Below are 72,089 nucleotides of genomic sequence, written 5' to 3'. Positions count from 1 at the left end.
AAATTCTTTCAAACTCTGAAAGAGAAGCAAAAAAGCTTGCCCTGAGGCTAAGGCCATAACACCCTGAACAGGCCCGATCTTGTCTGATCTCAGGATACCTTCCCTGAGCCTGCTGGGTCTTCATTGCCTTCACCCAGAATAGTCTGCGTGCAGAGGGGTGTAGTTGGGGTGGTGCCTTCTCCCCGTCTGCGTGCCCCGGGTTCTTCTCTCAGCTTCCCATGTTGGGAAGTGTTTACAGTGAGAAAAGGTGGAAGAAGAAAAATCTGCCTGGGTTCTGGAGCAAGTTGTAGGAGGACTGAAGGCCAGAAACCTGGGTTACTTCTTCTTTTCCCAAGCCTTTCTCTTTCTCTTGAATCCTACTTCCTGGAAGATAGTGAGGAGTCATAGTTGTATAGAGGCCAGTTACTGCTGTTCCATAAAACACATCAGCAGCTCTCACTTTGCTGACTTCAGACATTAGTTTAAAAACTCATTCATCCGCACTACCTCCCCTCCACCTGCTTACTGCCTGCTTTCCCCTCGCCTTCACCCGCCCTCCCACCCGGAAGGTCCCTCCTACCACATCCTGAGATGGTCTCCCGCCGCCATCTCCAGAATGCGGTGCCAGAGCGCAGAGGGAGAGGCTGCTAGGAGCCTTCCAAAAAGGCGGGGGGTTGCATGGTGGCTCAGAACAGCAGAGTTGAGAAAGGGCCAGAAGCCTCATTCACCATGTTTGTGCAGCTTTTCTACATGATGGGAAATACCCATTGAGATACTCCTTTCCCATCAGTTTTTTTTTTTAACCCAAACCCTAACTTGGTCATAGGAGTCAGGGTGTTGACCAGTGACTAACCTTTATGTGTACCCTAAATTGTCAGATGTTAAGATGACAGAACTTAAAAAAAAAAAAAAGAAAGAAAGTTTGCAGGCTGCTATTCCTTACAGGAATCCTCCCTACAGGAGGATTTACTGCCAGTTATCTACAGGACCGGCAAGTCTAGCCTGGGCCCGTGAAGTCAGGGCTGGGCCAGGAGGCCTTGCGGGCCTGGCCTCGGTGCTGATGCCTTGGTGCTGGTCCCCTGCTGTGCCAGCTGTGCTCTTTCTGGGTCTTTCCACTCTGATTCAGATACAGCGAATCTGAAGTCTTACACTCTTTTTTTTTTTTTTTTAAAGATTTATTTTATTTGAGAGAGAGAGAGAGAAGCAGACTCCGTGCTTGGCAAGGACCCTGAGAGCATGACCTGAGCTGAAATCAGGAGTCGGACACTTACCCGACTGAGCCATCCAGTTGCCCCCTAAACTCATTTCTTAAACTCTGTTTTGAAAGCTTAGAAGAAGGATTCTCACTAAGATTTCCGTCTCTGCCAGTTTGAGGTTTTCTCTGTAGTAGTTTACAAATAATGAAATTATGGAAATACTAGAAAATAGGGTACTTTCTCAGAGCAGTGTTGCAGGGTGCGTCACACGGAAGGGAAAGATGAATTAGAAAGTGACCGTGGTTCGGATATACACATTATTTCTAGATGAGCATTAGTCTCAGTCCATCGGAAGCAGCTGCTGTAGCCCTTCCCAAGTTTTCTGAGGAGGAGCTTAGTAGAATGCAGTCATTTTCCATTCAAAACTCATGTATCAGGTGTGTTCATATATATTAAATCATTGTCCTAGGATAATAAATTTAATTCCATTGTTTGTAATGACCGAATCTCGAGTTATTGAAAAATTTTTGTTTTAGAAAGTGTCCACTTGGCTAGAAAACAATTATGATGGTAGATTTAGAAACGTCATTTTGACAAATGATGAAACAAGTTCTTGTTTTCTTTAAATTCAAGTGACTGTTAGATCCTTTAAACTTGGAATGCTGTGGGATTATGAAAAGCAGCTTCAGTTGAAATGAAGCAGCTGTAAGTCTAACTGTATGCACATTTTGGCCGGAAAAATGAGAGATTAGAAAAGGGCTCCCATTCTTGCTCATCATATGAACTTAAGAGTTATTTAGGAATCACACAGAGAACATTGGGAGATGGAGAGGTTAAGAGAGTTGGGGGAAATCAGGAGGAGACTGAGAAACAAATTGAGGGTATTGGATGGAAGGGGGTGGGAAGAAAGAGCCTGGTATTGGGTACTAAGGAGGGCACAGATTGCATGGAGCACTGGGTGTGGTGCATCAACAATGAATTTTGGAACACTGAAAAAAAAGTGTATAAATAAATAAATAAAAGGTTATTTAACTTAGGGCACCTGGGTGGCTTAGTTCGACTCCGGTCATGATATCGGGGTCCTGGGATTGAGCCCCGCATTGGGCTCCCTGATGTTCTGCCTACTTGTGCTCTATCTCTGTCAAATAAATAAAATCTTAAAAAAAAGTTACTTTTTTATTGTTATTTGTACATTGAGTACAAATTTTTGGTTTATATACAAAAATGTGAAGACTAAGAAAATGAAAACTTATGAATAAATGACTGACGTATTGACCTATTTTGTGCAGAAATGAGGTGGTTAGCACTGGAGGACCCGGTGGCAGTGCTCTCTTAGCCGCCTGCATGTCATTGCAATTTATAATGTACTTATGTAATAGCCCTTATCTTCTTAAAATAATATGAAAAACCTGCAGGGCAGGAGCTCTGTCTTCTTCTGGTACAGAGTGGGTACTTGGTAAATTCTGGACCTGATTTGTGACCCAGGATGTGGTCTATTCTGGAGAATGCTCCATGTGTATTAGAGAAGAATATGTATTGTTGCTTTGGGATGGAATGTTCTGGATATATCTGTGATGTCCTTCTGGTCCTGTGTCATTTCAGGCCTTTATTTCCTTGTTTCTTGCATGATCTGTCCATTTCAGTGAGGAGAGTGTTAAAGCTCCCTACTCTTCTTGTATTATTGTCAATGTGTTTCTTTGATTTTGTTATTAATTGGTTTATATAGTTGGCTGCTCCCATGTTAGGGGCATAGATATTTAAAATTGTTAGATCTTCTTGTTGGAAAGACCCTGGAGTATGCTATAGTGTCCTTCCTCATCTCTTTTATTATAGTCTTTGGCATAAAATCTAATTGATCTGATAGAAGGATTGCCACCCCACCTTTCTTCTGATGTTCATTAGCAAGGTAGATTGTTTTCCACACCCTCACTTTAAATCTGGAGGTGTCTTTGGGTCTAAAATGAGTTTCTTTTAGGCAGCATATTGTTGGGTTTTGTGTTTATATCCATTTTGATACCCTGTGTCTTTTAATTGGGGCATTTAACCCATTTACATTCAGGGGAACTATGGAGAGATATGAATTTAGTGCCCTTGTATTGCCTGTAAGATGACTGTTACTGTATGTTGTCTCTGTTCCTTTCTGATTTACAACTTTTAGGCTCTCTCTTTGCTTAGAGGACCGCTTTCAATATTTCTTGTAGAGGTGGTTTGGTGTTTGCAAATTCTTTCAGTTTTTGTTTGTCCTGGAAGCTTCTTAACTCTCTTTCTATTTTCAATGATATCCTAGCTGGATATAGTATTCTTGGCTGCATATTTTTCTCGTTTATTGCTCTGAATATATCTTGCCAGTCCTTGCTGGCCTTCCAGGTTTCTGTGGATAAGTCTGCTGCCAATCTAATATTTTTACCATTGTATGTTACAGACTTCTTGTCCCGGGGTGCTGTCAGGATTTTCTCTTTGTCGCTAAGACTTGTAAATTTTACTATTAGATGACGGGGTGTGGACCAATTCTTATTGATTTTGACGGGGGTTCTCTACACCTCCTGGATTTTGATGCTTGCTCCCTTTGCCATATTAGAGAAATTCTCTCCAATAATTCTCTCCAATACACCTTCTGCTCCGCTCTCTCTTTCTTCTCCTTCTGGATTCCCAATTATTCTAATGTTGTTTTGTCTTATGGTATCACTTATCTCTGGGATTCTCCCCAAGTGGTCCTGTAGTTGTTTGTCTCTCTTTTGCTCAGCTTCTTTATTCTCTGTCAGTTGGTCTTCTATATCACTAATTCTTTCTTCTGTCTCATTTATCCTAGCAGTAAGAGCCTCCATCTTTGATTGCATCTCTTTAATAGTTTTTTTGATTTCAGCTTGGTTAAACTGTAGTTTTTTTTATTTCTCCAGAAAGGGCTTTTATATCTCCAGATAGGGTTTCTTTAATATCTTCCATGCCTTTTTGGAGCGTGGCTAGAACCTTGAGAATCGTCATTCTGAACTCTAGATCTGACATATTACCAGTGTCCATATTGATTGGGTCCCTAGCCTTCGGTACTACCTCTTGTTCTTTTTTTTTGTGGTGAGTTTTTCGGCCTTGTCATTTTGTCCAGATAAGAATATATGAAGGAGCAAATAAAATACTAAAAGGGTGGCAAAGACCCCAGGAAAATGTGCTTGAGCCAAATCAGAAGAGACCCCAAATCATGGTGGGGGAGAAAGGGGGTAAAAGGAAGTTCAGGGAAAAAATTTAGAAAGAAAACAAATAATGAAATAATATTAAGAAGAAATATATATATACATATTAGACTGGTGACTAGAACAGGGTCACTCACTTAATGTTGGGTGTATTCTTGTCTCTTAGAAGAAATTACCTCCCAAAATTTTAAAGAATAGAAAACATATATAAGAGTAAACGCAATGAAGGGACGGAATATGACTATTAAGATGAAAAAAATTTTTTTTAATTTCTAAAAAAGGAGTTGATAGGTAAGTTGGTTGGGAGAATAAAGAAAAAGAAATTGGAGAAGATTTGCTCAGGTTGGAGAGTAGAACAAGCCCTGTGGTAGATTTAGGGTATAGTTTCATCTATTAGAAGAAGTTGTACCCCAAATTTTTTTAGAAGAAAAAACCCTATGTGTATACAAAAACTGAAGTTAGATACAATGAAGGATAACATATGACAATAATAATGAAGGTTCGAAAAATATTTTTTTAATGAAAAGTATTGTTAAGTTAAACTAGTTAAAAAACGTTAAAAGAAGAAAGGGTAAAAGTTAAAAAAATTAGCAGAAGGTAAAAAAAATAAAATAAAAAAATTAACTTTGCAAGACTAAAGTATCATGAGGAGAAAGCCATGAATTCCATGGTTTGCTCTCTTCTCTGGTATTCTGCTGTTCTCCTTGGTAAGTGAACTTGGTCTTGGCTGGATTTCTTGTTGATCTTCTCAGGGAGGGGCCTGTTGTAGTGATTCTCAGGTGTCTTTGCCCCAGGAGGAATTGCACCACCCTTTCCAGAGGCCAGGCTAAGTAATCCGCTGGGGTTCGCTTTCAGGAGCTTTTGTTCCTTGAACACTTTCCATAGAGTTTCAGAGGTCAGTAATGAAAGTGGCGGCCTCCCAGTCTCTGGCCTGGAGGAGCCAAGAGCTCAGGGCCCCCACTCTTCAGTGCGCCCTCAGAGAAAATTGCTCAACCATTTCCCTCTCCCTGGCCTCTGGCTGCGCTCAGACCTCACCAGGCTGTGACCAAGCGTCTCTGTCTCTGGCACACAGTTCTACCTGGAGTCTCCGAAACCCTTAGATCCCTGAGCTCTTCTGGGGGGATCTCCCCAGTTCTTGTAGGGACCCCACTCACAGAGCAGTGGCCTGTGCCATGGATTACAGTTCAGGGTAACCCTGAGTTGAGAGGTCATTCCTTGGCTCTCTGTTGCCGGCTTCCCCGCTCTAATACCTGTGAGTTCTGTGACACTCAGACACCCCTGGTCCTTCTGTGACCCTGCAGGACCTCGGACCACACCATCCCCGCATGGACTTTAACCCAGTTTAGCCTCTGGAGCGATGTCCCTCAGTGGACATCGCTTTTAAAAGTCCTGATTTTGTGCTCCGTTGCTTGTCAGGAGCCAGACCCTCCCCCCGGGGTCTATCTTCCCGTCGCTTTGGATTCACTTCTCCGTGGGTCCTACCTTTCAGAAAGTAGTCGATTTTCAGTTTCTAGAATTGATGCTCTTCTTCTCTTCAATCTCCTGTTAGATTTGTAGGTGTTCAGAATGGTTTGATAAGCTATCTAGCTCATCTCCTGCTACCTGATGTCATCTCAGCCTGCTACTTCTCCGCCATCTTGATTCCTCCCTCCCTTTGGATTGTTAATCTTTTTACATTTTGAGGACTCAAGTAATATACACCAAAATTCAGAGGATGTATCCAGAGCGAATTAACAGACACGGAAAGATAAGGCACAAAACAATTACGTTACTAAACATGTCAGGATCCCCAGTGTTGTGGAAACTGGCTCCATACCAGTGTCCTTGGGGTGGTGTCTTGAGGAAAACTGTTTGTCCTAGGATGAATCCTACCCATCAACCCAGTAGTGGCTCTAATGGCGCTGGTCTTTGCAAACCTGGGAACCATAGCAAGGATAGATGTTAAAGGAGAATAGAGCTTCATGACAAAAGACATTTGTCATGTGATAACTGAGGGAAAAATTGAAAACGGGTAAGGAAGCTATGTCAGTTTTGATCCTGCCGGCAAGGAAAAGTGATTAAGGAAAGGCTGTAAGAATAGCTTTGATCCTACAGTCCAATTATAGTCAGGTGAAAGTGTTTTCTGTGTCAGGATCAGTTGTATGAGGGGACAGATAAGAGGAGAATGGCCACATTGGCAGATGATTGAAAATCACACCCAGTGTTGGGTTTTGTCTGATGAAAACAATTGTCCCTCACAGACAAGAAGTGGAAGAAATGCGAAATCAGTTGCAGGAGTCTGACCTCACCTTCAACCACAAGGTAACCTGAGTTGTGTCCAACACACTGACCCCTTGGCGCCCCCTGCAGGTGATGGTAGTGGCCCTTAGAGCCCTGAACATGGGTTTCTGGTGTGTTGGCTTTTTCAGATCGCAGTTCAGGAAAGGAATGCTCTGACTAACTGGGTAAGTGTTTTCCTTTTCCTCATCTTTGGGGCACAGTCGGGCACAAATGAACGTGGGTGTGTTTTTCTGCCACAGATGCAGGCTTGGTATTGGGAAACAAGGATGATGCAGCAGAGCAGGGAGAACGCCTACCTGAAATACAAATGTGAGAGTTTGACGTGCGTTTTTACGGGTGTTTGGAGAGGTGACGGCTATGCTGTTTACTGCCTAGGAGAGGACGTGGTGTTGTAATTCTTAGAGATGTCCATTCTTTTTCTGTGTTCAGGACTGTGCGTGATGAAAGGGGAGATGCTGCCCGTGGGATCCATGAGGCGGGAACCGATGCCGGGAAGGCCCGAGTTGCAGAAGCCTGTGTGGCAAGGTAGGGAGCATGATGTGAAATGCAGCAGCCTGATTTCTGCTGTGAAACCACACGGTGTCCTTCCTGTTCCTGTGGGTGATTGCTGTGTGTCCTGGAGAGAATCACAAGCCTGCAGGTTCTTTGAAGGGGTGACAGGAGAGTGCTTTCCTTATATGCCCCCAGGCAGCAGGACACTTGCCCCCGTGACAGGTGGAGCTCATGCCGCACCACACCTTCCCCCCTGCTACCCCCTTTGAAAAAGCTGAGCCTGAGAAGGTGGGAGGTGAGCGCCCTTCCCACCTTGACTCAGTGGTCAAGTCTTGGGGAAAAAAAAAGGCCTTCTCAGGGCCTCAGTTTTTATTTTAATCTGTCATAGAGAGAACATATTAGATTCTGAGGTCACTAGAGCATTAGGAGTTGAAGTACATAAAGAACCTGCAGGGGCTTCTGGGCGACTCAGTCGGTTAAGCAGCAGAATCTTGATTCCTGCTCATGTCATGATCTCGAGCTTTTGAGATTGAGCCCCAAGTTGGGCTGGGTGCTGAGTGTGGAGCCTATCTGGGATTGTCTCTCTCCCTCACCTTCTCCCCCATCCCTCTTTGCTCACAAGTTTGTGTTTTCTCTGTCTCTTCTCAAAAAGAAAAAAATAATAATAATTGGCAAAGAATCTGGGCTTTGACCATTCACCATTCTCACTGTTTAAATGAAAATAGCTCCATGCCAATGAGCATCAAAAAATGTTTATTTAAGTCCACAAAATACACTAAGAGTGTGATACCTCAGCCCTGGTAGTGGCAATTCTCATTTCAAAGACAAGGCAAAGAGCTTCCTTTTTCCTATTAAATGTCAGGTCCTAGCCACAATGAAGTAAAATATAGTTAAGAGAACAGGTACAATCAGATATTTCTATGTGAGATGTGAAGACAATTATTGTCTATCACATATAGACTCACAGATGTGGCCACACACCCAAGTGTTCATCCAAGGCCTCAGATACACTATGGGAGGCAGAGAGCATTTAGGAAAACACAAGGTCCCATTGTACTAACCCAAATCCTCTTGCCTTACAGGGTAATCATTTTGTAATCTGAAGACTTCCTTGATCTCCAACAACCAGGCTCCAATGAGTTTATATCTAGTCAAGATATGAATGTTTCTGCCTGGTGGTCTGAATGCTTTCCCTGCCCATCCTGTCCCCTGTGCTTTGTCTCTCCTGTTATCTCCCCAATAAACTGTTCATGGTTCTGTCTCTGTAACATCTGAAAAGTTATTGATTTTTTTTTCTTAATGACAATTTGAGCTCCCAGAAGCCAGAACAAGCAATTAGAGGAATGGCTGCTAACAATGTAATTCTGGCCAGTGAGGAAGCTTGTAAGCGGCAGATCTCAAGGGTGACAAATGTGTCTTTCTATCACTGTCTCCCATTCTGCTGAACTCTTGACATGAAGACTGTGGGATAGGGTTGGGGCAGAGGTAGGGGAGATACCTTTGGAGCTTGGAGCATTTCACTAGCAGGGATAGGAGGGCTGAAGTGGTATTAAAGGGGGAGGAGAGAGAATAGCCAAGACACTTTTAACCTATTTAGGGTATAATAACAGTAATGCTGAGTAAAAGAGGAGCAAACCTCACTGTATTGCCTCTTCCCAAAAGATCCTGTTGTCTGGACCCAGAATTTAGGTTGTGCTGTTGGAAATGATGGCTTAGGTATTTCATGGCCTGGCTTGGGTCAGTTCAGGAAATTATCCACCATTTATTTTCCCAAGAAGATACATTCTGAGTTCCAATTAGTCAAACTTTCTGATACATTTTTGGAATGCAATAAAGTTTTAAATTGGGAAATGCCTGTAGCTCCTCATTAGCATTCCTCTGTGCCAATGCCTGTAATCCTCTTTAGGATGTAGTTTAAGAAATCATTCAGCAGAAATGAGAAATTCATGTATACTAAAGAAAGTAATGATCTTTATCAAATTTTAGGGGTACAGGGAGATGCACTGGTTTGGGCTGGTATTTCTGGATTAATAGAGGAGACTAATTCCATGCAAAATAATGCTAGAAGGCCAATTATGATTTCAGAACACTGAATAACATATCTATTTTAGTTAAGAGTTTCTTTATGTACCTATGGGACTGACTTAAGTTCTGTGCTTTTGGAAAGTTCTGATTTTTTTTCTTTGTAAGCTTACCATACATCAATCCCATGCTCCCTCCTTTCACTCACTGGCTCCAATTCCTGTGTTTTTTGGCTTCGACTTTCCCATAGTACATAGCTGTGGTTGTCAAAATCATGTGTTGTGGTTTTAAAAATTCACAAGGAGATGGATAATGTTAAATGCCATGTTTTGTCATATTTACATTCTGGTTTTCCAAGCATTATATTAAAGAAACAAAAGACTCATTGCTGATTTCTAAACCATAGTTTTTATCATATACTTTTTATTCCATGCACTTTTGCTCTATTTCATCTGACTTCTGTCGATAATCTGTTGTCAATTAAATTTAAGTCATATACTTTCTTTTAGTGCTCTCTTTGATGGATTTCGCTGTTTCCAAACAAGTAAGAATATTTTTCTCCTAAACCTTTTCATTTAGATAACATTGTACTTCATTCTATCAGAAGTATATCTTTTTTTTTTCCAAAATCTTCTGAGAAGACAGGGTTACATATACAGGAGGATGTTTTAAAATGATACCTTACAAACTACTTCCCAAATACAGTGTCAGTATAGTGGAGGGTCAAGGCTATGCTATGCAGTGGTAACTCTGAAAGACTTACAGGACCTAAAGCATATCATCCATGGGGGAGTACCTGAAGCCTTCCAGTTGCTTCACTGGGTCAGGTTATATTCAGAAAGTAATTTTCAGATTTTCCCTTACAGTCAGAAAGAAGGCCCTAATTTGTTAGGACAACACGGAGTTTTTCATCACTGGCCTTCAGCCATTATTTTTAGCTTCACTTCCAGATGTTCTTGTCCATTCTTGTTCTCAATTCTTTTTTCTGTCCAATTTCTCCATAAGAGTTTTTGCACATTTCTATCATTGTACTTAATGACACTGTGTTTTGTTTTTTTTGTGTGTAAATAGTGTTTAGGTAGGTACCCTTCCTCCTAGCTAGAATGATAGCTTCTTAAATGCAGAAAACACATATTATTCCTTTTTGTAGCATGGAGCTGTGTCACAGTAACTACTTAATGTGTAAGTTAAGTGAGAAAAATAAAAGATGCTATTTTCCAAGAAATGTAATATTAATGCATTTGTCCAATTAATTGTATTACTGTTTTTGTCAGAGAAACAAGAAGATATCAGGGTTCTAAGAGATACAAATGAAATATAATGTATACTATTTGATTGCATATGTGAGAAGAGATAAACTTTCTTATCCATATAGCTCGGAAGTTTATTCCTAGTACCTCTCCTTCAGGAAGGACAGTCCAGATGGGATCCCCCAGTGGCCACCTTCAGCTGTTGGCAATAACATGAGGGCAGAGTGGGTTGGCAGGGTGTCCGTGACCCGGATGGAAGGAGGAAATGCAGGAAATGCAGAATTTCCCACTGAAATGCAAAGTGGGAAAAGGCAACCAAGGAAGCCTTTATCAGCTTCACAGTTTTATCTTCTCTTGGTTTTGTTTTTGCCAAGTTTTGTTTTAGGGTATAATTGGTCAGAAAGGCATAGAAGATGATGATAGCTGGTGTCTGTGCTAGTATGTACTCAAATAAAGTGACTAAGGTGTCAGGCAAGATGGTAGGACAGATGGCTGGCCCTTGGATGGCTTTGAGGAGGTGGGCTGGGCTGCCCTCCTCCACCTCCTATTTCTCCTCGTGTGAAAAAGGTATGAAAAAAGTCATGAAGGGTACTTTAATATACATTGAAAGCAGAGATAAAATGATACTACATAAAACTGTCACCTCTGCGCGCCTGGGTGGCTCAGTGGGTTAAGGCCTCTGCCTTCTGCTCGGGCATGATCCCAGGGTCCTGGGATCGAGCCCCGCATCGGGCTCTCTGCTCAGCGGGGAGCCTGCTTCCTCCTCTGTCTGCCTGCCTCTCTGCCTGCTTGTGATCTCTGTCTGCCAAATAAATAAATAAAATATTTAAAACAAAAACTGTCACCTCTGAAGTCCACTTACTTCAAGTATAAGAAAATGCTAAACTTGGGTCATACACCTAATCATAATTATGAGCAACTTATAAAGCATATATTTTTGTGGAGAGTTGTTTAAGCCCAATATAGTAGTTCTTTTTTTTAAGATTTTATTTATTTATTTGACAGAGAGAGAGAGAGAGAGATCACAAGCAGGCAGAGAGGCAGGCAGAGAGAGAGGAGAAAGCAGGCTCCCCGCTGAGCAGAGAGCCCGATGTGGGGCCTGATCCCAGGACCCTGAGATCATGACCCAGGCCGAAGGCAGCGTCCCAACCCACTGAGCCACCCAGGCACCCCTATAACATAATTTTAATAGGTGCATAGTGTTGATTGCATATATAGATATAATAGTTTATTTAATGAATTCTATCTTGTAGGAACTTAACATTTTTTTTTTTCAAAATTTCACTGTTCTGGGCTATTTTCCATATTACTATTCATTAGAGAAATGAGACTGCAATTTTTATTTGTGATGGACCGAAGTGTCAGAATTATATAAGCAATGGTATTTTAGTATGCCACATTTAAGGCATCAATGTCAGCAACATATAAAATGCATAATATTTACTTACACATATTTTATATAAGAACTACCCTTCATTAGGTGTCCAATCTAAGGCAGGTTCTGTGCTAAGTGATCAGGATGGTATCTCATGTAATCCTTGTACCTGTCCTAGCACATAGAGTTGATAATTATTCCCCAGTGGCCAGATAAGGAAACCAAAGTTGGTCAACTTTGGCTAGAACAACTGCCCCAAATGCACAGGTAGTAAGAGGCAGTGTCAGGTGCTAACTCAAATCACCTAATATTTGAGCCACTATCATGCTGTCTTTCCTTGCCTTGATAACAAAGCAGAGTCCTTAGCAGGGAAGAAATGGAAAGTACCTGACAATGAGAACTGGATCAGGTGGAGAAAGATTATGAGGTAATTTTTTTCCTTTTTCATATTATTTTCAAGAAAATATGGACATTGTATTAAGAAATTGACAGTCTAGGTGTTTTGAATCCATTTAAATGAACATGAATGTTATTTATTAAAATGCTAATAATGCATTAAGTTATAAACATAAAAGATTTAAATATCAGCTATGTAAATTTTAGTATTACACTTCAAATTAAAGGCAAATAATTCCTAGCTGTGGAATTGCTGGGTCAAAGAATGTTGGTTTGTAAATGTGTGAATTTCCCAAATGAAATCTGAAACTGGCCCAGCACATGGAGGGCAAAGAGAGACTGAAGAAACCAGACTGGTAGCTGGCAGTTTCAATAAGCAAGGGAACTTACATATGGGGCTCATCTTGGGTGCCATAAGATAAGTAGATCTCTACACCCACCTGCCAGATCTTAAAACTTTATATAAAGACCTTACCTAGGTTCAGCCATTTATCTTAGTCCAGATGGTCTCAACACCACATTGCTCTCTTGAGTTTGCATCCTTGAATCTGGCTTGTACAATGGAAACGGTGGGCACAATGTACACTGCAAGGACATAGGAGATGGTGAGGGGCCTCCACCTGCTTGGGCCCAGCTCATAGTTCAGTCAGCAGTCACGTTCCTTCAATAAGAAGGTAGGTAAAATTTTACTTTTTAAAATATTGTCAAATTTTCCTTCAAAAATTTCTTAACAATTTGCTTTCCTTCTAATCTTTCTTCCTGACATTCTTATTGCATTGGAAGTTCTTTTTTTTTTTTCCCAATTTATTTATTTTCAGAAAAACAGTATTCATTATTTTTTCACCACACCCAGTGCTCCATGCAAGCTGTGCCCTCTATAATACCCACCACCTGGTACCCCAACCTCCCACCCCCCTGCCACTTCAAACCCCTCAGACTGTTTTTCAGAGTCCATAGTCTCTCATGGTTCACCTCCCCTTCCAATTTACCCAAATTCCCTACTCCTCTCTAACGCCCCTTGTCCTCCTTGCTATTGGTTATGCTCCACAAATGAGTGGAAGTACTTTTTTTTTTAGTTCCTCAAAGTCCGTCTTTTGAAGAAAATTCCTCAGACGTGCTTCTTTTTTTTTTTTAAAGATTTTTTTTTTTTATTTGACAGAGAGAGGTCACAAGTAGGCAGAGAGGCAGGCAGAGAGAGATAGGAGGAAGCAGGCTCCCTGCTGAGCAGAGAGCCTGATGCGGGACTCGATCCCAGGACCCTGAGATCATGACCTGAGCCGAAGGCAGCGGCTCAACCCACTGAGCCACCCAGGCGCCCCAGAAGTGCTTCTTTAAAAAAAAAACTATTTTAGGCTGCCTAGGTGGCTTGGTCGGTTAAGCGTTTGCCTTCAGCTCAGGTCATGATCCCTGGATCCTGGGATCCAGCCTCATGTCCTGTCAGTTTTCTTTCTAAGCTTCCTCTGTCTGTCCTTTTCAATGAGGCTCACATTTGTTAATTTTCTTAAAATTCCCCAACTCCCTATTGTCCTAGCAGCATCGTTTTGAGGAGCAATCAACAATTGTTACTCTGCTAAAATTTGCTGCCTCAAAGTCATTTTCAGATAAAAAAAAAAACAGAAGAAGAAAAGGAAGGAATTTAGTTATTTAGTTTAACAGGCTGGACCTCTTTTGGTGAAGGCTGGAGCAGACTCTACAGGGCTTTTTTCTGAAAGGTGATCTTGCCTGGGAGAAATGATAATGACTGAAATAAAAGGCCTCTTTCGCATCTCCTGTGTGCCCTCAGCACATTTTAATCCTAATTACAGAAGAAGTCTAAGAGAGCCTTTCACAGAAAGAGCCGATTATAACCACAGCCCCACATGGAACCTATTGAGGGCTACAGTTGCAGCTGTTGAGCATTATAGCATGAGACACACACTGGAAATGTCTCTTATGAAGCATATGTTGAAAAGTGTTTTATTAAACTCAGCTGTATGGGAGTCCTTTGGTGTTTTTAAAACCAGGGGACAGGTTTTTTATTTTTGTTTGTGTGTGTGTGTGTGTTTTAATACCAAGAGGCCCCTCATATTTCTTTTTTTTTTTTTTTTTTTTTTCCCAATTTATTTATTTTCAGAAAAACAGTATTCATTATTTTTTCACCACACCCAGTGCTCCATGCAAGCTGTGCCCTCTATAATACCCACCACCTGGTACCCCAACCTCCCACCCCCCCCCCGCCACTTCAAACCCCTCAGACTGTTTTTCAGAGTCCATAGTCTCTCATGGTTCACCTCCCCTTCCAATTTACCCAAATTCCCTACTACTCATATTTCTTTAAGCTTTGGTTATGCAATTTTTATGCACTGATACTGCATGGAACCATTTGGGTTGTTTAGAACGCCCTGAATCTATCCCTAGCAGAGGGCATAGGACTCAGTTTCAGATCGTTATCTTTGGGCAATGGCTTTGGCTTATTTTTGACTGCAGGGAAATTAGGAAATAGAAATTCAATGGCTTCTAGGTTACATATTTCTGGGGGCTGGTGAAGTGCATGATAAGGGCAAGAGGTGAAAGGGCATTGGGGATGAGCACAAGCGTCATCGAAGCTTTACCCCAGAACAAGATGATGTGCTAACAGCAGAGAATGGTGGCATTCACAGCAGAGAGACCATGACCAGGGAAGACAAGAGATCTGTTTGTTATTTCAAAACTGAAATAAGGTTTTGGTGTTGTCTTCGTGGCAATATTATGAGTATCTTAGTGGTTAAGTTTTTTTCTCTTCTTACCAGTTGTACACAATTTTGCATCAGTAGTAATCAAACAGAGTAAAAACCAAAACCAAAGCAAACAGGAGAGGAAAAGCACACATCACTGGAATTTAAAGATAATCTCACATTCCATTTTAGCTAATATTTCCTATTCTCACCTTCATTCAATTCAACTCTTGTAAGCTGTGCAGTAATAAGTGTTAGTCACAACTCCAAGGTAAAGACAGGTGTGCAGGAAGAGTGAAATAGCCAATATGCTGAACACCCTGCATTTCCCCTGGCTACTCAGTGTGCTAGTAGATTCAAAAGGGAGAGAGGACACCCATACATTAATGTCCAGGACCAGCAGAACGTCCTAGCACAGAGGATATGCGTAGGGAAACAATTTATTTTTCTTAGAGGCTTTGGACCTTAAAGCCATTGTAGTCTCTAGGTGAATTTGGCACCTGGGAATGTCACAACGAATTTGCTCAGATGAGGCAGGTCCCAGTGGTATGAATGATGCCACTTTCCTATGCTACCTATTCCCCACAAGTCACTCTTAGATAGGAAGGGTCATATGAAAGCTTCCCAAGTACAAGGTGATGTCCTAATTATAGGTTGGGACATTTCCAAGGAGTCTTGCAATGCATTGCTATCTTTAGTTTACATAGAGTCAAGGCTGGGAAACATCTGAGAATGGTGTGGGGTGGGCATCCAAGACCCCATAACAGTTGTGCCTATGGCCTGGAATATTTTGATACCACCAATTTTCAAAACATGAAAAGCTGAGCTTATAAGGCAATTCGGAGACCTTACTTTAATCGATGAGAAAATTATAGCATTTTATTTTGGTGATAATTATATATGGTAAGTCAGGGAGATAATTTTTTAAGCAGGTATCAAACAGTAAAGTTAATGATAGAGATTCTAATCCAAAAAGTCTTCCAGCTTTGAGGAGGAGGTCATAATGGGCTCGGATTGTCAGAACGGCTAAAATTAACAACTCACTAAACAACAGACATTGGTGAGGATGCGGAGAAAGGGGAACCCTCCTTACACTGTTGGTGGGAATGCAAGCCAGTGCAGGCACTCCAGTAAACAGGATGGAGGCTCCTCAGAGTTGAAAATAGATCCACACTACAACAGCAGTTGCACTACTAGGTATTTAGTCAAAGGATACAAACATAGTGATTTGAAGGAGCACATGCCCCACGAGGTTTATAGGGGATAGCAATGTCCACAATTGCTAAAATACAGAAAAGACACCAGATGTCTATCAACAGATGGATAGATAAGGAGGTTGTGGTACACGCACACACATGCACACACACACTGGAATATTACTCAGCCATCCAAAAGAATGGAATCTTGCCATTTGCAATGACTTGGATAGAACTAGAGAGTATGCTAAGTGAGATCAGTCAGTCAAAGAAAGACAAATACCATATGCTCTCCCACATATGTGGAATTTAAGAAACAAAACAGATGAACATAGGGGAAGGGGAGGAAAAATAAAGAAGAAAACAAAGAAGGAAGTAAATCATAAGAACCTTTTAACTATAGGGAACAAACTGAGAGCTGCTGGAGGGGAGATAGGTGTGAAGGTGCAGTAACTGGATGATGGGCAGTTAAGAAGGGCACTTGAAGTAATGAGCGCTGGCTGTTATACACAACTGATGAATCACTGAATTCAACCTCTGAAACTAATAATATAGTATATGTTAATTAAATTGGATTTAAATTAAAAAGAGACAAATATTTCTGCTTTTATGAAGTTAAATTTGTGAGACTAATACATGTAAAAGTAAGTGAATTCTGAAACATGGTAGAGGGCAATGAATGTAACAGAAAAAAAAAATAGAGCAAAACAATGGAGTTTAAAATGTTAGCAGGAGCAGATCAGGGTGCTAGGGTTGTTGGGTCTGGTGAGAGTCCTCTTCCTGACTTGCAAACAGCTTTGCCTTTGTATATCCTCACATGGAAGAGAAGAGTAAATTAGCCATATCCCTGCTTGTAAGCCATATCCCTTCTCCACCCTCATGACTTCATCCAAACCTAACTACCCCCCAAAAGCTGACTTCCAAAGGCCATCACGTTGGGAGTTAAGGTTTCAACATGGCATTTGGGGAAGACACAAATGCTTAGCCCATTGTAAGGGGATATGCCTAATTTGGAAGGAAAACATGATTCTTCATTTAAATTGGGAAATAGAATGGGAGTGATTCTAGAAGTAAAGAAGGTAGCCTCTTGAGCAAGTACAGTGATACACCATTTAGATGACTCATCCCACTGGTAGGCAGTCCTTCATTGTGCACTATTTGCATGTGAGTGGCTTGAACCACCTACTGGCATAATAAACCCCACACTGATCTTCTTCTCATTGTACCATCTGAGTATATATTGGGGAACTGTGATTCTAGACCCTATTCTTTGTGTCTCAGTATTACTTCTTTGAGATTAACAAAATAGAGGATACTTTCCTGAATCTACTAAGCCAGAACATATGAGGATAAAACCATTTATAAATACTTTAGATGATTCCAATGTACATTCAGATTTAGGAAACATGAGCTTTTACTTGGTGTGGCTGTGGAGTAAATATCACTGAAATAATATCTTGAACCATTTCAGAGACTTCTGGAAGCAATGTCAAAGAAATGTTTTCAGGACATCAAGGAGACCGATTAAATCCATAGCAAGGATTAGAGAAGTGATTGAGAAAGATAAACTTTACTAAGTCATTGATCCCTAGTATCACTTGTTACTACATAGAAATATTCAGAAAAAACTAATTTAAATGTTATCTTTATTCTGTAATTTATTTAATGTTAAAATTTGTTTCTAATTCACCTGTGTTCGGAAACTTAAAAACTGAACTACTGAGTAAAACTATGAGTCTTTTACAAAAAATGAATATTATGTTGGAATAAAAATTAAGAATTATATAGTACTTAGAAAAAATATATTCTCTATAATTTGGTAACTTAAAACTTTATAAAATGACTGTTTTAAGGGTATCTTTGATATGATTATTGACATTATTTTTCCCCCGTGAGATAAAAATTTGTATGGAATCAGAAGAGACCCCGAATCGCTAAGGAAATGTTGAAAAACAAAAATAAAGCTGGCGGCATCACCTTACCTGATTTCAAGCTTTATTACAAAGCTGTGATCACCAAGACAGCATGGTACTGGCATAAAAACAGACACATAGACCAGTGGAACAGAGTAGAGAGCCCTGATATGGCCCCTCAACTCTATGGTCAATTAATCTTTGACAAAACAGGAAAAAATATACAGTGGAAAAAAGACAGTCGCTTCAATAAATGGTGCTGGGAAAACTGGACAGCTATATGTAGAAGAATGAAAATCGACCATTCTCTTACACCGTACACAAAGATCAACTCATAATGGATAAAAGACCTCAACGTGAGACAGGAATCCATCAGAATCTTAGAGGAGAACATAGGCAGTAATCTCTTTGATATCAGCCACAGCAACTTCTTTCAAGATACGTCTCCAAAGGCAAAGGAAACAAAAGCGAAAATAAACTTCTGGGACTTCATCAAAATCAAAAGCTTCTGCACAGCAAAGGAAACAGTCAAAAAAAAAAAAAAAAGAGGCAACCCACGGAATGGGAGAAGATATTTGCAAATGACAGTACAGACAAAAGGTTGATATCCAGGATCTATAATGAACTCCTCAAACTCAACCCACACGAAACAGACAAACACATCAAAAAATGGGCAGAAGATATGAACAGACACTTCTCCAATCAAGACATACAAATGGCTATCAGACACATGGAGACATATCTTGAAAGAAGTTGCTGAGGCTGATATCGAAGAGAATACTGCCTATGTTCTCCTGTAGGATTCTGATGGATTTCTGTCTCACGTTGAGGTCTTTTATCCATTTTGAGTTGATCTTTGTGTACGGTGTAAAAGAATGGTCGAGTTTCATTCTTCTACATATAGCTGTCCAGTTTTCCCAGCACCATTTATTGAAGAGAGGGTCTTTTTTCCACTGTATATTTTTTCCTGTTTTGTCAAAGATTAATTGACCATAGAGTTGAGGGGCCATATCAGGGCTCTCTACTCTGTTCCACTGGTCTATGTGTCTGTTTTTATGCCAGTACCATGCTGTCTTGGTGATCACAGCTTTGTAATAAAGCTTGAAATCAGGTAAGGTGATGCCGCCAGCTTTATTTTTGTTTTTCAACATTTCCTTAGTGATTCGGGGTCTCTTCTGATTCCATACAAATTTTAGGATTATTTGCTCCAGCTCTTTGAAGAATGCCGGTGGAATTTTGATCGGAATGGCATTAAAAGTACAGATTGCTCTAGGCAGTATAGACATTTTAACAATGTTTATTCTTCCAATCCAAGAGCATGGAATGGTCTTCCATCTTTTTGTGTCTTCTTCAATTTCTTTCATGAGTGTTCTATAGTTCCTCAAGTACAGATCCTTTACCTCTTTAGTTAGGTTTATTCCAAGGTATCTTATGGTTCTTGGTGCTATAGTAAATGGAATCGATTCTCTAATTTCCCTTTCTGTATTTTCATTGTTAGTGTATAAGAAAGCCACTGATTTCTGCACATTGACTTTGTATCCTGCCACGCTGCTGAATTGCTGTATGAGTTCTAGTAGTTTGGGGGTGGAGTCTTTTGGGTTTTCCATATAAAGAATCATGTCATCTGCGAAGAGAGAGAGTTTGACTTCTTCATTACCAATTTGGATACCTTTTATTTCTCTCTGTTGTCTGATTGCTGTTGCTAGGACTTCTAATACTATGTTGAACAAGAGTGGTGAAAGTGGGCATCCTTGTCTTGTTCCTGATCTCAATGGGAAGGCTGCAAGCTTTTTCCCATTGAGGATGATATTTGCTGTGGGTCTTTCATAGATAGATTTGATGAGGTTCAGGAATGTTCCCTCTATCCCTATACTTTGAAGCGTTTTCATCAGGAACGGATGTTGGATTTTGTCAAATGTTTTTTCTGCATCAATTGAGAGGACCATGTGGTTCTTCTCTCTTCTCATATTAATTTGTTGTATCACATTGATTTATTTGCGAATGTTGAACCATCCTTGTAGCCCAGGGATGAATCCCACCTGATCAAGATATACAAATGGCTATCAGACACATGAAAAAATGCTCATCATCATTAGCCCTCAGGGAGATTCAAATTAAAACCACATTGAGATATCACCTTACACCAATTAGAATGGCCAAAATTAACAAAACAGGAAACAACATGTGTTGGAGAGGATGTGGAGAAAGGGGAACCCTCTTACACTGTTGGTGGGAATGCAAGTTGGTGCAGCCTCTTTGGAGAACAGTGTGGAGATTCCTCAAGAAATTAAAAATAGAGCTTCCCTACGACCCTGCAATTGCACTCCTGGGTATTTACCCCAAAGATACAGATGTCGTGAAAAGAAGGGCCATCTGTACCCCAATGTTTATAGCAGCGATGGCCACAGTCGCCAAACTATGGAAAGAACCAAGATGCCCTTCAACGGATGAATGGATAAGGAAGATGTGGTCCATATACACTATGGAGTATTATGCCTCCATCAGAAAGGATGAATACCCAACTTTTGTAGCAACATGGACGGGACTGGAAGAGATTATGCTGAGTGAAATAAGTCAAGCAGAGAGAGTCAATTATCATATGGTTTCACTTATTTGTGGAGCATAACAAATAGCATGGAGGACAAGGGGCGTTAGAGAGGAGTAGGGAATTTGGGTAAATTGGAAGGGGAGGTGAACCATGAGAGACTATGGACTCTGAAAAACAGTCTGAGGGGTTTGAAGTGGCGGGGGAGTGGGAGGTTGGGGTACCAGGTGGTGGGTATTATAGAGGGCACGGCTTGCATGGAGCACTGGGTGTGGTGAAAAAACAATGAATACTATTTTTCTCAAAATAAATAAATTAAAAAAAAAAGATATGTCTCCAAAGGCAAAGGAAACAAAAGCGAAAATAAACTTTTGGGACTTCACCAATATCAAAAACTTCTGCACAGCAAAGGAAACAGTCAAAAAAACAAAGAGGCAACCCACGGAATGGGAGAAGATATTTGCAAATGACAGTACAGACAAAAGTTTGATATCCAGGATCTATAATGAACTCCTCAAACTCAACCCACATGAAACAGACAAACACATCAAAAAATGGGCAGAAGATATGAACAGACACTTCTCCAATCAAAACATACAAATGGGTATCAGACACATGAAAAAATGTTCATCATCATTAGCCTTCAGGGAGATTCAAATTAAAACCACATTGAGATACCACCTTATCCCAGTTAGAATGGCCAAAATTAACAAAACAGGAAACAACATGTGTTGGAGAGGATGTGGAGAAAGGGGAACCCTCTTACACTGTTGGTGGGTATGCAAGTTGGTGCAGCCTCTTTGGAGAACAGTGTGGAGATTCCCCAAGAAATTAAAAATAGAGCTTCCCTATGACCCTGCAATTGCACTCCTGGGTATTTACCCCAAAGACACAGATGTCGTGAAAAAAGGGCCATCTGTACCCCAATGTTTATAGCAGCGATGGCCACAGTTGCCAAACTATGGAAAGAACCAAGATGCCCTTCAACGGATGAATGGATAAGGAAGATGTGGTCCATATACACTATGGAGTATTATGCCTCCATCAGAAAGGATGAATACCCAACTTTTGTAGCAACATGGACGGGACTGGAAGAGATTATGCTGAGTGAAATAAGTCAGGCAGAGAGAGTCAATTATCATATGGTTTCACTTATTTGTGGAGCATAACAAATAGCATGGAGGACAAGGGGCGTTAGAGAGGAGTAGGGAATTTGGGTAAATTGGAAGGGGAGGTGAACCATGAGAGACTATGGACTCTGAAAAACAGTCTGAGGGGTTTGAAGTGGTGGGGGGGTGGGAGGTTGGGGTACCAGGTGGTGGGTATTATAGAGGGCATGGCTTGCATGGAGCACTGGGTGTGGTGAAAAAATAATGAATAATGTTTTTCTGAAAAAAAAAAGAAACATTTGTAATAAAAAAAAAAACAAAACAAAAAAAAAAAAGAGGCAACCCACGGAATGGGAGAAGATATTTGCAAATGACAGTACCGACAAAAGTTTGATACATTCAGTTTTAAAAATATATTATTTAGTGAAATGTGTTTCTAAAACATCTGATGATATTTTGTTTTCAATTCATTTGAACAAATGTAAGAAAGAAAAATCATTCCATTAGGGTTCTTTGGAGAAGCAGATCAGAAGTGTGCATTTATTTGTTTGTTTGTTTATTGACTATGATTTACTGGTTTACACAGCTATGCAAGCTGAGAAGTCCCACAAGGTGGCTATCTGCAGGCTGGAGAACCAGGAAAGCTTGTGGTATAATTCAGCCAAAGCGCTAAGCACAAAGGCCTGAGGGACTGGAGAGGCAGTGATGCAACTCCCAGTCCAAGGGCAGGAGAGGACAAGATGAGATGCCTTGGCTCAAGCTGTGAGTCAGGAAAAAGGGGTGAATTGTTCCTTTCTCTGACTGTTGTTCTATCTCAGTTTCCAATAGGTTGGGTGATACACACCTACCTTGGGAAGTGCAATCTGCTTTCCTGCGATTGTGCTAATCATGTCTGGAACAATCCTCACGGATAGACCCAGAAAGGTTTAATCTGGATACCTCATGGCCAGTCATGCTGACATATAAAATTAACCATCACAGCCATACTTGTGAAAAACCTCTTTAAAACATTTTATTCTTTGGGCACCTGGGTGACTCAGTTGGTTAAGCCACTGTCTTCTGGTCAGGTCACGATCCCAGAGTCCCAGAATCGAGTCCTGCATCAGGCTCCCAGCTCCATGAGGAGTCTGCTTCTCCCTCTGACCTTCTCCCCTCTCATGCTCTCTCTCAAATAAATAAATAAAATCTTTATTTTATTTATATATAATCTTATATGTAAGATTATATATGTATAAATATATAATCTAAAATATAAAATCTTAAAAAAATTTGATTCTTTTAATTGTATGCTCAATATATTTCAAATGAGAAGACATAGGAAGAAAAGAGAACCCTTCACATCAGAGATACTAAAACATTCATTTGTGCATATCTAAGTAACTAGAGAATGGTGAGTTTTCACAAGGGTAAATCACTTCCATTTTAATAAAAACTTCTGTTGTAATTGATCAATATCATGAATAATAGGGATGTTCATTAAAAGTCATGAGTTTATTTATTTATTTATTTCTAAAGATTTGGTTATTTGTTTGAGAGAGAGCAAGTTGTGGGGAGGTACAGAGGGAGAGAAACTTCAGGCAGACTCCCCATTCACCAGGAAGCTTGAGACAGGACTTGATCTCACGACCCATGAGATCATGACCTGAACTGAAATGAAGAGTCAGATGCACAACCCTCTGAGCCACCCAGGCTCACTGAAAGTCATGACTTTATAACATAATCCAATAGTATGAACATTATTGCTATTATAGTTGACCAGTTGCTGTCTAAAAGGGGGGGGTGGTCTACAGTTTAGTTAACTATATTTGCTATATCAAAAAACAACACCAAAACCAAAGTCTAGTGGCTGAGAAAAATGAATGTTTTTGGTCCTGTAAAAGTGAGGGTTTGTGTTCATAGTCAGGAAGCATCTTTTTCCAGGTGATGATTCAGGCACTGAAGCTCTTCCAATTTTGAGGTCCCAACATCCCACATGGTCTTCAGTCTTCCTCTGGCTGCTGGAGAAGGAACGGGCAGTATAACCACCCCTGGTTGGTACTGGTGTACATTCATGGATAAGATCTTACCACAAAGTCACACCTACTTTGTGTATATCTACAGAGTCTTCTGCACACCTGCCTCTCCACCTCAACTCTTTATTAAAAAAGGGAGCCTAAATACCTATGAAATCTGGTCTCTCTGTTGCTGCTTGACCTAGCTGGTTTATCAATGTTAAATCAGAGCATTTGTCCTAGAGCATACCTTTCATGCTGTAGTTAGCATAATGCACTTTGTCAACATGAGTAATTGTTCTCCTGAGAAAGATTTACAAATATATTGCTTAGGAAGAAATAAGCTTAATTAAAAATAATAAAAACAAAATGAAAATCCTTCAATAAAAATTCTAATCTAAAATGTGACTAGGAATTAGGTTTCATTTTACTTTTGAGGAGGTGAAGTTGTTTCGTTTCATTCTTTTTTTTCTTGGTTCTACACCAAATGTTTATATATATATATATATATATATATATATATATATATAGTATATTGACCCATTATATATCCTATATATTATATATATTATAATATATATAGCCATCATAAATATTTCATTTATATTAAGGAATTATTTAGGAATAATAATGATGTATTTTATGTAAATAATTAACAAGTTTCACCATAAATAATGTTAATAATTAAAATTATGCATGCGTAATTAGTTTATTTCAGTTTTCCTGTGTGTTGGGCATATGACTGAAAAAATAATTCGTGTTGTTTCATAGCTATTTATAGGCATATTAGTAATAGTCTAGCATGTATTTTTCGAAACAGTAAATTTCAACGTCTTCTGGCAATGTGATATTTACATTCACAAGAAGTTTGGTAATGGGCTCCTACATGCCATGGGTTAGGTACCCCTCTTTTGAAATCAGCTCCGACAATAAGAATGCCAAGAGACTGACATGAAAGTAGGGAAATTATATTTTGCTTCCATTTTCCTCTTTTAGTTGCAAAATAGTTGAGGGAAAAGGCAATGAATTATGGGAATACCTATGCTTGTTCTATAATTGTGGCAAAGTGATCCCTAGGTCTTGAGAGCTCTTAAAAATTTTAAATACATCAGTGGGATTTCCATCACCTGTATGGAACAGGAAAGTTCATTTGCTATTTTGTCTAACCTAAATGGATTTGTTTTTTTCTCCACATACCTAAGTAAATCCAGCATAAGGATGGTCATTCTTATCCTTTCATTCAGGTAAGTTTTTCCTTTATCTGAGCACTGAAGGGATATGTGAAAGAATGTTAAGAATATTTTTGTTAGGGTGCCTGGGTGGCTCAATTGGTTAAACATCAGACTCTTGATTTTGGTTCAGGTCATGATCTCAGGGTCTGGAGGTGGAACCCTACGTCAGCCTTCCCTCTTTCTTACCCTCTGTGGGGGTCTGCTTCCCCTCTTTCTTTCCCTCTGCTCTGACCCCACTGGAGGGCAATCTCTCTCTCCCCCTCTTTCTTTTTTTAAAATATATTCTTAAATTTTTATTTATTTGACAGACAGAGATCACAAGTAGACAGAGAGGCAGGCAGAGAGAGAGAGAGAGAGAGAGGAGGAAGCAGGCTGCCCGCCAAGCAGAGAGCCTGATGCGGGCGGGGCTCAATCCCAGGACTCTGGGATCATGACCTGAGCCAAAGGCAGAGGCTTAACCCATTGAGCCACCCAGGCACCCCTCTCCCCCTCTTTCTTAAATAAAGAAATAAATCTTTTTAAAAAAGAATATTCTTGGTAATGTCTTCAACTGTGGATCTTTTTGTTTAATTTCTAATAGGAAAGCTTGAATGAAACAAATATTATCATTTTTTATGTCAAGAAAAACTATTCTGATCATGATTTTTTTATGCACAAAACCATACACACATATATAATACCTGAATTAACAACAGATATGATATCTGGATGATATCCAAGTCATGTATTCGTTCAGAAAATTAAGAATACAAATGGAGCAAGACCTCTAGAATTATTTAGGGATAATAGTGATGCATTGTGTATAAAGAATCAACAAACTGCACCATAAATAATGTTAATAATTAAAATTATGCATGACAGAAAAAATGTCTTAGTGCTCCATTTGTGTTTTAAATTTCCTATAGTAATATGTGATGGGGGTTTCACTCAGATATGGTACCTGTTGTTATTTCAGGTACCATATGTGTGTATATGGTTTTATGAGTTTGGTCAGTTTGTCTCTGCAGGAGAAGCAACTTCTAGAGATGAAGAATGAATGAATCTTTCAATGAATGACCTCACATATAAAAAGAGGATGTATAAATAAATCATGTGGATAACAGAAAGGGAGTAGAGTCAGATCGTGGAGAACTGGTGCATCTGAGAAAAGCTTTATAGCAGCACTTGGGTCTCCAGGTTTTGAAGAATGGAAAGAATCTGCATATCTGAAAGGGCCAAGCAGAGGTAACGGCCCAAACCTGAAGAAAAGGTACAGAACTAAAAATGTGCATGATAAATTCCCTATAGCATGGAAAATAATACTTTTTAAAAAACATGATCATATGTGCTCAACCATATATGGTCTTAGAAGTGACTCAGGTGCCAGTTTGCAATCTCTGAATCAGAAGTGGAATGCAGGCTGCAGTTTAGTTTGCTCTTGACACATATATGTTAACATTTATAAGGCTGAATTTGCACATACATGGGGGAAAACAATAGTCATAATTACTGTACAGAAAATTGTGAAGAGGAATTAGATATTCTTTAAAATTAAATATTTACCTTTCTTTGAAGAAGCAAGCATCCTAAAGAGAGTTAATCATTTAGCATTAACAACTCCAGATTGCATGGAGCACTGGGTGTGGTGAAAAAATAATGAATACTGTTATGCCAAAAATAAAAAAAATTAAAAAAACCCCTCAAGAATATATGAACATAAAGCACTATGGGTCACTTTAATATAATGCTGATTCATTAAGCCATAACAACGCCCTCCTCAAACATGATGTAATGAAATATAATTTCTTTAAAATGTCTGAACTCCCTTAATAGACTATAAGTTTCTGTAGAGAAGGGCCTGTCTGATTCATTTTTGTTTCCTCCAGAACATCAGCACATAGAAGCTATTCAATAAGTATATGTCTGGTGGTGATGAGATTAATAAAAACTTTAAAACTTGATAAATCAGTAAAAGATTTGAATTGAGGGGCTGGGAAGGAAATGCCTCGATTATAAATTATAATGATGGTGAATATTAGACATTGTTGGGAGACAGTATACACGACAACTTTGAGCACCAGTTAATTTTACTCAAGAAGGTGAGGGATAGATGAAATGACAGACTGGGATGAATTTTAGACAAAGAAATTTAGAAGGAAAAAAGTCAGCTGGGGTTAAGGAGTAGAAATCAGAGGGTGGGTCTGGAATGGCAGGAAAAAAGGTTACTGTTGTTGGAAGAAGTATGATTCCTTCATTAGGTAAAATATGAGTGATAAAATCAGGATAAACTGATTTTTATTATAATTATGTTTGAAATTTTAGAACTCATCAGTTTAGTTTACATGCACATGTACACATACATACACACCTATATAATTTACATTATAGATATACAACTCACATGATATAAATGATATAACTTTTGTTAATACTTAATCCCAAAAAGAATCTATTTGCTTTGGAGAAATCAGAACTCTGTCCCTTTTCCCCTTACATAAAGACTGGAAAGTTCTTATTGCTTTTTCTTCCTCAGGTTCATTCCGGTCTTATAGAATATACATTTTCAGTTTTATTTCAACAGAACATCTATGGATAGCTTAAATTTCTATTTCTTTATCTTTGTCAACATTTTTATTTCCCCAGTGGACATTTCTGCAAAATCCATTTTTACTTCTATGTGATCCCAGGAACTCTATTGGTCAAATTCAATAACATCCTTGGTGTAATTTCAGGAGGAAAATCCAGGGAGCACCTCAGGTTTACCACTTTCTTAGAAGGGAAATATTAACACCCTCACCTCCTGCTCCCCATAGAAGATTCTGGGTAGGAATGAGTTACTCATTTTCTGAAGAAGGATTAACTCTTTTAGACCTCTCCAGTCACTTGGTAAATTACCTCTTCTGTTGTCCAGAGCAGTGCTCAGAGATTTTAAGGACTGAATGCTTCAACAGTAGAAAAATGCTAAGAAACCCATTATATAAGTAGTTTCCTTCAAATTTTATTTTAAAAAGTGTTTCCTATATAAGGGCATGTACATATATATTTACATATGAGTGTATGTATGCATTTGTATTTATACAAAAGGATATTGGGGATTTTAGTTGTATATTTGTATTATTAGCTAAGCTACAGGTTTTCTGGCTATAATAGAAATCCAACAAAATAGTGGCTTACTCTAGATCAGAATTTCTCAACTTTGGCACTGTTGACATTTTAGACTATATAATTCTTGGAAATGGGAGCTTTCTTGTGTATTGTAGGATGTTTAGCCACATCACTGGGTTCTACCCACAGATGCCAGAAGTAACCACGCTGTCCCAGTTAATGATAACCAAAAATGTCTCCTAAACGTCCTCTGGGGGTCAGGGGGACCAAGTTGGCCCCTACTGAGAATCACTGAGCTGGATATAAATGTGTGACTCACCCGGAGAGCCTAAGTGGGCACAATGGCTTTGTTCTGCATTAGGACCCCTTGTTTTCTCATCTCTGGGACCTGCCCTCATGATACAGGCCCACAGATCTTACTCAAGTATCCTGATTCTAGGAAAACGGTGCTGGTACACTTATTCTGTATATAAAAAAAAAAGTCCCCAGCTGGGGGACATTGGCTCTGATTGGATTAATGGATTTCCATGTGGTAAACACTTTTCTCATGGCTGATATTAAACTACCAACAGTTTAATAACTGGCTTGCTAGATTCTTGAATGTTTAATAGTCAACTTTTGTAAGGTGGTTTTGGTGGGAAGAAGCATACCACAGACAGAAAAAAGGGGAAGAAGAAGGCAAAGGTACAGCCTTCTGTTTAATGGTAAAGTGAGGCTTCATTTCTGTTCATGACCATGTTCATCCTAGCTGCAAGGAGGCTGAAATGCCGTGTTTCTTCTGGTCAGCATACAGCTGCCAAAGAATCAGACAATCGATCTCTAAGAGACATAGAGAATATTTATTGGTGGGGGGGAACTGCCCCTACTATACTATTATAGCAAAAAATCAACCAGAAATTTCAGTGAATTTTATTTAAGAGGATCTTAGAAATATCAGCAGATGAGATACATCACAGACCTGCCTATTCCAACAGTCAAAATTTCCTCACACAGCTAATATCAGAGGTTGCTGGGTAACTGGTCTTGCAATTTCTTAAACTGAAGGTACACGTGTCTCTAAAATTCTATACTTTTAGCTCAGTTTGTTTGAATTTGAAGTTGGTTACCTATGTTCTCCAGGAATAAATATTGGAGGATTTTGGAATTAGAAGAAGCTTAAGAATGATAATGATAACAGTTTTAATAGATAACCTATATAATACCATGTATCAGTCACTATCTAAATATTTTACATATTTTTATGTTAATTTAATCTTCACAACAACTCAACTAAGTCTGAAATGGGGTAAATAGGACAATTCCAAGGCCATAAAAAGCCAGATCTAGCATAAAACTGTGTTAGCAGTTTTAATGATATAGTAGAAAGCTGGATTTGGGTCTTAAAGATTTTTAAAAAATTATTTATTTTGAGAGAGGTTGAGAGAGAGAGAGAGGTGGAGAGAGAGTGCATGTAGGGGAGGAATAGAGGGAGAGAATCTCAAACAGACTCCCATCTGAGTGCAGAGCCAGATGTGGGGCTTAATCCAAGGACACTGAGATCATGACCTGAGCCAAAACTAAGAATTGGATGCTTAACTGCCTGAGCCACCCAGGCACCCCCGGGTTTGAGTTTTAGACTTAGGTTTGCTACTTCCTGGTTCTGGAAACTTGGTAGGTTTTTGTTTTGTTTTGTTTTTACAATTTCCTCATTTGTAGGATGGAGATAATAACCCTTCCTTTTTAGGATTGTTGTGAAGATGGAGTGATTTATCAGGGAGTTGCTTTGGTGCTAATGACATCCAAAATAACAGTTGATTAAACAAGATGGACATTTGTTTCTCTATAATGCAAAAGTCCCAATACACAATTCAGGCTTGGGTTGCAGCTGTGTGATCCTCAGAATCCAGGCTCCTACCCTGTTGCTTAACATTTATCAATATTTATTACTCAGGAGTGCTCTAAGATGCCTAGTCCCACATCCCAGCAGTGGGAACTGGGTGAAAGGGAACCAATCAGTGTGTCCTCTCCTTTAAGGACAAGACCTGGAAGCTGTGCGCATCATTCCACTCGTGCCCCCTTGTCTGGCAATTAGACATATTTTTACACTTTTGATGCAAGTGTCATCTTTACATTGCAGCCTTCAGTTAGGCAGTTTTGGTCTCAACATTTTTAACTCAAAGCTTGGGAAGATGGCAGAGTAGGAGAACCCTGAGCTCCCCCCGTGCCATGTTTATAACTAGGTATCATCAGCATCCAAGTCAATAAACTGGAGCATGATCAAAAGACTGGCAGAACAAGCTCCACAATGATACAGAGAGAAGAAGCTGGATCTGAAAGATTAGGAAGGTCAGAAAGGGAGAGGGAGGCTGCTGGCAGGAACGAAGAAGCTATGTAGGCAGAGGACTGAGAAATGAGCCCTGGCACTGGGGAGCTCACACAGGGAAAACTAATCACCATAGCATTTGGCTTTAAAACCCAGAGGGGTTGATATACATGCGTGTGTAAAATCAGTGGGACTTTAAAAATTAGCTTACTCAGCACTTCACAAGCTGGGAAGGCAAGGGATAGCTGGGGCACCACACTCAAAGAGACAACAGTCTGCATGAACAGGCAATAAAAACAACAGTTTGCACACGCCCAGGGCAAATGGGAGGTAGATCTGTTCATACTGATTTCAGAGCACATTGGGGAACTTCTCTATAAATGAGGGATCTGGCAGGGGCCATTTTCCTCCACCATCCCAAAACATAAACACAGAGCTACCTGCAGGAGGCAAGACTTCACAGACACTTGCTACCTAACCTGCAAGCAGTGGACCATACTCACAAGGTGTCCTGAGGCCTTGCCCACTCCAAGCCTCCAAGCCTCCACCCAGAACTCAGAGTAAACTCTGTTAAAGCTGTGTGCATGCCTCACATGGCTATTGGGTGCAGCTGCTGCCACAACCGACACCTAGCCTTGTGCCCCCAACCACTCATTTGTTGCCCCCAGCCTCATGCCTCTGACTGCCCTCACATACAGCCCCCAGCTATCAAGGGCTTTGAGGGATCTGGCATAGGACTAGTGGCCCAACACAAAGTTGATAAGACAGGTGCTCCACTCCCGTGTTCCCCAGAGGGCACAATGGCTCAGAACTGGCCTGTCTGTGTCCCACTAACACCGCAGAGAACAAGCACAGTCCACAGCAGGCAGAGAGTCAGGGAAGACAACCCACTGAAAGGACAACTTACTCAGACACAACAGTAGAGTGTAAGCATCACACACAGAGTCCCCTCCTGAAGTGCCAGGCTCTGGGGAATAGGGCATTGCAGGGCACTCCAGGATCTCCTCTTCATAAAGTCACTACTTGAAAAAGCAGAAGCCATAGCTCACTTTCTTCACACATAGAAACAGACACAGAGAGGCAGATAAAATGAGGAGACAGAGAAAATTTATTCCAAATGAAAGAACAGGACAAGGCCATGGCTAGAGATTGAAGTGAAAGAGATATAAGTACATACCTGATAGAGAATTTAAAGCAAGGATCATGAGGATATTCACTGGACTTGAGTAGAACACATAAGTGGGACCCTTAACACAGAGATGAAGCATGATGTAGCAGAGATAAAGTTCTCAATAAAATGAGAAATAAAATGAGAAACACTTGATGGAATGAATATCAGGTTGGAAAAAGAAGAGGAATGAGTTAGTGACCTAGATCACAGGGTAATGGAAAGTAGTCAAAGTGAACAAAAGAGAGAAAGAAGAATTACACAGAGTGAGAATAGACTTATAGAACTCAGTGGCTTCAAACATAATAACATTTGTATTATATGATTTCCAGAAGAATAGAGAAAAATGGGCAGGAAATTTATCTGAAGAAAATACAGCTGAAAACTTCCCCAATCTGGGGAAGGAAATGGATATCCAGACCCAGGAGGTACAGAGAACCCCTATCAAAATCAACAAAAACAGGTCCATAGCAGAACATAGCATAACTGAGATGGCAAAATAGAGTGATAAAGAAAACATTTTAAAATCAAGACAAAAGAAGTCAGTAACTTACAAGGGACAATCCATAAGGTTAGCAGGAGATTTTTCATAGAAACCTTACGAGCCCAAATAGAGTGGTGTGATATATCCAAAATGCTGAATGGGAAGAATGTGCAGCTGAAAATACTCTATCCAGCAGGACTACCATTCAAAAAAAAGGAGAGATAAAGATATTCCCAGAAAAACAAAAACTAAGGAGTTTATGACCAGTAAACCAGGCCTGCAAGAGATACTAAAGGGAACTCGTTGAATGGGAAGGAGAGACCCAAAGTGACAGTATAGAGCTCAAGAACACAAACACAGAAAAAATAAATATTTCTCTTAAAAATACCAGTCAAGAAACTCACCAAAAGAGGGCATAAAATATAATAAAAGATGCCTAAAGTACAGGGAGGAGAAAAGAACTGGGCTCAAACTTCACTTTTATTGACTGATATATTCAAAGAGGTTATATACAAACCTAATGATAACCATGTATCCCAAACCACTAAAGAATATGAAAAGAATAAAGAGGAAGAAAGCCAAATACATCACTAAAGGAAACCAAATCAGCAAAACATGGAAGACAAGGAAGGATCAGAGAATATATTGAGAAACAACAACAAAACAAGTAATAAAATGGCACTACTGAATATATATCTATCAATCATTACTTTGAATGTCACTAGGGGATGGGGACTAAGGGGGGCACTTGTTATGATGGGCACTAGGTGATGTATGGAAGTGTTGGATCACTAGATTGTACACCTGAAATTAATACGACTGTATGTTAACTAACTGGAATGGAAATAAAAATTTGAAAAATGTTTATTTTTATTACTAATAGTATGTAAGAAAGCTATTGTGGCTGTACGCGATGACTAGAGTCTGCCCCAGATGGGATAACATAAGCTAAGCACTTGGTACATGTGCAGTAATAATACACAGTAATATTAACATCCTCTTTTTTATTGACTTAGGATCTTTTATCTCCCAGAGATAATGTTATTTCAGATTTCTGTTGTAAGGATAATAGTTTGGAATTGTGTTACCCTAACACTTTAGGAAGTACTATTTGTCTCTGAATCAAGCTTGTGAGATAGATCTTGAACCAAATGCTAAGAGGAAGTGTTACTGTCCTTATAAAACCATTTTTTTGCTCATATATTCCCTTGCAGAGAAATAATAATAATTAACGACATTTTGGAAACTTATTGGGGTGTTATACACACTTCAAGCTTTATGGCAGCTCCAGGTGACATATTTGTTTTTGCAGAATACTGAAATCCTCAGTGCGGCTGGTGGCTATAAGATTGTTTTAATTATTCCTTCCAAACAATGAATTCTGGAGTTAGCAGAAGACCTGATCAGTAGAACATTGTCAGTTTGGTTGAGGGGCCTGGGAACTTGTCCAAGAAGACCTTTTATATCCCACAATTCTAACTTTAATAAGTGAGAAGAGAAGAGGGCAATCATGGGCACTGGAATGGAGTGGGCCTTAGAAAAATTCTGTCACGAGCAAGCTTGCCTTCAACATTTGCCCACATTCCTTTTTTTAAAAGATTTTATTTATTTATTTGACAGACAGAGATTTCAAGTAGATGGAGAGGTAGGCGGAGAGAGAGGAGGAAGCAGGCTTCCTGCTGAGCAGAGAGTCCGATGTGGGGCTCCAACCCAGGACCCTGAGATCATGACCTGAGCTGAAGGCAGAGGTTTTAATTCACTGAGTCACCCAGGCACCCCTGGATTATAATTGTTAATACTGTTATTCTTGATGAGAGCAGAAAGAGGAGTAGCTACTCCTCTTTGAGAGTTTTCTATTTCTGCCTCTGATCATACCACATGGAGATGTTCAAAGTGGTCTGCCTAGAGAAATGACAGAAGTCACAAAAGGTATTTAAATACCCTCCTCTGCTTCCTATAGCACTCCTGCTCTCTGTAATTGAGGTCAGGGGTGATTTCTCTGTCCTCAACACCTGAAGCAAGGGCTGGAGAACTAATAGCTGATTGCAGATTCCATTTTTGGGGTAGTTTTGGAATCCCTCAGCTGCATCTTAGGCCACCCAACTCATGTTTAATTTTGTGCTTTAAATTCCATGTTTTTTATTTAAAAATGTGTTTTAGAAACTAAAAGTGCTGCTGAATATTAAAAAAAAAACATAAAATCCTCCATATTTATCTCATATGTAATTCACTCTCTCTACCTGTCTATTTTTCTAAGAGATCTTATTCACTTATTTTAGAGAAAGGGTGAGAGAGAAAGAGCAGTGGGTGGAGAAGAGGGAGAAAAAGATAATCTTCAGCAGACTCCATGGCACTGAGAGCAGAGCCCCATGTGGACCTCAGTACCAGAACCCTGAGATCATGACGTGAGCCAAAACCAAAAGTTGGATACTTAAACCAACTGAGCCATGCAGGTGCCCCTCTCTACATGTCTTTTTATCCCATCATTTAGCTCTGTAAGCCCAACTATTCATCCAGGGCAAGTAATGATAGAGATGATGTGTCAATATAAGATAAGCTCAAGATGTTCTGAAGCTGGCAAGTGTGACTATAACAAGAAAAAGAAATCCTCTAACAGTGAAGTCTAGACCTTTCTTACATTAAGTGGGCCATCAGATGTGGCTCTGTAAGTTATAAGATTTAAAAAGAAGATAGGGTGCCTGTGTGGCTCAGTCATTAGGCATCTGCCTTTGGCTCAGACACTGATCCCAGGGTTCTGGGATCAAGGCCCGCATTGGACTCCCGGCTTGGTAGGAAGTCTGTTTCTCCCTCTCCCCGCCACTGCTTTTGTTCTCCCTCTCACTGTCTCTGTCAAATAAATGAATAAATAAATATTTAAAAAAGAAGCTAAAATTAGCAGTCAAAATTTTAAAAGAAACAGAAAAGGGTTAAATTCACATGTGTAGCAAGAGGTCTTAATTAGAACCCAGTTCCTAAAATCAACCAATGAACTAAATGAACATAACATTCTGTTGATGGTAGAAGTTACAGCAAATTCTGACTTCAAATGTACCTGCAAATGATTTCTATCTAGCAAGAAAGAAAAACTTGAATTCAGACTGTGCTTGTGCTTTTATGAACAACAACAGATTATTTACCCAAATATTAATAATTCACTCCATGATTCTTAAGGAAAATTGTAAAGTGATTAAAATGCAGATGTGTAAGATTAAAAAAACTGCATGCTTACTTGGTAATGTGAACTATTTCCACTTTTAGCCAGGGTGCCATTGTTGTAGATTTTAATTCTTTGGGAAATATTGCTCTTCTCAAAGATTTAGCCTGGGTGTATGGGACCCACAATGTGGAGATGTGTGTGTAAGCAGTCACCTTAGGGAAATGAGGCTGTACACAGGCAGAAAATTCACCTCTCACTGGAGGAAATTCACTCATAATCTCCTGGGTAAACAGCTTGGGATTATGTTCAAGAGAGTCCCCTGCAACAAAAAATTATCTGGCCTAAAAATGTCAATAGTGCCATGACACCCTGTTATAGATGAAGAAACTCTGCCAAGACAGGCTAAGAAATGTGTCCAAGGACCCACAGCCAGCAGGTGTAGCACTTGGCACCTAGAGGGCTCTGAACCAAGAGCCTTCTGCATCCAGTCTGGAGTGAAGGCTCCAGGGTTCCTGACTCATGACGACACACATAAATTTGCTTTTTTTCCCCTTTAAACTAAACACTCTTAATTTTTCCCTATTAAAATTGAGTTCAGCTGTCATAAAGAGTATAAAGAGCTTTGCTTATTTTTCCCCCAGTATAATTTCATTTAAGCATTGAAATTGGGCTCATTTTTATTCTATTTTTGGACCAGGATTGAGGTGCCTTAGGTGATTCTTAGATTAGCTCCATCTAATTAAGGATTGGTGCATTGTGTTCTAGACTGTCTTCCATCATTGTGGCATGCCAGTGTTGTGTCCTAGGTGTCTAGCAGTGTCCCTTGTCATCTTTCTCCTATTAACTCCTCCCCCACCCACACACTGATTTTATTTCAGTGATTTCTAATGGTCCACGAATAATGCTTTCTAAATGACCAAAACAGCCTAGAAAGGGACAGGATGTATTTGAGAAGGCAAAATTCAGGTCTGATTACATATTGGACAAATAAGTAACAAAAAGGTATACGGAATGATACCCCATGAGAAAGAATAAATAAGCAAATATGAGTAACACCTTTTGTATTAATAATATGTAGCCATATTTTCAATTAGAAATTTTACTTCTATACATTTTTCACCTGAGAAAGGATTTGATATGATTTATAAAACACTCACTTTACAGAATTTGTAAATCTGGAAAATAAATGTTAAGTTTCTTAAGATGTATTTCATTAGATTTATGGTCTTTTTGGCTTTGCATTTCTCATCATCTCATGTTTGGAATACCCCCAATCCTCTTAACATGTTTGCCTGCTGATAATGAAATGTCCCTCACATTTTCCCTCCATCAGGGTACACCTTCTAAAATTTAAATTTGATCATATCATTATTCTGCTTATCTGCTTAAAATTCTTCAACTGTTTCCATAAACTTTTCAAAACAGCTGTTGAAATATGTGGAGACCTCCACCCACCCAACAAACTCCCCCTTTCCTTCCAGGCTGCCCTAACGGAGGCCAAATGGAACAGTTTGTAGTTTCTTGTACAAGCCAGGCTTTTGGTGCCTGGCTCCATTTGCATTTTGAGTAGGCTCACTGAAGACTGTGTACCCAACAAACTCACTTATTTTTTAAAATGCAAATAATCCCCTTCTGTAAAATGTCCATAATAAGCCATACATTCCTCTATTACAATATTGAACTATATGGTATTTTAATTAATCCATTTCCTCATCTGTCTTGTCCACTAAATGTTGAACTCCTCCTTGGCAGGACCTTCCTGATCATGTTTGAACACTCTGCATTTTACATTCTGATATATAGTAGATGTTCAATGAATATTTTTAGAGGAAGAGAGTGAATAAGTAAATGATGAATATATCAAATTACACTAGAGTAAAATTTAATCAGTCAATTTCAAGAGCTCCTCTTCATTTCTTAATCTTTTTTGTTAAAGCATTCTATAAAGAGTTTTATCTCAAAGTTTGGCTATAGAATAATTAAAATGTAATTGAGGATATTATTATAGGCTAACCAGACAATTGCCTATACTCATTATTATGAAGATTGAAGGACTATTTTGATAAGCAAATAGAATATAGAAATGCATTCAAAATAAACTCAAATAGCATGACTTGAAGTACTGTATTATCTCAAAATTTCATTAGACTGCAAACATATTTCCAGTATTCATCAATCTGGTGCTAGAGCAATATTTTCAAATCCCACTTCTAAAGAAGTCTTTTACCAGCTAGAAGGAGGCTAGATTTTGCTGAATGATTTCATATTTTATGTGTATATTTACAGAACTAAATTGAGCTTAGCTTTAGTCATGCTTACTTTAAAGAGAAAAAAAACAATTTTCATCCAGAAATGTCCTTCTGGTCATTTTCTTTTCCATGTAATTAGTAACCTGTGACAGTCCTGTTATTTAGTTAGTATTCATCATAATTTTCTGCCCTGAAAAAACAATCTCATACATTAAGTTCCCAATTTTGCACAATGTTTGCTGTATAACGTTCACCAAAAAAATGAGAAAGAAAATTACCTTATGAGGAACAGCTGTACTGTGAGGTTTTTTTTTTTAAGACAGCAGAAAATGTTACAGAAATGGAGGCAGTAAGAAATTGGGTAGCCACGAAAAGACAGGTAATATTTCATCAAACTAAATTCTTTTTTTAAAATTTTATTTTCTAATTTGAGAAAGAGAGTGAGGGAGAGAGCATAAGCAGGGTCGGGGGTGGGGAGAGGGGCAAAGGGAGAAGCAGACTCCCCGCTGATCAGTGAGCCCATCACAAAGTTCCATCCTAGGACCCTGGGATCACGACCCAAGCAGAAGGCAAACACTTTAAATCAAATTCTGATGGAACAAGTCAAATCACAGTATGCTAGAAGTCGTGTGACTTTCCAGTTATCAGAACTTCACACATTTAGGGAGCACAAGAAATGGGAGCATCTCAGTATTACTCTCCACTTTAGCAGTGACTTGTGACTTTTGTTTGTAAAATGAGAAGAAATGGTTGCTTGCCCCGTAGTGTCAAGGCAGTGTTTAAAGGAGCTATGTGAGCTTCTTCTGACAAGTATAAAGCCAACCCTCTTTTTCCCAGAGTGAATTCAGAAGTAGTAGTAGGCTGAGGGACCGCTAAAAACATGGGCCAAAACAGAAATAAACCAATACTATGGCAAACTCCTAAAGGGGAGCCAAGCTCTGGGGGAAATAAATAAGTAATTTACCTTGACATCAGATAATTTTAAAACAAGGTGATTTAAAAAAATAGTTTTGAGGATTATCATTTAGTATTTTCAAATACATTTTTCCCAATTTATTTATTTTCAGAAAAACAGTATTCATTATTTTTTCACCACACCCAGTGCTCCATGCAAGCTGTGCCCTCTATAATACCCACCACCTGATACCCCAACCTCCCACCCCCCCCCGCCACTTCAAACCCCTCAGATTGTTTTTCAGAGTCCATAGTCTCTCATGGTTCACCTCCCCTTCCAATTTACCCAAAAGCACATACCCTCCCCAATGTCCATAACCCTACCCCCCCTTCACCCAACCCCCCTCCCCCCAGCAACCCACAGTTTGTTTCGTGAGATTAAGAGTCACTTATGGTAAATACATTTTTAAAGTTTATTTCAAAGCTCTAATATCCCATTGAAAAGAAAGCTTATACATAGATTATTTGAAATAATGTTCTGAGGAACACTATTCTTACAGGAATCCACTAGAGGGCAGTATAAGCAAGCGTTATGGCCAATTGCCTGGAATAGTGATTTGTTTCAGAGAACATAACCTGAATGTCATATTACAGCTTAGTTTTTTAAAATGACATACAGTTCTACTGTCTGTTTTAAAGTTTAAAAAGATTTTCCACATTAGGTGACTAGATAAGTCTGTGTATTTCCATCTGGTGTGAAGAATGTTGGGGCTGATTATATATTGAAAGCATTTCTGTCTTCCTGACAAATCAAAGTGTGAATTCAAGTTTCTGTACTCAGTTGAGCAGTGATGCATTTCAATCTGGCTAGACTTTAATTTATACTCTCTACCTGAGGAAAGAAACCAGGTTTCCAAGACAGCTGTCATTAATTGCAGTTAGGTCACACTGTGCCACACACCTTGACCCCAGAACATGGAGTGCAGTGGTCTTGATCCTATCAGCTGCCTGTGTAGAACACGCTTCCTTGAAGAAATGTATTTAATTTGATTTCTGAGAGTAAAAGACACATCTAGACACAGAGTTAGAATTCAAATTGCTCATTTATTATTTTTTTGTTGTTGTTTTTGTTTTTGGAATCTTTTTTTTTTCCAATTTATTTATTCTCAGAAAAACAGTATTCATTATTTTTTCACCACACCCAGTGCTCCATGCAAGCCGTGCCCTCTATAATACCCACCACCTGGTACCCCAACCTCCCACCCCCCCGCCACTTCATACCCCTCAGATTGCTTTTCAGAGTCCATAGTCTCTCATGTTTCACCTCCCCTTCCAATTTACCCAAATTCCCTACTCCTCTCTAACGCCCCTTGTCCTCCATGCTATTTGTTAATGCTCCACAAGTAAGTGAAACCATATGATAATTGACTCTCTCTGCTTGACTTATTTCACTCAGCATAATCTCTTCCAATCCCGTCCATGTTGCTACAAAAGTTGGGTATTCATCCTTTCTGATGGAGGCATAATACTCCATAGTGTATATGGACCACATCTTCCTTATCCATTCATCCGTTGAAGGGCATCTTAGTTCTTTCCATAGTTTGGCGACTGTGGCCATCGCTGCTATAAACATTGGGGTACAGATGGCCCTTCTTTTCACGACATCTGTATTTTTGGGGTAAATAACCAGGAGTGCAATTGCAGGGTCGTAGGGAAGCTCTATTTTTAATCTCTTGAGGAATCTCCACACTGTTCTCCAAAGAGACTGCACCAACTTGCATTCCCACCAACAGTGTAAGAGGGTTCCCCTTTCTCCACATGCTCCCCAACACATGTTGTTTCCTGTTTTGTTAATTTTGGCCATTCTAACTGGTGTAAGGTGATATCTCAATGTGGTTTTAATTTGAATCTCCCAGAGGACTAATGATGATGAGCATTTTTTCATGTGTCTGATAGCCATTTGTATGTCTTGATTGGAGCAGTGTCTGTTCATATCTTCTGCCCATTTTTTGATGTGTTTGCCTGTTTCGTGTGGGTTGAGTTTGAGGAGTTCATTATAGATCCTGGATATCAACCTTTTGTCTGTACTGTCATTTGCAAATATCTTCTCCCATTCCGTGGGTTGTCTCTTTGTTTTTTTTTTTTTTGACTGTTTCCTTTGCTGTGCAGAAGCTTTTGATTTTGATGAAGTCCCAGAAGTTTATTTTCGCTTTTGTTTCCTTTGCCTTTAGAGACGTATCTTGAAAGAAGTTGCTGTGGCTGATATCAAAGAGATTACTGCCCATGTTCTCCTCTAAGATTCTGATAGATTCCTGTCTCACGTTGAGGTCTTTTATCCATTTTGAGTTGATCTTTGTGTACGGTGTAAGAGAATGGTCGAGTTTCATTCTTCTACATATAGCTGTCCAGTTTTCCCAGCACCATTTATTGAAGCGACTGTCTTTTTTCCACTGTATATTTTTTCCTGTTTTGTCAAAGATTAATTGACCATAGAGTTGAGGGGCCATATCAGGGCTCTCTACTCTGTGCCACTGGTCTATGTGTCTGTTTTTATGCCAGTACCATGCTGTCTTGGTGATCACAGCTTTGTAATAAAGCTTGAAATCAGGTAAGGTGATGCTGCCAGCTTTATTTTTGTTTTTCAACATTTCCTTAGCGATTCAGGGTCTCTTCTGATTCCATACAAATTTTAGGATTATTTGCTCCAGCTCTTTGAAGAGTGCTGGTGGAATTTTGATCGGAATGGCATTAAAAGTATAGATTGCTCTAGGCAGTATAGACATTTTAACAATGTTTATTCTTCCGATCCAAGAGCATGGAATGGTCTTCCATCTTTTTGTGTCTTCTTCAATTTCTTTCATGAGTGTTCTATAGTTCCTCGAGTACAGATCCTTTACCTCTTTAGTTAGGTTTATTCCCAGGTATCTTATGGTTCTTGGTGCTATAGTAAATGGAATCGATTCTCTAATTTCCCTTTCTGTATTTTCATTGTTAGTGTCTAAGAAAGCCACTGATTTCTGCACATTGACTTTGTATCCTGCCACGTTGCTGAATTGCTGTATGAGTTCTAGTAGTTTGGGGGTGGAATCTTTTTGGTTTTCCATATAAAGAATCATGTCATCTGCGAAGAGAGAGAGTTTGACTTCTTCATTACCAATTTGGATACCTTTTATTTCTCTCTGTTGTCTGATTGCTGTTGCTAGGACTTCTAATACTATGTTGAACAAGAGTGGTGAAAGTGGGCAAACTTGTCTTGTTCCTGATCTCAATGGGAAGGCTGCAAGCTTTTCCCCATTGAGGATGATATTTGCTGTGGGTCTTTCATAGATAGATTTGATGAGGTTCAGGAATGTTCCCTCTATCCCTATACTTTGAAGCGTTTTCATCAGGAACGGATGTTGGATTTTGTCAAATGCTTTTTCTGCATCAATTGAGAGGACCATGTGGTTCTTCTCTCTTCTCATATTAATTTGTTGTATCACATTGATTGATTTGCAAATGTTGAACCATCCTTGTAGCCCAGGGATGAATCCCACCTGATCATGGTGGATAATCTTTTTAATGTGCTGTTGGATCCTGTTGGCTAGGATCTTGTTGAGAATCTTAGCATCCATATTCATCAGTGATATTGGTCTGAAATTCTCCTTTTTGGTATGGTCCTTGCCTGGTTTGGGGATCAGGGTAATGCTGGCTTCATAGAAAGAGTCTGGAAGTTTTCCTTCTGCTTCAATTTTTTGAAACAGCTTCAGGAGAATAGGTGTTATTTCTTCTTGGAAGGTTTGGTAGAATTCCCCAGGGAATCCGTCAGGTCCTGGGCTCTTGTTTTTTGGGAGGTTTTTGATCACTGATTCAATCTCGTTATTAGATATCGGTCTATTCAGGTTGTCAATTTCTTCCTGGCTCAATGTTGGTAGTTTATATTTTTCCAGGAATGCATCCATTTCATCTAGGTTGCTAAGCTTATTGGCATATAACTGTTCGTAATAACTTCTGATGATTGTTTCTACTTCCTTGGCGTTCGTTGTGATCTCTCCCATTTCATTCATAATTTTATGGATTTGGGATTTCTCTCTTTTCTTTTGGGTTAGTGTAGCCAGTGGCTTATCGATCTTATTGATTCTTTCAAAAAACCAGCTTCTAGTTTCATTGATACGTTCTACTGTATCTCTGGTTTCTCCCTCATTGATCTCAGCTCTAATCTTGATGATTTCCCTTCTTATGTGTGGAGTTGGTTTGATTGTTGTTGATCCTCCAGTTCTTTAAGGTGTAGAGACAGCTGGTATGTTCTGGATTTTCAATTTTTTTGAGCGAGGCTTGGATGGCTATATATTTTCCCCTTAGGACCGCCTTTGCTGTATCCCATAGGTTTTGGACCGAAGTGTCTTCATTCTCATTGGTTTCCATGAATTGTTTCAGTTCTTCTTTGATCTCCTGGTTGATCCAAGCATTCTTAAGCAAGGTGGTCTTTAGCTTCCCGGTGTTTGAGTTCCTTCGGAACTTTTCCTTGTGATTGAGCTCCAGTTTCAAAGCATTGTGATCTGAGAATATGCAGGGAATCATCTCAGTCTTTTGGTATCGGTTGAGTCCTGATTTGTGACCCAGTATGTGGTCTATTCTGGAGAAGGTTCCGTGTGCACTTGAGAAGAATGAGTATCCTGTTGTTTTAGGGTGGAATGTTCGTTATATATCTATGAGGTCCATCTGGTCCAATGTGTCGTTCAATGCTCTTGTTTCTTTATTGATTTTCTGCTTCGATGATCTGTCTAATTCTGAAAGAGGCGTGTTAAGATCTCCTACGATTAGTGTATTCATACCAATATGACTCTTTATCTTGATTAACAGTTTTCTTAAGTAATTGGCTGCTCCCATATTGGGAGCATAGATATTTACAATTGTTAGATCATCTTGGTGGATAGTCCCTTTAAGGATTGTGTAGTGTCCTGTATCCCTGACTACAGTCTTTAGTTTGAAGTCTAATTTATCTGATATGAGAATCGCTACCCCAGCCTTCTTTTGAGTCCCACTGGCATGAAAGATGTTTCTCCACCCCTTCACTTTCAGTCTGCGTGTATCTTTAGGTTCAAAATGGGTCTCTTGTAGACAGCATATGGATGGGTTCTGTCGTTTTATCCAATCTGCAACCCTGTGCCGTTTTATGGGTGCATTTAGGCCATTCACATTGAAAGTGATTATTGATAGATACGTTTTTATTGACATTGAGTTACCTTTGAAGTCTTTCTTTCTGTAGACTGTCTCTATATTTCTGTTCAATGCTATTCTTGGGATTTTTCCTCTTTTTTAGAACCCCCCTTAATATTTCCTGCAGTATCGGCTTGGTGGTTACATAGTCTTTTAAGCCTTGCTGGTCTTGGAAACTCTTTATCTCTCCATCCATTTTGAATGTCAGTCTTGCTGGATAAAGTATTCTTGGCTGCATGTTCTTCTCATTTAGTGCCCTGAATATATCTTGCCAGCCTCTTCTGGCTTGCCAGGTCTCTGTGGACAGGTCTGACGTTATTCTGATGGGCTTCCCTCTGTAAGTAAGGAGCCTCTTTGCCCTGGCAGCTTTCAAGAGATTATACCTACAATTATAATTCCTCAATTTGACTATCAGGTGTCGTGATGTTTTTTTGAGTGTATAATCTTGAGTGGAGACCGTTCAGCCTCTAGTACATGAACGCTGGTTTCATTTGCGAGATTCGGAAAATTTTCATGAAGGACTTGTTCCACTATATCTTCTAGACTTCTTTCTTTCTCCTCCCCTTCAGGAATTCCAATAATTCTGACGTTGGAACGCTTCATTTCATCATTTATTTCCCTGATTCTGCTTTCGTGGGATCTAAGCTGTTTGTTCCAGGCTTCCTCCTGATCCTTTCTCTCTATCTGTTTGTCTTCCAGATCACTAATTCTATCTTCTGTCTCAGTTATCCTAGCTTTGAGAGAGTTTAGATTAGATTGGAACTCATTGAGAGCATTGTGGACCTCCTCCCTGGTAGCTTTAAGCTCCGCCCTAACATTGTGAACATCCTGTCTGGTCGCTTTCAGTTCGGCCCTAGTCAATTCTGTTTGGTCATCCATGGCTTTCTCCAACCTAGCTATTGCCTGGATAATTGTTAGCCTGAATTCTCTTTCCGACATATTGTCTATGTTGATAGCCGTTAGCTCTGTTGCAGAAGGTCCATCCTCTGTATTTTTCTTCTGTTGGGCATTCCTCCTCCTAGTCATTTTGGTGGGAGAAGACTGAACAGATGTAGCTGGATGTATCAACTGTGGTGCAGTCAAGGTGCAACCTGGAACACTTCTGAGCAATCAGGATTCCCCACCCAAACGAGAGACAAAAGAAAAGAAAAAGGAAAAGAAGAAGAAGAAAAAGAAAAAGAAAAAAGAGAGAGAGAGAGACAGGAAGGAAAGGGAAGATGAAAGAGAAGATTCAGCTCAGATGAGCCCCCAGGTAAGATTTATGAAGTAGACAAACAAAAAGAGATAAAAATACTTATACAATAATATGGCAAGAGAAAAAAATATATATATAGGCAAATAAAGAAAGAACCTCGTCAAAAAGAACCACAAGCGTAAAATTTATATGCTATCAGGACAAACTCAAAAAACACTGAAACACTGGTGGAAGAAGATGGGAGAGTTCTTATAAATTCTCAGTGTGTGCGAGGAAGGTTGTTTTGATTCTTCCTGGATGTATCTTGATATCTTTGTTAAAGGACTCAACTTTCCTAAGATAAAGGGGATTAAAAATTGGTTTACCTATAGGGGTAGTATCGATTGGGGCAAGGGGATTACTTTGAAGTTAACGCTATATGAATATTAGAGGATAAAAATAAAAAGGAATATACTAGACTAAACTAAACTAAAATTTTAAAAAAAGGAATTAAAAAAATAAAAATGCAAAAGAAAAACTTAGGTGTATGTATCAAAAAGTTCAGGTTAGAAAGGTATTATGGAATTTGATGTACTGTACAGCTCGCTGTGATGGTAAATAGGTTAAAAAAATTACCTATGTGTAAGAAAAAAAAAATATATATGAACCGGAATAGTGGAAACGAGTGAATAATACAAGTTTTCCTATGAAGTAGTGGTGGTTCTCTTGTAGTCCTTTTTTTTTTCTTTCTTGGTTTGTTTTCTGGGGGAGGGGCCTGCCACGTGGGTTGTCAGTCAATGATGTTTCCTGAGTTGAGTCCCCCCACCCCCCTCAAGGGGGTGGGCTCTGGGGAAACTGGTTTTTTTCAGGCTTTTGTTCTCTGGCGGTTTTTTTTTGCTTGTTCACTTTTTTCCCTCTCACCTTGACCGCCTTTGATGGTTTTTGTAGTATTAGAAGAAATCAAACCACACCCTGATCTCTGTTTCAGAGAGAAGCCTCCGTCTGGGTGCATAAGCTGAGTAAATTCCCCCTTGCCGCTGGCAGCGCAGGTTCCACGTTGCAGACCCTGGGGGCGTAGGATCTTTTGCTCGTCCCCAAAGCCAAGGCAGTGGCGGCTGTCTGGGAGCTCCCGACCACCAGAGAGGTTCCAAGCAGCAGTCGCACACTGAGATTTTGCCGCCGGCCCGGGCTGGGAGTGCCCGGCTTGCGCGCACCTCTTTTCAGAGGCGGCTGTGGGTAGGGCGTGCGTCTGGGACACTGAGAACAGGGCGCTGGTCCGTAAGCCCCAGGCTGGGCTTTTGCACGCCTCTGTCCGGGGAAGAGTTTTGCGCGCCCGTGGCTTAGGCTTTGAAACAATGGCGCAGGTCAAGGAGCCCCCGCCGGGCTTCAGTTACCCAGGGGAGCTCGAGGGACGTGCGCGCGCATCTCAAACTTTGTGGTAGGGCTCGCGCGCGTTCTGCAGACCCGCGCAGCTCCCATCCCCTCACAGGAGCCGGAACCCACGCGCTCTGGGGCTCGCTGGTGACTTAGGGACCAGGAGCTGGTTTCTCCAGGGCACTCTCTCTGCCTCCGCGCCGGGGAGGCCGTCTGGGACCGCAGACTTAAGCCCCTGTCCCTAGCCGCCCCAATTCCCACAATTTCCCCCCACAATCCTTTGCTCTTTTGGAGTGCTTTCAACCAGTCTCCAAGTTAATGCTGGTCCTCAGACGCAGGGCACTCTCGCTCGTATTGGGGTATTACTTTCCCACCAGTCGCCACTGGTGGCTCTCTCCCCCTTTTGTTTATCTTCCGATATCAGTCCGCCGTTCCCATTCTGCTTTACCTGCTCACTGGCGTCTTCTGCCCCTGTAGAGATCCAGACGTGTATAATTCTGATCTCAGGCTGATTTCATGGATGATCGGAGTTCTTTGGTAGGTAATCAGCTCACCTTGGGGTACTAGCTGAAAAGACACCTCTTCCTACTACCCCGCCATCTTGTCCCCCCCAATGTCGCTGTTTTTGCTAATTATCTTAAAATTCTTTTTTCTCCTTTCAGTTACTTTAGACCAAATTAAGATGAAGATTAATGACCTTAAAAACGAAAACAGGGATCTTGAAAAAAACATAGCGAGTTGGGAGGAGAAGGTATGTGTGCCCTTTCAAATATTTTTTTGTGATTTCATTTTGGTTACTTACCCTCTGGTAGTTCATTCTATCGATCTATATCATGCAACCCAGAAATCATCCTTGAGTAAGAGAAGCTTCACAAATGTAGAGTACTGCCTCTTTCTTTGTGAAAGAAGTCACAAATATAGGTTTCTTTAACATGCTATTTTGGACTTCTGATTCCTTTTTCATATTTTTTAAAGGCCAGGGAAGCAAAGAAGCAAGCAGAAACAAAGAGAGAACATAAGCGTTCCCTTGCTGGAGTACGAATATTAAAAGTAAGACTCCTTTCTTTGCGTGACTTGTGTTTTAACAGCAGAAATAAAAGTAATAAAATATTATTATTATTATTAAACTTATTATTCTTTCAAAGATTGATTTGAGAGAAGGAAAGAGTGAGGGGAAGGGGTCTGAAGGAGACAGAGAGAGAATGCCAAGCAGACACCGTGCCGAGTATTTCGCCTGATGCAGGGATCAGTCCCCTGACCCTGAGATCAGGACTTGAGGCAAACGAAAGCAGGAGTCAGACATTCCACAGACTGGGACACCCAGGGGCAACCCAGGTGCCCCAAGGAATGAATCATTGTTACTCATTCAATATGTTTTCTTGAAGAACATCAAAAAGGTGGAAGAGAATAATGAAAATTTGAAGGTCTCCCTTCATTGTAAACAGGCTCTCTTACAAGCTCAGAGAGAAAAGAACATCAAGAATGTGGATGTGGGAAAAGTTAGGTGTTAGTTGTACTATAATGTGGCTTGGGAGGCTTTTGGTTCATTGGGTGAGGTGAGTGCAGTGTACTCGTGTGCTGTTTACGCAGTAGAGCGTGGGCATCTGGAAACTGCGACTCCTACTGACCCGTGAGCTGTGATTTCACTTAAAACCACCCCGATGAGGTTTGCAATTTCAAGGCCTAGGAAGTATGGTTTATTTCACAGCTGGGTAATCATCACATCATTCAGCACTGCCCTCCAAGTTATGTAGAAAATCCCACAAAATACGTGAGCAGTGAAGGATGATAGCAAGCCCAATTTGTATAGTAGAATATTATTTTATATCAGTTCCTCTAAGAAAGACATTTGTGCATTTTTTGACATGAGCTAGTTTCTTTACTTTCCCCTTATTCTATTTATGCCTCAAGGGCTTTCTTTGTTGTCCTCCATGATCTTGTCCTGTTAGGTGCCCTCATATGTCTTTTCTCAAATCTGTCTTAAAGGCCCAAGATGCACTGGCGGATCAAGAGCTGAGAGCCTTGACATCAAAAAACCAAGAACTGAAAGGTACTTTGTTTTGGGGGATGAAATCTCCATATGGTGGCAATGAGTTTGCATCAGGCAGGGAGAGAATGCCTTCCTGCCTTCATGGCCTTGCCCTTCTCCTTTCCCCATTGAAACCAAGTTCTCAGGTCATGGCACAAACACAGAAAAGCAAACTCATCCTTTACAGAAAGGAAAACATTCCTGGAAGACCAGTGTAATGCCCTGAGTTCTCAGAAAACAGCTAAAGAAGCAGAATTGAACCTGCTAAAGAAGAAATTGGATATGGTGGTGGAGTACTCTGAAAACCGAAAACTGCAGAAGAGTAAGCTATTGCTGCATTGTCATAGATACTGTTGTATGAATTTTCGTGGCGGCAAGTATTCAGATCTTCTGGAATTGGATTTTTGCGTACTTTTGCCAAATGCATTCTGTAGAATTGTGCCTGCCCTTCCTATCTTGATTTGTGTAATGTGAATTTTCCTTTCTGTTCTAATGACTTGCCACATGTTATTGTGTGATTCATTGGGGAAGAAGGGGAAAGGTACCAGCATTAATCACTTTGATACATGGATGCCCTCTGGGTCAGTCTACATTGTCCCTTCATTTTAACTCTCATCACATGCTCTGAACACTCCTGCATTAGGTCCCTTTTTTGTTCAGTATGAGACTTGGGTCCAGAATGTGCAGAGAAAAATGGAATTCTCTTCCTGCAGAAACAGGGAAAGTTTCTTTGTGGAAAGTGCACTGGGACTCCAGCAATACTGGGGTCCCTTTATCTGGTGTACAACTGAGATCATTCGCTGCAGCCCAATCCCTTAGAAGGCCAGGGTATTTCCTGTCCACCTGATTTTATTTTTCTTTTCTTTCTTTCTTTCTTTTTTTAAAGAGATTTTATTTATCTATTTGACAGAGAGAGTCACCACGAGAGAGAGAACACAAGCAGGGGGAGTGCGAGAGGGAGAAGCAGGCTTCCTGCCAAACAGGGAGTCCAGTGTGGGGCTCTATTGCAGGACCCTGGGATTATGACCTGTACCAAATGCTTTTAAGCAGATAATGACTGAGCCATCCTGGTGCCCCTCCACACGATTTTCTAGGTGTAAGTCTCTTGGATCCCAACCAAAGCCTGCAGTTTCACTAAGTCTCATATTTGCTGGCTGGACAAGAGCTTTGCTTATTGTATTCCAACCTGTCCTCCAAAGGTTGCTTGTTAATTTACTTTGTACTCAATAGCTTGTTCTAGAATTCACTGATGTGTCCTCGGGAAACTGGCTCCCACTGCCAGGCTGGCTTTCTCCTAGGCTTCCTTCTTCTCCATCTGGTTATCATGTTTCTTCATGTGCTCTTTAGAAATTGGGTGCATTCACTCACAAGTTTTCTCTCTTGTCCAGTGTTTCCTTTTATTTCTCAGGAGGAGATAAGGACGTTGGAGTCCCTCATTCATGTGGAAAAGCAAAACTGTTCCCTGTCTACCCTGGAGACTCAGCTTTGTGTTATTTCTTCCCACATCGGGGGTGGGGGCTGCTCTCTCTCACAGGCACTTGGGTTCTGTTCATTGGTAAAGACCCCCTCCCCTCACTCTTTCCTTCTCTCAAATCAATCTTTGAAATAATAATAATTTTAATAATAATAATAATAATATTTCATTACTTTTATTTCTGCTGTTAGAACACAATTCAGGCAAAGAAAGGAGTCTTACTTTTAATTTACATACTTCAGGACCTTCTTGGGGCAGGTCCAGTGTCCTGACCACCTTTCTCTCTTCAACACCATATCCCTGAGCCACACACTGACTGCCACTCCAGAAGACATTTGCTGAAGGATAGTTGAGATACCAGAAGCAGATGCTCCTGTCCTTCTCTTTCTAGAGCTTTTGTCTGTCCCTAAGTCTTTCTGCATGAGATTCTTGACAAGTGTCCTGTTGAAACCTTGTGAATGAACACCATGAACAAAAGAGTCGAGGGCAGCCCAGCAGACCAACCTTTCTAAGCATCGCCGTTTGCTGCTTTCACCATCCATGAAGTTGGTCTTGGTCAAGAAGATTGATTTGGGGCGCCTGGGTGGCTCAGTAGGTTAGAGCCTCTGCTTTCGGCTGAGTTCATGGTCCCAGGGTCCTGGGATGGAGCCCTGCATTGGGCTCCCTGCTCAGTGGGCAGCCTGCTTCCCCCCCTCTCTCTCTACCTGCCTCTCTGCATATTTGAGATCTCTCTCTGTCAAATAAATAAATAAAATCTTTTTTTAAAATAAAGGTAGAGTCAATGGAGTTGACAGTTCTACATCTGAACTCTGTTCCACTGAGATAACACCCTGAGTATGTGACAGTTCACATGGATTATTTGAGGACATATTTTCGGCACTAATATTGGCCTTTTCCTATACCAGGATCTTTCACAAGGGGCCAGGGGTTGTACTTCTAAAGCCTAGAGATGTTTGGGAGTGAGTTTCCATACCAGTGAAGTCATATTCTGGAAGTTCCTTTGGGCTGACTGTGGGGGCACAGCCTTGGTCTGAGGATCAGGGCTCCCCACGGAGACTAATGATGGGCCCCTATTCATCCTAACGAGTGTAGCTCGTCAGGCTTGGCTTTTCACTTTGAATTGAAATGAGACTTCACCATCTCAAACCAAAGATGTATTCCAAGAGGGCACAGAGTGCAATATTATTTGGTGATATGGTGAACGAATTAAAGTAGACAAGTATAAAGACAGCCCCGATTGCAGGGAGCTTGGCCAGCAGCCAGAGTTCGATGTTTCTTCAACCCTAAATGGGGCCTTCATTCATTTCCCTGTTGTGTTGTCAGTCTGTGCTTTTAGCGGGGACATTCCGACATAGGCCATCAAGTGTGCTGGGAGAATAATAAATGGCAAAAATTCAGGACCTTGGCTCCTGGACAATGTATATATCTCTCCCATCTTAGGAAGCTAGAAGAGACACTGTATGAATTGAATGCAACTAAGAATGAGCTGTTAGCTGCCGATAAATATCTGAAAGTAACTGAAGAAGAAATGGAGAAGTACAGGTAAGTTCCGACACTACATACTATTGGCTCCTGAAAAGTTCCCTTTGGATTTTTTTAAAATTTTTTAATTTTCTTATAAACCTATGATGTATTCTTAGCCCCAGGGGTACAGGTCTGTTATTGGCCAGGCTTACACACTTCACAGCACTCACCAAAGCTCATACCCTCCCCAGTGTCCGTAACCCCACCATCCTCTCCCTACAAACTTCCCCTCAGCATCCCTCAATTTGTTTTGTGACATCTTGTTTCATTTATTCTTTTCCTACCCCACAACCCCCCACATTGCATCTCCACTTCCTCATATCAGGGAGATCATATGATAGTTGTCTTTCTCTGATCGACTTCTTTCGATAAGGATAATTCCCTCTAATTCCATGCACGTCATCGCAAATGGCAAGATATATTTCTTTTGATGGCTTCATAGTATTCCATTGTATATATATACCACATCTTCTTTATCCACTCATTTGTTGATGGACATCTAGGTTCTTTCCATAGTTTGGCTATTGTGGACATTGCTGCTATAAACATTCAGGTGCACGTGCCCCTTCAGATCACTATGTTTATATCATTAGGGTAAATAACCAGTAGTGCAATTGCTGGGTCATAGGGTAGCTCTATTTTCAGCTTATTGAGGAACCACCAAGCTGTTTTCCAGAGTGGTTGCACCAGCTTGCATTCCCACCAAAAGTGTAGGAGTGTTCCTTTTTCTACGCATCCTCGCCAGCATCTGTCATTTCCTGGCTTGTTAATTTTAGCCATTCTGACTAGTGTGAGGTGGTATCTCATTGTGGTTTTGATTTCTATTTCCCTGATGCCGAGTGATGTGGAGCAATTTTTCGTGTGTCTGTTGGCCATCTGGATGTCTTTGCAGAAATGTCTGTTCATGTCCTCTGCCATTTCTTGATTGGATTATTTGTTCTTTGGGTGTTGAGTTTCCGAAGCTCTTTATAGATTTTGGATACTAGCCCTTTATCTGATATGTCGTTTGCAAATATCTTCTCCCATTCTGTCAGTTGTCTTTTGGTTTTGTTAACTGTTTCCTTTGCTGTGCAGAAGCTTTTGGTCTTGATGAAGTTCCAATAGTTTGTTTTTGCCTTTGATTTCCTTCCTTTTGACGATGTTTCTAGGAAGAAGTTGCTGTGGTTGAGGTCGAAGATGTTGTTGCCTGTATTCTCCTCAAGGATTTTGATGGATTCCTTTCTCACATTGACGTCCTTCATCCATTTTGAGTCTATTTTCCTGTGTAGTGTAAGGAAATGGTCCAGTTTCATTTTTCTGCATGTGGCTGTCCAATTTTTCCAACACCATTTGTTGAAGAGACTGTCATTTGGACATTGGACATTCTTTCCTGCTTTGTTGAAGATTAGTTGACCATAGAGTTGAGGCTCTATTTTTGGGTTCTCTCTTCTGATCCATTGATCTATGTGTCTGTTTTTTTGCCAGTACCATTCTGTCTTGTTGATGACAGCTTTGTAGCAGAGCTTGAATTCCAGAATTGTGATGCCACCAACTTTGGCTTTCTTTTTCAATATTGCTTTGGCTATTCGAGGTCTTTTCTGGTTTCATAAAAATTTTAGGATTATTTGTTCCATTTCTTTGAAAAACATGGATGGGATTTTGATATGGATTGCATTAAATGTGTGGATTTCTTTAGGTAGCAAAGACATTTTCATATTTGTTTTTCCAATCCAGGAGCATGGAATATTTTTCCATTTCTTTGTGTCTTCCTCAATTTCTTTCATGAGTACTTTAGAGTTCTCTTAGTATAGTTTCTTTGCCTCTTTGCTTAGGTGTATTCCTAAGTATCTTGTGGTTTTGGGTGCAGTTGTAAATGGGATTGACTCCTTAATTTTCGTCCTTTTGTCTTGTTGTTGTGTAAAGCAATGCAACTGATTTCTGCGCATCGGTTTTATATCCTGACACTTTACTGCATTCCTGTACAAGTTCTAGCAGATTTGGAGCGAAGTCTTTTGGGGTTTCCACATATAGTATCATATCATCTGCAAAGAGTGAGAGTTTGACTTTTTTTTTTTTTTTTTTGCTGATTTGGATGTTTTTGATATCTTTTTGTTGTCTGATTGCTGAGGATAGGACTTCTAGTACTATGTTGAATAGCAGTGGTGATAATGGACATCCCTGCCGTGTTCCTGACTTTAGTGGGAAAGTTCTCAGTTTTTCTCCATTGAGAATGATATTTGCAGTGGGTTTTCCATAGATGGCTTTGATAATATTGAGATATGTGCCCTCTATCCCTACACGTTGAAGTGTTTTGATCAGGAAGGAATGCTGTACTTTGTCAAATGCTTTTTCAGCATCTATTGAGAGTATCATGTTGTTCTTGTTCTTTTCTTAATGTATTGTATTACATTAATTGATTTGCGGATGTTGAACCAACCTTGCAGCCCTGGAATAAATCCCACTCGGTGGTGGAGAACAATTGTTTTAATGTACTGTTGGATCCTATTGGCTAGTATTTTGGTGAGAATTTTTGCGTTTGTGTTCATCAAGGATATTGATCTGTAATTCTCTTTTTTGTTGGGATCCTTGTCTGAATTGGGGATCAAGGTGATGCAGGCCTCATAAAACGAGTTTGGAAGTTTTCCTACCATTTCAGTTTTTTGGAACAGTTTTGGGAGAATAGGAATTAATTCTTCTTTAAATGTTTGGTAGAATTCCCCTGGGAAGCCATCTGGCCCTGGGCTTTTGTTTCTTTGGAGATTTTTGATGACTATTTCAATCTCCCTACTGGTTATGGGTCTGTTAAGGTTTTCTATTTCTTCCTGGCTCAGTTGTGGTAGATAATATTGTCTCTAATAGTGCACCCATTTCTTCCAGATTGTCAAATTTGTTGGCGCAGAGTTGCTCATAATATGTTCTTATAATTGTTTGTATTTCTTTGGTGTTGGTTGTGATCTCTCCTCTTTCATTTGTGATTTTATCAATTTGGGTCCTTTTTCTTTTCCTTTTGATAGGTCTGGCCAGGGGTTTATCAATCTTATAAATTCTTTCAGAGAACCAGCTCCTAGTTTCATTGATTTGTACTTTTGTTTTTTTTTTGTTGTTGTTGTTTGTTTGTTTCTATTTCATTGATTTCTGCTCTGATCTTTATGATTTTTTCTTCTCCTGCTGAGTTTAGGTTTTCTTTGGTGTTCTTTCTCCAGCTCCTTTAGGTGTAGGGTTAGGTTGTGTATTTGAGAACTTTCCTGTTTCTTGAGAAAGGCTTGTATCGCTATATATTTTCCTCTCAGCACTGCCTTTGCTGTGTCCCACAGATTTTGAACAATTGTGTTTTCATTATCATTTGTTTCCATGAATTTTTTTCAATTCTTCTTTATTTTCCTGGTTGACCCATCCATTCTTTAATAGGATGCTCTTTAGCTTCCTTTCTCTGTCATTTGAGTTCCTTCCAACTTTCCTCTTGTGATGGAGTTCTAGCTTCAGAGCATTGTGGTCTGAAAATATGCAGGGAATGATCCCAATCTTTTGATACCAGTTGAGACCTGATTTGTGACCCAGGATGTGATCTATTTGGGAGAATGTTCCATGTGCATTAGAGAAGAATATGTATTGTTGCTTTGGGATGGAACGTTCTGAATATATCTGTGATGGTCCAGTGTGTCATTTAAGGCCTTTATTTCCTTGTTGATCTTTTGCTTGCATGATCTGTCCATTTCAGTGAGGAGAGTCTTAAAGTCCCCTACTCTTTTTGTATTATTGTTGATGTGTTTCTTTGATTTTGTTATTAATTGGTTTATATAGTTGGCTGCTCCCATCTTAGGGGGATAGATATTTAAAATTGTTAGATCTTCTTGTTGGAGAGACCCTTTAAGTATGATATAGTGTCCTTCCTCATCTCTTTTATTATAGTCTTTGGCATAAAATCTAATTGATCTGATAGAAGGATTGCCACCCCAGCTTTCTTCAGATTTTCATTAGTATGGTAAATTGTTTTCCACGCCCTCACTTTAAATCTGGAGGTGTCTTTGGGTCTAAAATGAGTTTCTTGTAGGCAGCATATTTTTGGGTTTTGTTTTTTTATCCATTCTGATACCCTGTGTCTTTTGATTGGGGTATTTAACCCATTTACATTCAGGGGAACTATTGAGAGATATGAATTTAGTGCCCTTGTATTGCCTGTAATATGACTGTTACTGTATGTTGTCTCTGTTCCTTTCTGATTTACAACTTTTAGGCTCTCTCTTTGCTTAGAGGATCGCTATCAATATTTCTTGTAGAGCTGGTTTGGTGTTTGCAAATTCTTTCCGTTTTTGTTTGTCCTGGAAGGTTTTTACCTCTCCTTCTATTTTCAATGATAGTCTAGCTGGATATAGTATTCTTGGCTGCATATTTTTCTCGTTTATTGCTCTGAATATATCTTGCCAGTCCTTGATGGCCTGCCAGGTCTCTTTGGATAAGTCTGCTGCCAATCTAATATTTTTACCATTGTATGTTACAGACGTCTTGTCCCGGGGTGCTGTCAGGATTTTCTCTTTGTCGCTAAGACTTGTAAATTTTACTATTAGATGACAGGGTATGGACCTATTTTTATTGATTTTGAGGGGGTTTCTCTACACCTCCTGGATTTTGATGCTTGCTCCCTTTGCCATATTAGGGAAATTCTCTCCAATAATTCTCTCCAATATACCTTTTGTTCGGCTCTCTCTTTCTTCTCCTTCTGGAATCCCAATTATTCTAATGTTGTTTTGTCTTATGGTATCACTTATCTCTCGAATTCTCCCCAAGTGGTCCTGTAGTTGTTTGTCTCGCTTTTGCTCAGCTTCTTTATTCTCTGTCATTTGGTTTTCTATATCACTAATTCTTTCTTCTGTCTCATTTATCCTAGCAGTAAGAGCCTCCATCTTTGATTGCAACTCTTTAATAGCTTTTTTGATTTCAACGTGGTTAAACTGTAGTTCTTTTATTTATGCAGAAAGGGCTTTTGTATCTCCAGATAGGGTTTCTTTAATATCTTCCATGCCTTTTTGGAGCATGGCTAGAACCTTGAGAATTGTCATTCTGAATTCTAGATCTGGCATATTACCAATGTCCATATTGATTAGGTCCCTAGCCTTTGGTACTGCCTCTTGTTCTTTTTTTTGTGGTGAATTTTTCCACCTTGTCATTTTGTCCAGATAAGAATATATGAAGGAGCAAATAAAATACTAAAAGGGTGGCAAAGACCCCAGGAATGTGTGCTTGAGTCAAATCAGAAGAGATCCCAAATCATGGTGGGAGAGAAAGTGGATAAAAGGAAGTTCAGGAAATAAATTTAAAAAAGAAAACAAATAATGAAATAATATAAAAAAGAAAAATATATATACATATTAGACTGGTGACTAGAACAGGGTCACTCACTAAATTTTGGGTGTATTTTTGTCTCTTAGAAGAAATTACCTCCCAAAAATTTAAAGAATGGAAAACATATATAAGAATAAACACAATGAAGGGACGGAATATGAATATTAAGATGAAAATAATTTTTTTTAATTTCTAAAAAAAGAGTTGATATGTAAGTTGGTTGGGAGAATAAAGAAAAAGAAAGTGGGGGGGACAAGATGGCGGGGTACTAGGAAGAGGCGTCTTTTCAGCTGGTACCCCAAAGTGAGCTGATTACCTACCAAAGAACTCTGATCACCCATGAAATCAGCCTGAGATCAGAATTATACACGTCTGGATCTCTACAGGGGCAGAAGACGCCAGTGAGCAGGTAAAGCGGAATGGGAACAGCGGACTGATATCGGAAGATAAACAAAAGGGGGAGGGAGCCACCAGAGGCGACCGGTGCAAAAGTAATACCCCGATACGAGCGAGAGTGCCCTGCATCTGGGGACCAGCATTCACTCGGAGACTGGTTGAAAGCACTCCAAAAGAGCAAAGGATCGCGGGGGCGGCTAGGGACAGGGGCTTGAGTCCCCGGTCCCAGACGGCCTCCCCGGCGCGGAGACAGAGAGAGTGCGGCGGAGAAACCGGCTCCTGGTCCCTAAGCCGCCAGCGTGCCCCAGAGCGCGGGGTTCCGGCTCCTGTGAGGGGATGGGAGCCGGTCTGCAGAACGCGCGCTAGCCCTACCACAAAGCTTGAGATGCGCGCGCACGTCGCTCCAGCTCTCCTGGGTTTCTAAGGCCCTGGGGCGCTTCTTGACCCGGGCCATTGTTTCAAAGTCTAAGCCGCGCGCCCGTGAAACTCTTCCCCGGACAGAGGCGCACAAAAGCCCAGCCTGCGGCTTACGGACCAGCGCCCCGTTCTCAGTGCCCCAGACGCGCGCCCTACCCACAGCCGCCTCTGAAAAGAGGTGCGCGCAAGCCGGGCACTCCCAGCCCCGGCCCGCGGCAAAATCTCAGTGTGCGATCGCTGCTTGGAACCTCTCTGGCGGTCAGGAGCTCCCAGACAGCCGCCACTGCCTTGGCTTTGGGGACGAGCAAAAGATCCTGCGCCCCCAGGGTCTTTAACTTGGAACCTGCACTGCCAGCGTCCAAGGGGGAATTTATTCAGCTTCTGCACCCAGACTGAGGCTTCTGAGACGGAGATCAGGAAGTGTTCCAGGGTGCACCTTGACTGCACCAGAGTTGATACATCCAGCTACATCTGTTCAGTCTTCTCCCACCAAAATGACTAGGAGGAGGAATGCCCAACAGAAGAAAAATACAGAGGATGGACCTTCCGCAACAGAGCTAACGGCTATCAACATAGACAATATGTCGGAAAGAGAATTCAGGCTAACAATTATCCAGGCAATAGCTAGGTTGGAGAAAGCCATGGATGACCAAACAGAATTGATTAGAGCCGAACTGAAAGCGACCAGACAGGATGTTCACAATGTTAGGGCGGAGCTTAAGGCTACCAGGGAGGAGGTCCACAATGCTCTCAATGAGTTCCAATCCAATCTAAACTCTCTCAAAGCTAGGGTAACTGAGACAGAAGATAGAATTAGTGATCTGGAAGACAAACAGATAGAGAGAAAGGATCAGGAGGAAGCCTGGAACAAACAGCTTAGATCCCACGAAAGCAGAATTAGGGAAATAGTGATGCCATGAAGCGTTCCAACGTCAGAATTATTGGAATTCCTGAAGGGGAGGAGAAAGAAAGAAGTCTAGAAGATGTCGTGGAACAAGTCCTTCATGAAAACTTTCCGAATCTCGCGAATGAAACCAGCGTTCATGTACTAGAGGCTGAACGGTCTCCACCCAAGATTATACACTCCAAAAAAACATCACGACACCTGATAGTCAAATTGAGAAATTATAATTGTAGGTATAATCTCTTGAAAGCTGCCAGGGCAAAGAGGCTCCTTACTTACAGAGGGAAGCCCATCAGAATAACGTCAGACCTGTCCACAGAGACCTGGCAAGCCAGAAGAGGCTGGCAAGATATATTCAGGGCACTAAATGAGAAGAACATGCAGCCAAGAATACTTTATCCAGCAAGACTGACATTCAAAATGGATGGAGAGATAAAGAGTTTCCAAGACAGGCAAGGCTTAAAAGACTATGCAACCACCAAGCCGATACTGCAGGAAATATTAAGGGGGGTGCTATAAAAGAGGAAAAATCCAAAGAATAGCATTGAACAGAAATATAGAGACAGTCTACAGGAAGAAAGACTTCAAAGGTAACTCGATGTCAATAAAAACGTATCTATCAATAATCACTCTCAATGTGAATGGCCTAAATGCACCCATAAAACGGCACAGGGTTGCAGATTGGATAAAACGACAGGACCCATCCATATGCTGTCTACAAGAGACCCATTTTGAACCTAAAGATACACGCAGACTGAAAGTGAAGGGGTGGAGAAGCATCTTTCATGCCAATGGGACTCAAAAGAAGGCTGGGGTAGCGATTCTCATATCAGATAAATTAGACTTCAAACTAAAGACTGTAGTCAGAGATACAGAAGGACACTACATAATCCTTAAAGGGACTATCCACCAAGATGATCTAACAATTGTAAATATCTATGCTCCCAATATGGGAGCAGCCAATTACTTAAGAAAACTGTTAATCAAGATAAAGAGTCATATTGATATGAATACACTAATCGTAGGTGATCTTAACACGCCTCTTTCAGAATTAGACAGATCATCGAAGCAGAAAATCAATAAAGAAACAAGAGCATTGAACGACACATTGGACCAGATGGACCTCATAGATATATACAGAACATTCCACCCTAAAACAGCAGAATACTCATTCTTCTCAAGTGCACACGGAACCTTCTCCAGAATAGACCACATACTGGGTCACAAATCAGGACTCAGCCGATACCAAAAGACTGAGATTATTCCCTGCATATTCTCAGATCACAATGCTTTGAAACTGGAGCTCAATCACAAGGAAAAGTTCCGAAGGAACTCAAACACCTGGAAGCTAAAGACCACCTTGCTTAAGAATGCTTGGATCAACCAGGAGATCAAAGAAGAACTGAAACAATTCATGGAAACCAATGAGAATGAAGACACTTCGGTCCAAAACCTATGGGATACAGCAAAGGCGGTCCTAAGGGGAAAATATATAGCCATCCAAGCCTTGCTCAAAAAAATTGAAAAATCCAGAACACACCAGCTGTCTCTACACCTTAAAGAACTGGAGGATCAACAACAAATCAAACCAACTCCACACATAAGAAGGGAAATCATCAAGATTAGAGCTGAGATCAATGAGGGAGAAACCAGAGATACAGTAGAACGTATCAATGAAACTAGAAGCTGGTTTTTTGAAAGAATCAATAAGATCGATAAGCCACTGGCTACACTAATCCGAAAGAAAAGAGAGAAATCCCAAATCCATAAAATTATGAATGAAAGGGGAGAGATCACAACTAACACCAAGGAAGTAGAAACAATCATCAGAAGTTACTACGAACAGTTATATGCCAATAAGCTTAGCAACCTAGATGAAATGGATGCATTCCTGGAAAAATATAAACTACCAAAATTGAACCAGGAAGAAATCGACAACCTGAATAGACCGATATCTAATAACGAGATTGTAGCAGTGATCAAAAATCTCCCAAAAAACAAGAGCCCAGGACCTGACGGATTCCCTGGGGAATTCTACCAAACCTTCCAAGAAGAAATAACACCTATTCTCCTGAAGCTGTTTCAAAAAATTGAAGCAGAAGGAAAACTTCCAGACTCTTTCTATGAAGCCAGCATTACCCTGATCCCCAAACCAGGCAAGGACCATACCAAAAAGGAGAATTTCAGACCAATATCACTGATGAATATGGATGCTAAGATTCTCAACAAGATCCTAGCCAACAGGATCCAACAACACATTAAAAAGATTATCCACCATGATCAGGTGGGATTCATCCCTGGGCTACAAGGATGGTTCAACATTCGTAAATCAATTAATGTGATACAACAAATTAATATGAGAAGAGAGAAGAACCACATGGTCCTCTCAATTGATGCAGAAAAAGCATTTGACAAAATCCAACATCCGTTCCTGATTAAAACGCTTCAAAGTATAGGGATAGAGGGAACATTCCTGAACCTCATCAAATCTATCTATGAAAGACCCACAGCAAATATCATCCTCAATGGGAAAAAGCTTGCAGCCTTCCCACTGAGATCAGGAACAAGACAAGGATGCCCACTTTCACCACTCTTGTTCAACATAGTATTAGAAGTCCTAGCAACAGCAATCAGACAACAGAGAGAAATAAAAGGTATCCAAATTGGTAATGAAGAAGTCAAACTCTCTCTCTTCGCAGATGACATGATTCTTTATATGGAAAACCCAAAAGAATCCACCCCCAAACTACTAGAACTCATACAGCAATTCAGCAGCGTGGCAGGATACAAAGTCAATGTGCAGAAATCAGTGGCTTTCTTATACACTAACAAGGAAAATACAGAAAGGGAAATTAGAGAATCGATTCCATTTACTATAGCACCAAGAACCATAAGATACCTGGGAATAAACCTAACTAAAGAGGTAAAGGATCTATACTTGAGGAACTATAGAACACTCATGAAAGAAATTGAAGAAGACACAAAAAGATGGAAGACCATTCCATGCTCTTGGATCGGAAGAATAAACATCGTTAAAATGTCTATACTGCCTAGAGCAATCTATACTTTTAATGCCATTCCGATCAAAATTCCACCAGCATTCTTCAAAGAGCTGGAGCAAATAATCCAAAAATTTGTATGGAATCAGAAGAGACCCCGAATCGCTAAGGAAACATTGAAAAACAAAAATAAAGCTGGCGGCATCACCTTACCTGATTTCAAGCTTTATTACAAAGCTGTGATCACCAAGACAGCATGGTACTGGCATAAAAACAGACACATAGACCAGTGGAACAGAGTAGAGAGCCCTGATATGGCCCCTCAACTCTATGGTCAATTAATCTTCGACAAAACAGGAAAAAATATACAGTGGAAAAAAGACAGTCTCTTCAATAAATGGTGCTGGGAAAGCTGGACAGCTATATGTAGAAGAATGAAACTCGACCATTCTCTTACACCGTACACAAAGATCAACTCAAAATGGATAAAAGACCTCAACGTGAGACAGGAATCTATCAGAATCTTAGAGGAGAACATAGGCAGTAATCTCTTCGATATCAGCCACAGCAACTTCTTTCAAGATACGTCTCCAAAGGCAAAGGAAACAAAAGCGAAAATAGACTTCTGGGACTTCATCAAAATCAAAAGCTTCTGCACAGCAAAGGAAACAGTCAAAAAAACAAAGAGGCAACCCACGGAATGGGAGAAGATATTTGCAAATGACAGTACAGACAAAAGGTTGATATCCAGGATCTATAATGAACTCCTCAAACTCAACCCACACGAAACAGACAAACACATCAAAAAATGGGCAGAAGATATGAACAGACACTTCTCCAATCAAGAAATACAAATGGCTATCAGACACATGAAAAAATGCTCATCATCATTAGCCCTCAGGGAGATTCAAATTAATACCACATTGAGATATCACCTTACACCAGTTAGAATGGCCAAAATTAACAAATCAGGAAACAACATGTGTTGGAGAGGATGTGGAGAAAGGGGAACCCTCTTACACTGTTGGTGGGAATGCAAGTTGGTGCAGCCTCTTTGGAGAACAGTGTGGAGATTCCTCAAGAAATTAAAAATAGAGCTTCCCTACGACCCTGCAATTGCACTCCTGGGTATTTACCCCAAAGATACAGATGTCGTGAAAAGAAGGGCCATCTGTACCCCAATGTTTATAGCAGCAATGGCCACAGTCGCCAAACTATGGAAAGAACCAAGATGCCCTTCAACGGATGAATGGATAAGGAAGATGTGGTCCATATACACTATGGAGTATTATGCCTCCATCAGAAAGGACGAATATCCAACTTTTGTAGCAACATGGACGGGACTGGAAGAGATTATGCTGAGTGAAATCAGTCAAGCAGAGAGAGTCAATTATCATATGGTTTCACTCATTTGTGGAGCATAACCAATAGCATGGAGGACAAGGGGCGTTAGAGAGGAGTAGGGAATTTGGGTAAATTGGAAGGGGAGGTGAACCATGAGAGACTATGGACTCTGAAAAACAGTCTGAGGGGTTTGAAGTGGCGGGGGGGTGGGAGGTTGGGGTACCAGGTGGTGGGTATTATAGAGGGTACAGCTTGCATGGAGCACTGGGTGTGGTGAAAAAATAATGAATACTGTTTTTCTGAAAATAAATAAATTGGGAAAAAAAAAAAAAAAGAAAAAGAAAGTGGAGAAGATTTGCTCAGGCTGGAGAGTAGAACAAGCCCGGTGGTAGATTTAGGGTGTAGTTCCATCTATTAGAAGAAGTTGTACCCCAAATTTTTTAGAAGAAAAACCCTATGTGTATACAAAAACTGAAGTTAGATACAATGAAGCATAACATATAACAATAAAAATGAAGGTTCGAAAAAGATTTTTTAATGAAAAGTATTGTTAAGAAAACTAGTTAAAAATGTTAAAAGAAGAAAGGGTCAAGTTTAAAAAAATAGCAGAAGATAAAAAATAAAGTTAAAAAAATTAACTTTGCAAGACTAAAGTATCATGAGGAGAAAGCCATGAATTCCATGGTTTGCTCTCTCCTCCTCTGGTATTCCGCTGTTCTCCTTGGTAAGTGAACTTGGTCTTGGCTGGATTTCTTGTTGATCTTCTCAGGGAGGGGCCTGTTGTAGTGAGTCTCAGGTGTCTTTGCCCCAGGCGGAATTGCACCACCCTTTCCAGAGGCCAGGCTAAGTAATCCGCTGGGGTTCGCTTTCAGGAGCTTGTGTTCCCTGAACACTTTCCATAGAGTTCCAGAGGTCAGTAATGAAAGTGGCGGCCTGGAGGAGCCGAGAGCTTAGGGACCCACTCCTCAGTGCGCCTTCAGAGAAAAGCGCTCATCATTTCCCTCTCCCTTGCCTCCGGCTGTGCTCAGACCTCACCAGGCTGTGACCAAGCATCTCTGGCACACAGCTCCACCTGGAGTCTCCAAAACCCTTAGATTGCTGAGCTCTTCCGGGGGGATCTCCCCAGATCCTGTGCCATGGATTACGGTTCAAGGTAATGCTGAGTTGAGAGGTCACTGCTCAGCTCTCTTTCTGTTGCCTGCGTCCCCGCTCTAATACCTGCGAGTTCTATGACACTCAACACCGCCAGTCCTTCTGTGACCCTGCAGAACTGGGGCCATGCTGTCCCCGCATGGGCTTCAGCCCGGTTTATCCTCTGGAGCGACGTCCCTCAGTGAACATCGCTTTTAAAAGTCCTGGTTTTGTGCTCCGTTGCTTGTCAGGAGCCAGAACCTCCCCCCAGGGTCTATCTTCCCGTCGCTTTGGACTCACTTCTCCGTGGGTCCTACCTTTCAGAAAGTAGTCGATTTTCTGTTTCTCAAATTGATGCTCTTTTTCTCTTCGATCTCCTGTTGGATTTGTAGGTGTTCGGAATGGTTTGATAAGCTATCTAGCTCATCTCCTGCTACCTGATGTCAACTCAGCCTGCTACTTCTCCACCATCTTGACTCCTCCCTCCCTTTGGATTGTTAATATTTGTACATTTTGAGGACTTAATTAAGTAATATACACTAAAATTCAGAGGATGTATCCAGAGCGAATTAACTGACACGGAAAGAAAAGGCACAAAACAATTACGTTACTAGACATACCCGGATCCCCAGTGTTGGCCTGACTGTGGAAACTAGCTCCATACCAGAGTCCTTGAGGTGGTTTTTGGAGGAAAACAGTTTGTCCTAGGATGAGTCCTTCCCATAAGCCCGGTAGTAGCATCTGATGGTGCTGGTCTTTGCAAAACTGGGAACCATAGCGAGGATAGAAGTTAAAGGAGAATAGAGCTTCATGACAAAAGACATTTGTCATGTGATAACTGAGGGAAAGATTGAAAACGGGTAAGGAATTTATGTCAGTTTTGATCCTGTAGGCAAATAAAAATGATGAAGGAAAGGCTGTAAGAATAGCTTTGATCCTACAGTCCAATTATAGTCAGGTGAAAGTGTTTCCTGTGTCAGGATCAATTGTATGAGGGGACAGATAAGAGGACGATGGCCACATTGGCAGATGATTGAAAATCACACCCAGTGTTGGGTTTTGTCTGATGAAAACGATTGTCCCCCCTCACAGACAAGAAGTGGAAGAAATGCGAGAAGAGCTGCAGGAGTCTAACCTCACCTTCAACCACAAGGTAACCAGAGTTGTGTCCAACACACTGACCCCTTGGCGCCCCCTTCAGGTGATGGTAGTGGCCCTTAGAGCCCTGAACATGGGTTTCTGGTGTGTTGGATTTTTCAGATCGCAGTTCAAGAGAGGTATGCTCTGGCTAACTGGGAAAGTGTTTTCCATTTCCTCATCTTCGTTTGCAGCACAGTTGGGCACAACTGAAGGTGGGTGTGTTTTTCTGCCACAGATGAAGGCTCAGTATTGGGAAACAAGGATGATGCAGCAGAGCAGGGAGAATGCCTACCTGAAACACAGCTGTGAGAGTTTGATGTGCGTTTTTATGGGTGTTTGGTGAGGTGACAGCTATGCTGCTTACTGCCTAGGAGAGGACGTGGTGTTATAATTCTTAGAGATGTCCACTCTTTTTCTGTGTTTAAGATTGTGCATGATGAAAGGGGAGATGCTGCCTGTGGGATCCATGAGGCGTGAACCAATGCCCGGAAGGCCTGAGTTGCAGAAGCCTGTGTGGCAAGGTAGGGAGCACGATGTGAAATGCAGCAGCAGCCTGATTTCTGCTGTGAAACCACATGGTGTCCTTCCCGTTCCTGTGGGTGATCGCTGTGTGTCCTGAAGAGAATCACAAGCCTGCAGGTTGTCAGAAGGGGTGACAGGAGGGTGCATTCCTTATATGCCCCCAGGCAGCAGGACACTTGCCCCCGTGACAGGTGGAGCTCACGCCGCTCCACACCTTCCCCCTGCTACCCCCTTCAAAGGAGCTGAGCCTGAGAAGGTGGGAGGTGAGCGCCCTTCCCACCTTGATTCAGTAGTCAAACCTTGGCAAAAAAAAAAAGACTATTTGTTAATAAGGGCATTTATTTACTCATTATGGAGGTTCCTATATTTTTGTTTTATTTGTCATCCATAGGACCATATTGAGCAATGAAATATATCTTTCTCCTCTCATGTTATCGGTGCAATGCCATAGCTTTATTGCTCAATCTGCCTGTGATTTCTTTGTTCGTGACTATACAAATGTCTAAGTCTGTTTCTTCCCTGAAATGTTTATTTGTTGGCCAGTCATGCATTCTAGGTCCCAACTGAAGGATGGACAAATGAACCATCCACCTGTGGCTTGAGAAGGGAACATGGGCTGTTCATGTTGAGGGTTCGTGGATGTCACCCACGCAAGGCTATTCTCACTTAGGTGTTTAATCTATGAAGAGAAAGTGATTTTGTCTGATGTGTGTTGAGCACCCCAATTTTAGTGTTGATTTCCAGCCAGTTGTACCCCGACCTGTCCACACATGATGGATTACTTACAGAAACACTGGAGCCAGGGCCCTGGAGTGTCTCACGCAAGAGGTGACTGGTGTCTCTCTTTGCAAAGGAGTCACTTGAGTCACGGGTGAAACCCTCTGATAAGGGACCGAAGTGTGGGAAAGAGTGCAAGATGGGAGGGGAAGGCATGGAGGGCATGCAAACCACAATAAACCTCTGACCTTTGTCTGATCTAGCATCTAGACTGGTTCCCAGGATGAACAGCAGCACTAGCCCTCAAAGGGACCCAGAGATACATATGGTAAGTGCTTGGGCATTTTTAGTTGTGTCTGTTTCTGAAATGGATTGCAGTGTGGACAGGTCCCTGTCCTGGCCTTGTGGCCTTGGTGTGTGTCCTGCGATCATCCCTTTCAGAGTGCACGCTGTTCACCGAGGAGCCTCTGGGCTGCTCCGTTAGAGATCTTCAATTTCGTGCTTCCTCCCAAAGCTGTAGATGCTTTGAGACACGTGATGGAAGGATGCTCACCTCATGCATCTCTGTGTGTGTGTGTGTGTGCACGTGCGTGTATGTGTGTGTGTACATAACTCGAGGAGGATGACATCTTACTCCACACTGAAGTCAGCTAGCCCAGCTGACTCCTTGCAGTTTGCTTTCCTGTGGGAGCAGGAGCATTTTTAGTATTCGGGTCAGAAGACTAACCTGGGAAGGTGTCTGCAGAGGTCCTCAGATGGAGAATGGGAAAAGCCAGGACTGCGTCACACTTGCCCCACATGCTTTGGGCAGCTTGAGTGTGGAGAAGGTTAGCTATGACCTCCCATGTGTCCCATCTGAGTGGATGAAGATGAGAGCTGGAATCACTCCAGTTGACCCCTGGATGAGATGATGGTGAACTCTGGCAGGTGCCAGGTGTGTCATAGAAAATACCCCCTGGAGAAGCAGCCCTGAAGAGGGAATCCTAGTGACTCTCTGCAAGGCACACACCTCACACGTGTTTTACTTGTGCTCCCATTAGTGGATTCTGATGGGGTCTGATGGCTGTGCCAGCTCATAGCATCTCTCCCGACCCATCCTGGGAGCATTGCCTGTGCTCTCGACACACTGGTTTGCATTTGGGGATATGGAATCGGCCCATCAGTGGTTCTCAGCACCAAGGACTAGGCATTTGCTCTGTGCCTGAGCTAAGGACTGTCTGAATGTCGGGGACGTGGATCCACAGAGCTGGTCTTGCTCACTCGAAGGGGTCCTGTTTCTCTCAGAAAGCACTCTTCCAGGTCCTTTGCAGGACTCCGGACACTCCTATCTCCTCAGCGGTGTCTGTGGCCATGGACAGCCCTTGTGGAGCGTAGAAGATCCCATTGTCAGGGAGGGAAGCAGAGCTGGTCAGGGGGGATGCTGGTGGGCTTCCGGTTGACCCACAAGCACCTGCACTTCCACTTGTGGACACCAGGCTTCCCAGGCCTCTCATTGTGTTTGTTCTCAATGTACAGAAGGAGATGCTGTGCTTGCCGTGATGGGGGAGGTGTGGTCCCAGCTGTCGATACTGCCCTGTCCTGAATGGAGTTTTTTCCTTAGTTGATTATCCTTGGTTGCCCACTCTTGTCTCTGTCGAGGTGTGCAGACCTATATTAACATGTGGTGACAGTAGTTTTCCCCATGGCATCGCTTCACCACAGGTTCTAGGTGAGACACGGGGCGGTAGCCATTCTGGCACAGATGCTACTGTCTTGGAACATGATGGTGGGGAAGATGCGTGTGCGGATGTGTACCCCCGGCTGCCCACAGTGCACACCGGGGAAGTAACTGGGGGAGGAGGACCCCTCCATCCACAGTGAAGTTCTCTGGCCAGCCCGACTCCATTTAGGTTACGTTCAGGTGCACTGGTGTTGTGCTCATGCTGGGGATAGATGGGTCTGGTAATCCTCACAAATGGAAACTGGGGAAAATTCTCTCTGCATTTTATACTGTCTCCTTTGCAGTCTGCAGTGTTCTCAGGGCATGTTTCATGAGTCATCCCCATTTTACTTCTGCTGGAAAATGTGCCCTGCAGAACCAGCCCACTTAAGACCCTTTCTACAACTCTTTTGAAGTGTCAATGCTCTCAGGTGCACTGTCGTAATCGCACACTGGCTCACACGTTCTGAAGGGGGACGTCAGTGATTACGTGCATGACCACTGCCTCCCAGCCCTTCAGCTGGGTTTCCAGGAGCAGGTCATTTGGTCCTAAGTTAGTGTGAGAGCTGATTTCTTTTCTCATCACACATGTGGAGTTTTCCACTGGGAAGCATATACTCTTTTGTGAATTCTCTTATATGGCCTTCCCATCTTCATTTCCCATTGTACAAAATTACTCTGGAACTCAGTAGGTTGAAATTTCCAAATGACTGTGTTTTAAGACAAACACAGGGGGCGCCTGTGTGGCTCTGTGGGTTAAAGCCTCTGCCTTAGGCTCAGTTCATGATCCTAGGTCCTGGGATCAAGTCCCACATCAGACTCTTTGCTCAGCAGAGAGCCTGCTTCTCTTCCTCTCTCTCGCTCTGCCTCTCTGCCTGCTTGGGATCTCTGTCTGTCAAATAAATGAAATCTTAAAAAAATAAGACAAACACAGCTGCTGAATGTAAATAAAGGTTTTTGGTATCATGTCCCTCGGAAGACACTTTTCCAGTGCCCCTGTCAGACCACAATGTCCTAATTCCTCAATTGTCTTTGTAGCCATGGACAGAAGCTGTAGAGAGTTGAGGACCCCTTTGTCAGGAGCGAGGCAGTGTGGGGAGAGTCGGGGACTTACAGGCCAACGATTCCCCTCAAGTGGCTCGGAAACTTTGTGAAGAAAGGGCATTCAGTTTTGTCACATTCTCTCTATTCTGACCAAACCAAAATCTTCTCTGGTGGCTGAGGACGATAGAGGAAGTGTTGTCCAGGATGTCGATGCCTCCGTGTCTGGAATGTGCTGCCTTACTAGTTTGCAGTGATCTTTTTTCATCTTTAAGACACAACTTCTTGCTACAGAACGTGGTCAGACATGGACAGTGATGTTTGGTGACAGGCTACTCCTGTAACAGCCATGGCCCTCTCCCCCATCATTGTACTGGCCCCAGCTGGGAGGGGCATCTAAGTTTTCTAGCACGATGCAGCTCTCCTGGAAGGTGGCATTGGAGAAGGAGCTGGATGCTGAGAGCTCTTTGTTTTGGTTTCTTTTCTTGGTGTTGCAACTTTTGTCTGTTTTGCTGAAATATTTTCTTGTCTGTTCTGCAGGTCAGTAGAGGTGTGAGAGAGTTCCCTCATTGCCCAGGGCTCCTCCGTATGCCCTACCACATGGGGTGGAATGTACCGGACGTCCCTCCGCCTCATCCACCTCCACAGTGGTGGACATGGGGGCCTCAGCCACACCTCGTTCCTCCACCACATGGTGAGATGACCTGAATTGATGTGGGTTATAGAGCTTATTCATAGTTGAAACACTTCTGTTGGTGGAGAGGATGGAGAGGTGGTACCACAAGACTTTGCCATGAAGCAATAAGCCCAAGTGAGGACATGGTAACATTCCTCCACTTTGTCTGATGTCCATCTCATGGACTGTCTGGTTCACTATACAGAACTGTGCAACAGGTGTCTACCATGGAGAAGAAAAGTGACATTTCACAGAGGACAGACATAGAAGCATTGCCCAGGTGCACTACGCAGACACAATGTTTTGGGCTCTGGGCTGGACGAAGAACAACCTTCACATCAGTCTCACATGTGGAGGCCCCAGTTGTCCAGCATGATAGATTAGTTATGGAAACATCTGTTCCCAGGCAGAGTGGTCATATCTGCGAGGGTGATGGACAGTTCCCTCCTTCGTCCACAGGGGTCAGGGGAGTCCTGTGAGAAACAGAGTGGACCCTCCAGAGGGAGAACGGGGAATAGGCTGGGGCAGGTGGGGAGGGTTGGCTTGATCCTGTGTGGTCGTCGCCAGTCTGAATCCACCTCTGTCCCTTCTAGGCCTTCAGTCCCAATCAGAAGCCTGTGGAGCTCAAGGGGTCAATAGCAGCACCGTGCCCGAGAAGGTCCCAGAGAAGCACCAAGTAAATGCTGGGGTGTTTTCAGTTGTACCCATTTCTGGAGTTCTTTTCCTTTCTGGGCAGCACAGTTTCCTGACATGTGTGTGTTGGATATATCCTGGGGTCCATGTGTGGTGTCCTTTCGCGTTCAAAGTGGCAAGTCTTACAGGCGTCTCTGTTTCCAGATCATCACCTTCTGGTTGTGTCAGTGGAGCAAAGGCAGAGTTTGTGTTCAGGGCTTGACATTCAAGGGGAAACCGGGCTGGGGACGCTGTATGATTCTGAAGTTCTTCAGGACACACATGCGTGTGCCTCGCTATTTGCACACACTGAGCAGTGGGCAGGTGCCATTGATGGGAAGGAAGTGTCTCCATTGCACAATGGCAGACTTCTTTCTTTTACTGTCGTGCACATCCAGCATCTGCATACGTTGTTCTGGGAGGGATGAAACACCTCTCACTTCATCCGCAGCGTGTAGGGTTTAAGCTGTCATTTCCTTAGTTGTATAAATGCCTGACACAGGGCTGTGGTCCCTTCATTGTTCATTAGTGTAGGGGTCTGCCCTTGTCCTCTGCAGTTTAGAAAGTTGTGGGTAACGCTCTTGTCTGGTCTGGGAGGTGAGAAGGAAAGAAAAAGTGGCAGATGCCGGAGGCAGGTGTAGAGGGTTCGTTGGAATGTTGCTCAGTCACTTCCAGGTGGAGAAGCTTCTGTCTTTTCCATGGTGTGGGTCAGATACAGATGCTGGAGCGTCCTCCACAAGGACCAGCGGTGCTGCCCACAGGCCTCTCGTGGCATGGCAGAGTGAAGGCTGCTAAAGACATGGTAACTTTCTTCTGGTTGTTCTGTATTTAGAATTGATGGACCTTGTCTTCCAGTCATACTGAGAGGGTTGTAGGTTCCTTGTGGTGGCAGAGAGCTGCCCTTCTCCAAAAGCTGGGCAGATCAGGTGTCACACGCACATGGTATAGAGACGATGTTTTGTGCTCTGGGAGGGATGAGGCCTTAATGTGAGGAATTGAGGGTGTGTGTCTGAGAGAAGGGAGGGACACACTGATGACAGGACATAGACTGTGTGTTCTGTATAAGGGAAGAACTAGAGATGTATCCAGAAAGAAGGGAGGGAGCCCCGAGTCACACAGAAACAGGAGGTTGTGGATGCCGAGAAGGCTGGAGGTACTCAGGGAGAGGCTGGGCTTCTCTCAGGGTGAGGCCGTTCCTGGCTGCCAGCAGCCTGAGAGTGAGTGTGAGGACACCGTGCGGTCTACAACGACTGCTGCATGTGTTCACTCACACAGTGTGGATCACGCCGCTATTTGCCTCAGAATGTCGTTTTTGCCATGAAGCCATTCACTCATAGTCTGTGAAGAGCATTGTTTCCCTGAATTTCTGAAAATTCTGAACCATGTGAAAGAGTGTCGTGGAGATTTGGGAAACTTAACTTGGTCTTTGGGGATTCTTGTCTGGCTAACTTTAAGTCCCGCAGTGAGAAAACATGAAGACAAGATGGAGAACCAGTGAAGAGTGGCCGCCCTGGCCTCAGCCCGAGTCAGACTGTTAGTGGGAGAGTCAGGGTTGGCCAGGAGCCGCCCTAGCTGGAGCCCTGTCACCAGGCCTCCGCATCTGCATCACCACCCTGCCTGCAGCTGTGCACTTCCCGGGGACTTCAGTCCCAGTGTCCAGATTTGCCCGTGTTCCTGATTTCTCAGCCCAAATACCAGCTCTCAGTGGGGCCTTCTCAGGGCCTCAGCTTTTATTTTAATCTTTCATAGAGAGAACATATTGGATTCTGAGGTCACTACAGCAATAGGAGCATAAAGAACCTGCAGGGGCTCCTGAGCGACTCAGTCGGTTAAGCAGCAGAATCTTGATTCCTGCTCAGGTCATGATCTCGAGCTTTTGAGACTGAGCCCCAAGTCGGGCTCGGTGCTGAGTGTGGAGCCTATCTGGGATGCTCTCTCTCCCTCACCTTCTCCCCCATCCCTCTTTGCTCACAAGTTTGTGCTTTCTCTCTGTCTCAAAAAGAAAATAGTAATAATAATTGGCAAAGAATCTGGGCTCTGACCATTCACTGTTCTGTTTAAATGAAAATAGCTCTGTGCCAATGAGAATCAAAAAATGTTTATTTAAGTCCACAAATACACTAAGAGTGTAATACCTCTGTTCTGG

At 41.4% G+C, this 72,089-nt stretch overlaps 1 protein-coding gene and 1 long non-coding RNA gene across 3 annotated transcripts in view; both read left to right on the top strand.

Annotated features, from left to right (window-relative positions):
* The window catches only part of LOC122908958, an 11,477-nt gene extending 1,937 nt beyond the window's left edge, over positions 1–9,540 (top strand). Inside the window, exons 4-7 of the long non-coding RNA XR_006385047.1 lie at positions 6,601–6,661; positions 6,769–6,949; positions 7,070–7,165; positions 8,215–9,540. This is a non-coding gene — a long non-coding RNA (uncharacterized LOC122908958). The remainder of the gene's footprint in view (positions 1–6,600; positions 6,662–6,768; positions 6,950–7,069; positions 7,166–8,214) is intronic.
* Positions 9,541–44,602: 35,062 nt separating this feature from the next.
* Positions 44,603–71,797, top strand: LOC122908956. Of its 2 annotated transcripts, XR_006385042.1 has the most exons (12): positions 44,603–44,643; positions 46,602–46,690; positions 46,915–46,989; positions 47,926–47,989; positions 48,156–48,290; positions 50,883–50,984; positions 64,569–64,629; positions 64,737–64,828; positions 65,043–65,137; positions 66,119–66,183; positions 69,136–69,289; positions 69,865–71,797. XR_006385042.1 is itself a non-coding variant. In XM_044252402.1 (5 exons), the coding sequence occupies exons 1-5, from the start codon at positions 64,852–64,854 to the stop codon at positions 70,164–70,166; spliced, it is 699 nt and encodes a 232-aa protein (XP_044108337.1). In that variant the 5' UTR covers positions 64,844–64,851; the 3' UTR covers positions 70,167–71,797. The 2 variants fall into 2 exon arrangements, 1 of the variants encoding a protein (XP_044108337.1); XM_044252402.1 differs by lacking the exons at positions 44,603–44,643; positions 46,602–46,690; positions 46,915–46,989; ... (3 more) ...; positions 64,569–64,629; positions 64,737–64,828 and adding an exon at positions 64,844–64,934.
* Positions 71,798–72,089: the final 292 nt, after the last annotated feature.

The sequence above is a fragment of the Neovison vison genome, chromosome 6 (assembly GCF_020171115.1).
Source record: "Neovison vison isolate M4711 chromosome 6, ASM_NN_V1, whole genome shotgun sequence".
Classification (NCBI taxonomy): Eukaryota; Metazoa; Chordata; class Mammalia; order Carnivora; family Mustelidae; genus Neogale; species Neogale vison.
The sequence above is the reverse complement of the archived record's forward strand: the minus strand, read 5'-3'. Positions and strand labels throughout refer to the sequence as shown.

Excerpts from the sequence above, each read along its gene's own strand:
- LOC122908956 (XM_044252402.1), top strand. The coding sequence starts at position 64,852 with ATGAAGGCTCAGTATTGGGAAACAAGGATGATGCAGCAGAGCAGGGAG. Across the intron at positions 64,935-65,042 it reads CACAGCTGTGAGAGTTTGAT|ATTGTGCATGATGAAAGGGG; the intron begins GTGCGTTTTTAT and ends TCTGTGTTTAAG. Across the intron at positions 65,138-66,118 it reads GCAGAAGCCTGTGTGGCAAG|CATCTAGACTGGTTCCCAGG; the intron begins GTAGGGAGCACG and ends TGTCTGATCTAG.